Below are 72,089 nucleotides of genomic sequence, written 5' to 3' on the forward strand. Positions count from 1 at the left end.
GCTCATATTTTTTTTTCCTTTGGGGTGTAGTTTGTGAGAGAATTGACTACTATTTTTAGCAGGCCAACTGACCACGTAGAAAGTTCATTGTTAGCTTAGAATTCCACTTGTAGCAGGGACTGGTTGTTATAGTACTTCTGGTGCCAACATCTAATTATGGCAGTGACACCAAAACACTACACTTGACCAATTACTGACCACTGCATTCAGACAAGCAAATACACAACTGCTGCAATAATATTTAAACAACAGTAAACTCAGAGTAATAAAAGAGTGTAGTCTCAACTTTAAATAAATCAATAAACTCTGCTATATGCATTTAGGCCATAGCTACAGATGTGTGCCCCTCCACCAGATAACTTTCTTTATAATTTCCTGAAAATGGATATTTTTTTAAATAAATTTTACAGAGTAAGTAAAAAAGTAAAAGTAAAAAAGATACAATTTAACAGTATAAATAAGGGTTACATTGAAATTTATTATGGAAATTCTTTTGGAGAGATGGAGAGGAGTTTCAGATAATAAACACTTCTCAACTTATTTCCTCCATAACATTTTGAAAAATAGATATTTTTAAATAAAGTTTCCTACAAATATGTTTTACATGGTGAAGGTTATGATTATATCAGTATTTGATATGTAAAAAAAACTGGGAGTGGGGTTAGATATTTATGTTTCTTCATATATTTTGGTGAGGTGTGTGAATTATCTAACCCCCCCCATCCTCCATCGGCCAGTTTTTTTTTTGTTTTTTTTTTGCTCACATCAAAATTCCAATATAATTGTAATCTACACCATCTGCAATGTATTTGTTGAAAATTTTATCAAAAAAATATCCATTTTTCAGAAAGTTATGAGGAAACAAGTTTGGGCTGTAGGGTGGGATGAGCACACATCTATAGTTGCGTTGTATTTTGTACAGTTTATCTCTGAATTTTTTAAACTTTCAAATTCTCTTCTTCTCAGCTGGAAAATAAGGCCTTGACAATTCAGCGTTATTCAGGCTAGAATTTTACCATTCTGTCTTTTATTCTATGCTACATGTATTTTTATTTCAGCTAGCTCTTAACCACTCTTTAGAAAACACACTGCTCAGTGGTTAGAGTGTCAGGCTCACTATCATGAGGTAGTGAGTTTGATTCCTGGACCAGGCTATGTATTGTGTTCTTGAGCAAGACACTTTATTTCACTTTGCTCCAGTTCACTCAGCTGTAGAAATGAGTTGTGACATCATTGGTGCCAAGCTGTATCAGCCTTTGCCTTTCCTTTGGATAATATTAGTGGCATGGAAAGTGGAGGCTGGTATACATGAGTGACTGCTGGTCTTACCTAAATAACCTTGCCTCGACTTGTGCTTTGGAAGGGAAGACCATTCGCAAAGACAGCCATGTTGATGTGACTATGAACATTACTTATATATATATATAAATACATATATATATATACTTTATTTAAAAGCAGCAGAAATTTAACAAAAGCTGTTACTTGGAGTTCCACGTTCCCGTTTGTAGGACAGTTTTGTTAAATTTCTGCTGCTTTTAAATAAAGCATATTACTCTACCTCTGGTATTTGAGTACTCTTTTTTCCCCCATGTTTCACATTTATGTGTTTACTCTGGTGTATATATATATATATATATATATATATATATATGTAAGGTTCAGGCAAGGTTGTTTTGTGGAAAAACAGCAGTTACCCATGCATACCAGCCTTTCCTCTCTATGCCACTAATGTTATCCAAGGGAAAACCTGTGACATTGCAATTCATTTCTACAGCTGAGTGAACTGGTGAAATGTGAAATAAAGTGTCTTGTTTGAGAACACAACACTCAGCCCAGTCTGGGAATCAAACTCATAACCACTGAGCCATGTACTTAAATAAGAAATAAAACCTTGAAGTATACTTGTTATTTTAGTTTAATTTGTTTTGTCTGGTTTATATAATTTGTACATGACTAACAACATTGGAAACAATTTATTTCTAGATTAATAGTTAAATTGTATTTAATGAGTCTTTTATATAATCTTAATGCTTGTGTACTTATTAGCTTGACATATTTCAAACATAAATTCAAATTAGTTCTGCTTGAAACAAACTTCTTTATCCAATATAAAAGAAAATTAGATAGAAATTTTTTTTATATATTTTTCTTAGATAAGTTTACACCACAATTACTATGTTTCTTCATCATCAGGCAGTGTTTTCTTAAAGTAAGGACATATTGGGCAGTTACCCAGGAGCTTCACAGGTCCAGGGATCCAATTCTGATCTATGTATGTTGTGGCTTGCTGTCATTAAATAAATACTATATGGCCCTGTGCATTGATTTGCCCAGGGCTATAATACTTCCAAGACAGCCCGGTTTCCATGGAAAACTTCTGTAATATACCATTAAATCTAGAACCTTCATGTAACCAACTACATCTTCTGTTCTACTAAATGTCTTTTTGCCCAAAGGGATATTTTGTCCATTTAAGATTCTCAAGAATTCGACTTCATAATTTTTATGAGGTTTATACCAAAGCATTGTATTTTTCTGAGACGAGAATACTTCATTAAACATTGTGTTAGCAACGCAGCATATATATATGAATAGCTTTCACTTGGAGATTTAGAGTTCTTCTAAGAGCAACAAAACACCAGACTCAGATAACATAGCAATCATCTAGAAAAGTCTACTTTCCCACAAACATCAGTTTGAGATTACAGAGATGTACTTGTATAGCAAGTCTTTTGATCTGAGATTGTGTACTGAAACTAAAGCGATTATAATGTGGAAGATGGAAGTCAGTCATTCAGAAAAATGCAACACATTTATTTATAATATCGTCTCAAAACTTTTGTTACTTGAAACTGTGATCTGTTCACTGACGAAAAAAAAAAAAAAATGTTGACACCATTGCAAATAAATGTTTAAGTGAAGCTTTTGTGTGTTTCTGAATAGCTAACTTATGTCTTCCACACTGCAATTGTATTTGTTTGAGATTTATAAAGGAAACAGAATAACAGCCTTCTTAAAGTTTTCAATTATTCTGCTTCCAAAGAAAGATGCTCCTGCCTCTGAACTACACCCAGAACCACACTAATAGATTAGGAGTGAAATTTAGGATTTCCCAGTTTTCTGTGAATCGATTTTAGTTGGCACACTATGGCAACACTATTGCTATGTTTTCATTATTCTTCGTAAAGTCCTTTCTTTTTTATTTCAGATTCTTTAGTTTTTGGGTGAACCAGGCTAATAGGCTTTTGAATGAAAATAACCCATCTAGACATTTTTTTTCAGAAAATGAAGGGTAATGATACATATTAAACATACATTGAGTATATATTTAACAGAAAACCATAATAATTTTATAACATTTATTGACATAATGAATTATTTAACCACATGAATGCCATTTTGATGGATAACTCCAAAAAAACCTTATTAGTTATGGAACCTCTCATTTCTTAATAGTAGCAGGTTGGACTGCCTCTGCTGCAGCTTTGATGGTCACCCATAAGACATCTTTCGATGTAAATGTCTTGTTTAATGATGAACCAAAGATTTTTAATAGGGTTGAGATTCAGAGATGCTGGCGGCCACACTATCAACCTTTCATTCTGTATGCTGTAAGACCCTAGTAATGATTGGGTAGTCCTAGCAGAGTGGGAGGGAGCATTGTCATGCATGAATACGAGATTCCTTAGAAGTGACAGCAGTATGTCATCTAGCTAGGTATCCAAGGTATTCAGGAGATTGCAGTAGGTGGCTGTGGTCACTTTAACCCCTCAGGTACCCCGACTAGGCCAACTAGTTTGTCCCCAATGATACCAACCCACATCATGACTCATCCACCCTGTTGTTGATGCTCATCTCCAAAATAGACCCAATCATTTGCCCAACTGTCAGGTCCGTCAGGGTCACCCTGGTTTTGTCAGCGAACTGAGCACAGCTCATGTCTAATGTCATGTTCTTTTAGGCCCATTGAAATCTCAAGCTCCTGTGATGGGGCATTAAAGGAGGTTGTTTCGGGAGTTCTTGGACAGAAGCTATAGTCTTGAAGATGTGATTTCTGGTGGTTTCCAATACATGAGGAAGCCTGGATGTGGTGAAAATGGCTTTGCTTGTTTGTTCAGGTTTCCCACATAACTTGCTGCTAACATTCCTTAGATCCCTAGCTGTCACAGTCTTGGAAGTCCCACAATCAGATTGTTTCTTCCTTGGCTACAAGGCCTCCAGGAATTGTCTAACTGTGTCCACGTGACAACCTAACCTGCAATGACATGATGAGAGGCCTTTTCCACATCCCTTTGTTCTTAGAGAGGAGGGATGCTATTTGCATGGGTCACCCAAAACCTGAAGAATCTGAAATAAAAAAGAAAGGACATTACACAGAATAATGAAAACATAACAATGGTGTTGCCATAATGTGCAAACCAGCTGAGAAAAAATTTATAAAAATCGATTCACAGAAAACAGAGAATTCCTAAATTTCACTCCTAAGCTATTAACGTGGTTCTGGGTGTATATAGAATTACACTCTCATCTTGAACCTCAAAATATACATCTTTATACTTCTTGATAGAATTTGTCCCTCATATTGATCCCATCCTATAACAGAACTAAAATGACTTTACATTGCTTACGTAACACTCATCATCACCATTTGTTATTCATCCATTCACCATCATTCACGCTTCCATGCACCTTTGCAATCCCTACCTACACACACTCCCAGTTCTTCTACCCCCATTCATTTCCAGTCACCTTGTGCCTTGATGGTTCACACAAATACAGTGACAGCTATGGTTTAATTTAATGTCTTCTATATCCACACATATGAGGTGATATCAAAATTTCCCAGACTAGTTCTGTAGTATGCCAACAGATGGCAGTGCATGGTTGAGTACATTGTGAGAGCTAGCCATTACCTTCACAAGGCAGTGTACTGAGTGACATAGCTGTGTTTACTTTGTAGGTTGTGAAATTTGTGTTTTTGTGATCATGTGTATGCTGTAGTCAGTGAGTTTTGTCTTTGACAGGAAGTTGGAACAAAGAGCCAGCATGAAATTTTGCATTTAACTTGAGAAGTCTGCTACAGAGACATTAAGCATACTTTGGCAAGCTTAAGGCGATGAGGCAATGGGTTGTACGCAATGTTTTGAGTGGCACAGGTGCTTCAAAAAGCATGACAGATCTGCAGCTCAATCAAGAGCATGCACATCATTTTCTCAAAATCCATGGTATTGTGCATTGAGCATTGGCACCAGGGCTCGACCGTCAGTCGAGAGTTCTACTGCAATGTTTTGAAGCATCTGAGGGAGGACATTTGGTGAAAGTGACTGAATCTGTAGAGTGTGAAGAACTGAACTTTTTATGACAACAATGTACCCTGTCACTGAGCTCTCCTCATTCATGAAAAAACAAGGGTAAATTCGCAATGGTGTTCAGTGAACAAATTAAACACACTACCCAGCAGTGGCTAAAATGCAAACCAATCAAGTTTATGTATAAATTTTCTTTTTATATGTTTGTTTCCTTTTACACAATATTAAAACAATGGCTAAAAATTTTCTAAAGCTGCACCCCTACTAATATTATCTGCGAGCTGCCACTGGACTGCAGCCTTACTGAAGCACCATCTTGAAGAATTGTAGTCAGACGAATCGACTCCAATACTAATTTTTTAAGCCTGTTATTTATTCTATCAGTCACTTTTGCCAAACTGCTAAGTTACAGCAATGTAAACACAGCAACACTGTTTGTGAAGTAATGGTGGGGACAAACACAAAGGTGTGCACACATACACACACACACGCACACACACACACACACACACACACACACATAGATATATGTGTTTGCGTGTATATGTATATACCAAAACAACATGGTATTGCTTCTGCACCCATCTTATTTGCCAGATTTAGCACCTGTGAACTTCTATCTCTTCCCCAACATGAAAATGCGGCTCAAAGATCGTCGTTTTAATACTGTTGTTGAGATCCAGAGCAAATTGCAGAAGGTCCTTGAATTGCTTATGGAAAACAACTTCCAGGCTGGATTCCAAAATTGGCCTGAACGTTGGAATGGGTGTATTGCTATGCAAGGTGATTATTTCAAAGGAGTTGATGTTAAAACTTAGATAAATAATTAATTTTTATTAAACATAACTAGTCCAGGAACTTTTTGCTACCATCTCGTATGATGGGCTTCTTTCTATTTCTGGCTACCGAACACACTCACATGGTTTTAGTAGGCCCAAGGCTATAGTGGAAGAAACTTACTCAAGGTGCCATACAGTAGAACTGAACCTGAAGCCATTTGTTGTGCAGTGAACTTCTTAATTACATAGCCATACTTGCACAATATATATATCATATGTATCAACCAATCCAGATCAATGGTAAATTCTTTTATCCTTTTACTAATTTCATTCGCTGGCTTATAGCAATGTTGAGGTACTGACTGCAAGGTTGTTGGTGAATCATATCAACCCCAGTACTTTCTTCAACCTATTTCCTATTTTATCAATCTATGTTTATCAGATGGCTAAATTATCATCTGATATAAGGTATTTAATACAGAAAATTGACTGCTAAAATTATATCAAACTAATTTGTTTTCCTTTTGCTTTCGCTTTCACTATTTTCCATTGGTTTTATTTTAAAATGAATCTCAATTTGAAAAGAATATTTAGGTATTAGAATGTGGAAGTTGATAAATATATTTTTAGATAAATTCTTTAATTTTAGATAAATAAAAAAAGAGCTCACATTAATTCACATGTTGATAATTCATGTTGCTATAAACTGAAAAATATTTTCATTTGTCATGATTATTTCTGATTTAAAATTCAGCTTAATTATGATTTATTTTATTGAATTTTTCAATAGAGATTTCAATAAAAATATATGTATTTCTTACATAGTTATAAAGAAGGACAACTTAGTTTCAATAACATTCTTGACTTTTTCAAGGGTATTTTATGAGATAAAAATTATCATATAAATATAAACAAGAATTAAAATTGAGGATGTCTTGACTTATATATAAAATATATATTCATCTTATGTACATGTGCAATAATTAGAATCAACTGCTTGACCTTTGATGAAGAGAAACTCCATCCATATGTAAGTGGTTCTATTGATTCCAAGGAGTAGAAGTGGATGAATGGTAGTAGACACATTCACCTCTATCCCAAGAGCATTTGTAAATTAAGCAAAATAGCTATGTTTGTGAATCGAATTTAGGTTACTGTCTCAATATATTGGGAGCTAACTATCTCTCCATTGCACTTAATAAAGCATTAAAAATATAATTAGAACTAAAATTGAATTTGATATGAATATTAAAATAATTGAGATATATTTCATTGATTTTAGAATAAATTCTAAACTTGATTTAGAGAAAAAAAAAAGAAAAAGAAAAAAGAAAAAGCTGTTTTCTTTTATGAATATTTCGAATTTGATAGAAGTTGAAATATTCAAGTCGCCACAGATGCTGCAAAAGTTTGTTATGGTTACAGATAATCTTGATTTAGTTCAAGAGAATAGGATTGCAGGAAAAAAATGCATATATTAAATCAAATTTGGATATAATTTTAAGTGCTGTCGATAGCTCTGATCTTTTATCAAAGGTAAAATTTTGGACACTGTCAGCAGTTGTAGAACTGAGATAAATAACAGTAAAGTCTGGCTTTTATAAACTTAACTGTTCCTTGAAATAATTTCAATTAAGATCAATATACTTACAATACATAATGAGATAATTTGAGAATGAAACAGAGTGACTGATGTGATTGCAGAGTACTTGAAGCATAAGTTCCACTGAACTGGACATGTCACAAGGTTCACAGACAATAGGTGGACCTGTGCAGTTGCCATGTGGTATGCAAGAGATCAGGAAAGGCCACTTGGAAGGCCCCTATGATGATGGGAAGAGGATTTGGTCAAGCAATTTGAGTTAAGATGGAAGAGAATGGCTCAATCAAGATAAAATAGGAAGTGCATTGTGACCAGCAGTGTATAATAGCATCTGATGGCTTGGTTGATACCATGATAAAGTGAATGAAATATATAAAAGAAATAAACAGTTGAATTTAAGTAAGAAAATTTACTTTCTACATCTTGCCATTGCTATAAACGCTTCTGTAAATCTTTTTCATTTCAATAGTTCCTTTTATCATACCATAACTTCCAAAACATCTTCTTTTCCAAAATCCCCAAACTGTTGGTTTATATATATTACCTTCTTTTAGATGGATTTCCTTTGACTTTATTCAATTTTATCATATGGTAGTCCACTCTTTTTCATTTTTGTCATGTCTCTATCTGAGAATATGGCTAAAGAAGTTGGTTACACATTCATATTTAGACATGTTTTGTATTTTTCGATGAACAAATTTTCTTTATTTAAATGTTCTTGTATAGAAATTGTCTTTTTGCACTGGTAAATGGGGGAAACTGTGAAGTTTGATAGGATATTACTTGCACATCTCTTTATGTATACACCCAAAGGAATCTGTCTGTATTGCAGGAACCTGATCTGTTCCTTATGAAGCATGGTTCTCTGTCTCAATGTCATACAAATCTGTCCTATATAGTTATGTCCACAACCTGAGCAAGTTATAACATAAATTAGATTCTTGGATGCACAAGTGAAGTTAGTTTTAATTGTGAACCTCACTCCTTCTTTGAATAGGAATTCCGAGCCTTCCAGGAATGTTTAAATAAAGAAAATTTGTTCACTGAAAAATACAAAACATGCCTAAATATGAATACATAACCAACTTTGATCTCAGTACATATTTTAATTCATGATTACATACCCATCACTGTACATATTTCTTCTCACTACTTTAGCTTTTGAATTTTTGTGCATATTTATCCCTTTCCTGAAAGATGAACAATTACCTCCCATGTCCCCAGTAATAACAATCACCAATTACCTCTCCTTAGATTTTTCTACGTGTTGAATCATTCATTCATAAACTTCTTCACACTCAACGTAGACTAAAATCTTCTTAAGAAAAAATATTAAATTACAATAATTTCAATGTCATGATTAGCGAAAGCGAAACCAATCAACAAACACAATATATATATATATATATATATATATATATATATATATATATATATATGTGTGTGTGTGTGATTGTCCCCAACCGGTATTGATTTTTCTATGTTCCTATAACTTAGTGGTTCAGTAAAAGTGACTGATAGAATAAATGCAAATCTTAAAAAAATAAGTACTGGGGTCAATTGTACTTTCAAGCTAGTGCCTCACCATGGCTGCAGTCTAATGACTGAAACAAGTAAAAAGATTAATAGAGAAAAAACTGGCTTTTTAAGAAATTCATAAAAGTGGCAAAATTAGTTAACTTTCTGGGCAACTATATAATAAATTTGAAAATGTTATAATAGGCATAGGAGTGGCTGTGTGGAAAGTAGCTTGCTTACCAACCACATGGTTCTGGGTTCAGTCCCACTGTGTGGTACCTTGGGCAAGTGTCTTCTACTATAACCTTCGCATGGGTGGATTTGGTAGACAGAAACCTGTTTTTCCATTGTACTCTTTTACTTGTTTCAGTCATTTGACTGCAGCCACGCTGGAGCACCACCTTTAGTCGAGCAAATCAACCCCAGGACTTATTCTTTGGAAGCCTAGTACTTATTCTATTGGTCTCTTTTGCCGAACTGCTAAGTTATGGGAACGTAAACACACCAGGCAATGTTCAGGGGACAAACACATACATATATATATACATATATACGACGGGCTTCTTTCAGTTTCTGTCTACCAAATCCACTCATAAGGTTTTGGTCGACCCGAGGCTATAGTAGAAGACACTTGCCCAAGGTGCCATGCAGTGGGAATGAACCGAAACCATGTGGTTGGTAAGCAAGCTACTTACCACACAGCCACTCTTGCACCTTGTAGTATATAAATAAAGTAAAAATTTTACTAATCTATCAATTTTTAAAAAGTCATTTTCAAATTTCATTGTAGGTGACCTGCAAAACTAATTTATAAAACAACAGAGAAAAAATTTCAAGTTTACATATTCATTTATTTATTTATTACAAAATGATTTATTCAAAATATATGGCGAATTCAATATTTAAAAAAAAAGGCAGTCAGCTTGCTACTGGAATTTACAATCTTGCCAACCTACCATTAAATTAAAGGAAATATGGACTACCAGAATTTTTGCAAATATTTCCGATCACATTGAAATAATTGCATTTTATGGTTGGCTGCAAAAACTGCAATTTTTCCATTTTTAATGCATATTTTTATTTCCCTTCCATTCTTCTGCCCTTTTCATTGCCTAATTTTATTCTACATAATTGATGTTTTATAAATAATTGCATTTACACTTTGAGATGACAGAAGATGAAAAGTTATGATTTCCTTTGTTTTTATTTAAGCATTATGTTGCTATGTTTCTAATGAAATGCATTGCTGATGCTTCAAATAATTTTTTAAATAATCGAGAATTTGGAGGAATTCAGAAGAATAACTAACTATTTCATCATTAACACCCTTTGGTTACGATATTTCTGTTGAAATACATTACTAGTCTTTCAATTAATTTTGAAAATAATGAAAAATTTATCAGTATAACGTTGCAATTATTATGCTGGTGTTTGGAACATAAATTAACATAAAATTTTGAATAAATATTTTATTTTTGATTTCAATAAAACAAAATTTTGCCAATAAGAAACATTTGCACTGGTTCTATTTTACTTCTTTTTATTAAATCAACTAGTTAACAAATTAAGCAATTAACTAATTGATTGTTTGATTAATGATTTGGTCCCTCAATCAATATGTTAGTTTGTCAGAGTTTGATTGCCACTATTTGTTATCTTATCAGTGACATTGGAGACAAGACAGGTCCGGAATAACAAGGGAACATCACCAAAGAGGTTGTGAATGATGACAACTGGACTGACAAACTAACTAACTAATTGATTGATTGATTGATTGAATGATTAATCAAGTAGATGATTAGTTAATTGGTTAATCAGTTGACTAATAACATTAAGAAAAGTACAACAGAATGAAAGTATTTCTTATTGATAAAATGACTCTCAAGAAACAATGAAATAAAGTACAAAAATTGTTTAACCCTTTTACTGCAGAAATCAGATATATCCACTCAAAAATTTCATTACCTTAACTGTGGAAAGCAGTTTTATATACAAATCTTTTTTTTTATTGAGGAATATCATGTTTTGAAACAATTTTTGTTGAATTTATTGAGGCAATGTGACTTGCAGAAAATACCAGTCTGTTTCTGGACAGATACCCAAAATCATTACAGGAATAACCATGAAATTTAATTTTGCAGTTGAAAGATTAAAAAAAAAAATCATAAAGACAGATTTTCATGACCACCTCAACAAATTGATAGCTTTAAAGGTAGAGAAAGCTAGCTAATCCTAAATCCTTCTATAAGTTACGATCATAAAAAAGGAAGGACATATGATAATGAAGTTCTAGATATGGAATGAGATGACTAAATATAGTTGTTTGAAGGCTGATGATTTGACACGGCTGACTGGACACTCAGTCTGTATTGGCAACAATATTTTTTGGTGTTAGAGGCAAACATAAATACATATGTGTATATGGAGAGAAAGAGAGAGAGAAAGAGAGAGAGAGATTACAATTTATGTATGGAACATGACTGACATAAACACTTTCCCTCTCTTCATACACATCAAGAGAAATATACTCACACTCATAAAGTGAGAGAAATAGAGACAGAGAGAAGGAGAGAGAAGAAGAGAGGAAGGGAAAGAGAAGGAGGAGGAGGAGACCAAGAGAACCATTAAAAGGTCGGATGTCAAATAAGTCAGTGTTGAATCAGCAAAATGCCTTTGTCTTTGCCAAAATGCCTCATACTTCATTAGATACTCAGTAACTGAAAAAAATAGATAGGATGGTCGCAACTGAAATAACTTTCATTCATAGATCTGGTTGATCATGAATGAGCAGGAATTAAACAACAATATTAATGAATTACATTGTCTGCTCTTGGGGAGTTGTACTTGTTGAAAGTTTGAAACATGGGAATTTTTTTTTCAGATGTCAAAAAACCCCAAATGTGTGACGGTCGTTGTTTTAAATGCATAAGGATGTTACCACATGGTAATATAGGGGGTGGGGAAATGTTAAGAAAAGTCATTGGTTTCATCAAGGAAAATGTTAAAAGGTGTTGGGATTAGCAAACTAATGTTTAACATTTTCCATTAGACCTTTTGACCAACACATTCAAAGAATGAGAAAGAGATACTTAGAAGTCATTGGCCTGGTCAGAATATAACTTAGGATTATTAGAATGTAAGCATTCAAGGGTATACACACACACACTCACTCACTCCACTCACACACATACACACACACACACACACAGTGATAACCCCGTACAAGTTTTCTTTAAAAATTTATTTCCTAATGGCTTCAGGTTAGGGAACCATATCCAAATAAAGGATTTGTCCAAACTTTTGTTCCATCAGGTTCCACGTTGATCATTGATCCAAAAAAGGCCAGTTGACTGCAATTTTTCTGAAAGAGAATGTGTACATTAATAAAAGCAGTAATAGTAATTATAACAATATCACATTAATAATATTAATTTTTATTAGTAATAACAACATCTGAGATAACTTAATTTTTTCAAAACTATTTAACAATTAAATCAATGATGTTCTAAGTAATAATTAACAAGTTTCTGTCATTCTGTTGAGATGATTTTTTGGGGGACATTTACTGCAGTTCTAGGCATTCTAAACAATACACCCAAGTTATGTTGTATGTGCTTATAAATATTCCTTACAAGAATGCTTCTATTGCTAATAGCTAATCTAAACACATCCTACCAGCTTTGGTGCTATATTATATTAATTTTGAATGATTTTCTGAATGGAATTTGGTGTTTGGCTGTCTGTTACTGATGATCTGAAATACGGTGAAATCATGCGATACAACAGTTCCAGCTACCAGTGTCGATGAAATATTGTCAACTAATATAGTCAGTGCTTTTCAACATTTATTGTCTACATGAGAAGATTTCTCAGGATGTTTATTGCAGACTTAGGTGTTACAAACAACACAACAGGAAGTTTGTATCACAGGGTCAGGGACAGTCTCAGGTGAACTGGTACTAAAAGAGTTAATAAAAAAATAAAAGAAAAGGATTACTCTCTATTTACCTGGATACTTTTAACAATGTCATGGGTGGTAGACAAAAGGTCATCAAGTCGCTTGCTCTCAACACAAATGCGTTTTTCTTCTCGAAATGTATTATTTGCTTGATCATCTTTATGTAACACTGTGTAGGTGAATACTGCTCCAGTATGATCTACAGACCAATGTTTAACTCTACTCCACAAGACAGAAACTGAATCTTCATCTGAAAGTAATATGAATTAAATCTCTCTGAACATAATCTGTATCCATGATAATTATTTTCCTTAATTTAAAATTAATACTGTATTTTTCAGCATTCAAGGTGAACTTTACAAACCAAAATTTACAGCCAAAAAATGTAGGTGGATTTATACCTCAAGACAACTTTGGAGGGCCAAAATTCCCTGTGAAATGCAATAGGATTTGGGAAGATAGTGTCAATGTTTAAGTGTTTACAGTATATGTTTACACTATCTGCTGCATTGACTTGTATACTAGAAAATCTGAAAACACATTTTTGATAGCACAAAAAAAAAAAAATGCATAATATTAGTTTAAAATTTTGGCACAAAGACAGCAAGTTTTAGAGGAGGGTGTAAGTCAATTACATCGATCCCAGTGCTCAACAGGTACTTATTTTATCAATCCTGAAAGTAAAAACATTCGAGCAAGGTCATTGCCAGTGCTGCTGGACTGGCTCCTGTGCAGGTGACATGTAAAAAACACCACTTGAGCATGGCTGTTGCCAGTACCACCTGACTGGCCCTCATGCCAGTAGCACGTAAAAGCACCCACAACACTCTCAGAGTGGTTGGCATTAGGAAGGGCATCCAGCTGTAGAAACTCTGCCAGATCAGATTGGAGCCTGAAGCAGCCATTTGGTTTGCCAGTCCTCAGTCACTAGAATTGTTAGAAGTAATAGCTAAATCTTCCTCACATCATACCCTTCTGTTTAAAAAATATCAGCTATCGCTAGTTTTTTTGGAGTGAGCTTTATTTACTATCCTTTCACTAATAATAGTAGTTGAGTTGAGACATTTCACTTATTCTTCATGGCATAAAAATGTATTCCACCTTTTGAAATAAAATCATAACCCTATGTATATGAGATGATCATAGTTGGAACTCCTTCAATGATAGATGTACCTGATCAGGCTGACTTTAAGTTAAACGACAACAGTAAAACTGTTTCTCATTGGTGATTTTTAACAACATTATTTATATATTCTTACACATTATAGGCACAGGAGTGGGTGGGTGATAAGTAGTTTGCTTACCAACCATATGGTTCCGGGTTCAGTCCCACTGCATGGCACCTTGAGCAAGTGTCTTCTACTATAGTCTCGGGCCAACCAAAGCCTTGTGAGTGGATTTGGTAGACAGAAACTGAAAGAAGTCCGTTGTATATATGTAATCATCATCATCATCATCATCATTTAACGTCCGCTTTCCATGCTAGCATGGGTTGGACAGTTCAACTGGGGTCTGGGGAGCCCGAAAGCTGCACCAGTCCAGTCAGATCTGGCAGTGTTTCTACAGCTGGATGCCCTTCCTAACGCCAACCACTCCGAGAGTGTAGTGGGTGATTTTATGTGCCACCGACACAGGTGCCAGACGAGGCTGGCAAACGGCCATGCTCGGATGGTGTTTTTATGTGGCACCGACACAGGTGCCAGACGAGGCTGGCAGACGGCCACGCTCGGATGGTGTTTTTATGTGCCACCGACACAGGTGCCAGATGAGGCTGGCAAACGGCCTCGATCGGATGGTGCTTGTTACGTGCCCACAGCACGGAGGCCAGTCGATGCGCTACTGGCTACGGCCACGTTCGGATGGTTTTCTTATGTGCCACGTGCCACAAAGATACAAATTCCATTGATGTTCATCTATTTTGATTTGTTTTGATTTGATTTTCACTTGCCTCAACAAGTCTTCACAAGTGTCACAAGAAGGAAGGTATGCACAGGTGGACTGACTACGTTCCAGGTAGGGGCCATGGGTTATGGCCTGACTAGTCTTGCCGGGTCTTCGGATGGTGTTTTTATGTGCCACCGACACAGGTGCTAGATGAGGCTGGCGAACGGCCACGATCGGATGGTGTTTGTCATGTGCCCACCGCACTGATTACAGCACTGATGGATTTCTTGTGTGGTATACTTATCGCTGAGAAATGGATAGATAGAGTAATTGAGGTAATCAGAGTAAGTGACAGAATACTTAAGATTAGAATAGTGCTTCATAATAGATTAGCAACCATTATATCGGCCTATGCCCCTCAGCCAGGGCTACCCGATGGACAGAAAGACAGTTTCTATGACACCCTACTGCAGACCACCTCATTGACGAACGACAGGGACCTTCTCTTTGTGGCTGGTGATTTCAATGGGCATGTTGGACGACATGCTGGGGGCTTCCATGGCGTGCATGGAGGCTATGGTTATGGTTCCCGCAACGAGGAGGGAACCAGGCTGCTGGAGTTCTGTGATGCGAATAGTCTTATGATCTGCAACACTAACTTCAGGAAACCAACAAGCCACCTGGTCACCTACCGATCGGGCCGGCATACTAGCCAAATCGACTACATCCTCGCCAGAAAAAGGGAAAGATGGCTGCTTATAAATGCCAAAACATTCCCAGGCGAAGATTGCACCCCACAACATAGACTGGTAGTTAGTGACTTTAGGATCAGGACTAAGAGGGCGACTAGAAGACGACCAACTTGGAGAAAAAGGGTCTGGAAGCTTAAAGACCCTGCGAATGGACAGAGATTTAGAGATATGTTACTTGAAGCCTTTGACGAAGTGGAAGGGGGTATAGCTACACATGGGGTAGAAGACAACTGGACGTTTCTGAGGGACAACCTGCTGAAAGCCGCTAACCAGATCTGTGGCTGGTGCAAAGTCCCCTTAAGACCCAAAATAACATGGTGGTGGAACAATATTGTTGATAGGGCTATTAGACAAAAGAAACAGGCTTGGAAGGCCTGGAAGAACGGTGGTAGCAGGGAGTGTATCAGACTGCCAGAAGGGAAGCTAGGAGACAGGTCTATCTAGCCAGAGGGGAAGCAGATAAAAGAAAATTTGCCAATGTCCTGCGCCGTGAGGATGAAAGACTTGAGGTATTTCGTGTTGCAAGACAGTGTGTGAGAGAGAATCGAGATGTGGTAGGAGAGAAATGTGTTCGCATGGAGGATGGCTCACTTGCGCTAAATGAGGATGCAAAGAGAGAAGCTTGGAGACGCCACTATGAAAGGTTGCTGAATGAGGAAAATGAATGGGATAAAGAGAGTCTGCCGAATGTTGACCCAACAGAGGGACCAGCTATCCGAGTTGATAGTTCCGTGGTAGCTAAGGCAATTAGAAGCATGAAGACAGGGAAAGCCCCAGGCCCATCAGGAATTACTGCAGAGATGCTCAAAATATCTGGTAGTGTCGGCTATAGCATAGTCACCCATATAGTTAACCAGGTGATACACGAAGGAGTCATACCCAATGACTGGTGTAGCAGCATAATAGTCAACTGCTACAAAGGTAAAGGCGATGCCCTAGATACAAATAACTACAGGGGCATCAAGCTGTTGGATCAGGTAATGAAGGTTACGGAGAGGGTTATAGCCCAGTTAATTAGAGAGAGAGTTAGCTTAGATGATATGCAGTTTGGGTTCGTGCCAGGGAAAAGTACTACTGATGCTATATTCCTGGTAAGACAGCTGCAGGAGAAATACCTAGCCAAAGGTAAGCCCTTGTACCTGGCTTTTGTTGACTTAGAGAAAGCCTTTGACAGGGTCCCCCGATCCCTTATCTGGTGGTCAATGAGGAAACTAGGGATAGATGAATGGTTAGTGAGAGCTGTGCGAGCCATGTACAGAGACGCAGCTAGTAAGGTGAGGGTTGGCAACGAGTACAGTGAAGAATTCCGGGTAGAGGTTGGGGTCCACCAAGGTTCAGTCCTCAGCCCCCTCCTATTTATCATAGTCCTCCAGGCAATAACGGAAGAATTTAAGACAGGATGCCCCTGGGAGCTCCTATATGCTGATGACCTTGCTCTAATTGCTGAGTCACTATCAGAACTGGAGGAGAAGTTTCAGGTGTGGAAACAAGGATTAGAATCGAAGGGCCTTAGAATCAACCTAACCAAAACCAAAGTCCTAATAAGTAGAAAGGTGGACCAACCACAAACGACTTCAGGTAGATGGCCCTGCTCGATCTGTAAAAAAGGTGTAGGTAGAAACTCTATAAGGTGCACCAAGTGTAAGCTATGGACACATAAGAGGTGCAGCAATGTCAAAGGAAGGCTAACTAAGAAAATAGTTTTTGTCTGTGGCAGATGCTCAAGAGAAATAAACACTGGAAATGTGCAGAGACCAACTTCTACCACGTTCCAGGGAGACAAACTAGAAGTAGTTGATAGCTTCCGCTACCTAGGAGACCAAGTCAGTAGCGGGGGTGGGTGTGCTGAAAGTGTAACTGCTAGAGTAAGAATAGCCTGGGCAAAGTTTAGAGAGCTCTTACCCCTGCTGGTGACAAAAGGCCTCTCGCTAAGAGTAAAAGGCAGACTATATGATGCGTGTGTACGTACAGCCATGCTACATGGTAGTGAAACATGGGCCGTGACAGCTGAGGATATGCGTAAGCTTGCAAGAAATGAAGCCAGTATGCTCCGATGGATGTGTAATGTCAGTGTTCATAATCGTCAGAGTGTAAGTACTTTGAGAGAAAAGTTGAACCTAAGAAGTGTCAGTTGTGGTGTGCAAGAGAGACGGCTGCGCTGGTATGGTCATGTGACGAGAATGGCTGAAGATAGTTGTGTGCAAAAGTGCTACACCCTAGCAGTTGAGGGAACCTGTGGAAGAGGTAGACCCAGGAAAACCTGGGACGAGGTGGTGAAGCACGACCTTCGAACTTTAGGTCTCACCAAGGAAATGACTGAAGACCGAGTCCTATGGAAGTGTGCTGTGCATGAGAGGACCCGGCAGGACTAGTCAGGCCATATCCCGTGGCCCCTACCTGGGACGTAGTCGATCCACCTGTGCATACCTTCCTTCTTGTGACACTTGTGAAGACCTGCTGAGGCAAGTGAAAATCAATCAAAATAGATGAACATCAATGGAATTTGTATCTTTGTGGTACCAGTGCCTGTGGCACACAAGAAAACCATCCGAACGTGGCCGTAGCCAGTACCGCATCGACTGGCCTCCGTGCTGTGGGAACATAGTGGCACATAAAAACACCATCCGAAGACCCGGCAAGACTAGTCAGGTCATAACCCGTGGGCCCTACCTGGGACGTAGTCAGTCCACCTGTACATACCTTCCTTCTTGTGACACTTGTGAAGACCTGTTGAGGCAAGTGAAAATCAAAACAAATCAAAATAGATGAACATCAATGGAATTTGTATCTTTGTGGTACCAGTGCCGGTGGCACACAAGAATCCATCCGAACGTGGCCGTAGTCAGTACCGCTTGTGGTACCAGTGCCGGTGGCACACAAGAATCCATCCGAATGTGGCCGTAGTCAGTACCGCATCACTGGCCATCGTGCTGTGGGCACATAACAAACACCATCCGGTCGTGGCCGTTCGCCAGCCTCATCTAGCACCTGTGTCGGTGGCACATAAAAACACCATCCGAAGACCCGGCAAGACTAGTCAGGCCATAAACCATGGCCCCTACCTGGGACGTAGTCAGTCCACCTGTGCATACCTTCCTCCTTGTGATACTTGTGAAGGCCTGTTGAGGCAAGTGAAAATCAAAATCAAAATCAAAATCAAAACAAATCAAAATAGATGAACATCAATGGAATTTGTATCTTTGTGGTACCAGTGCTGGTGGCACACAAGAGAAAACCATCCGAAAGTGGCCGTAGCCAGTACCGCATTGACTGGCCTCCGTGCTGTGGGAACATCCGAAAGTGGCCGTAGCCAGTACCGCATCGACTGGCCTCCGTGCTGTGGGCACATGACAAACACCATCCGATCGTGGCCGTTCGCCAGCCTCATCTAGCACCTGTGTCGGTGGCACATAAAAACACCATCCGAAGACCCGGCAAGACTAGTCAGTCCACCTGTGCATACCTTCCTTCTTGTGACACTTGTGAAGACCTGTTGAGGCAAGTGAAAATCAAAATCAAAATCAAAACAAATCAAAATAGATGAACATCAATGGAATCTGTATCTTTGTGGTACCAGTGCCGGTGGCACACATGAGAACCATCCGAACGTGGCCGTAGCCAGTTCCGCATCGACCGGCCTCCATGCTGTGGGCACGTAACAAACACCATCTGATCATGGCCGTTCGCCAGCCTCATCTGGCACCTGTGTCGGTGGCACATAAAACACCTTCCGAAGACCCGGCAAGACTAGTCAGTCCACCTGTGCATACCTTCCTTCTTGTGACACTTGTGAAGACCGGTTGAGGCAAGTGAAAATCAAATCAAATCAAATCAAAATCAAAATAGACAAAATAGATGAACATCAATGGAATTTGTACCTTGTGGTACCAGTGCCTGTGGCACACAAGAATCCATCAGTGCTGTAGTCAGTGCGGTGGGCACATGACAAACACCATCCGATCGTGGCCATATATATATATATATATATATATATATATATATATATATATATGTATATATATATATGTATATATATATGTATATGTATGTATATGCCAGCCTCGTCTGGCACCTGTGTCGGTGGCACATAAAAAACACCATCCGAGCGTGGCCGTCTGCCAGCCTCGTCTGGCACCTGTGTCGGTGGCACATAAAATCACCCACTACACTCTCGGAGTGGTTGGCGTTAGGAAGGGCATCCAGCTGTAGAAACACTGCCACATCTGACTGGCCTGGTGCAGCCTTCGGGCTTCCCAGACCCCAGTTGAACCGTCCAACCCATGCTAGCATGGAAAGCGGACGTTAAACGATGATGATGATGATGATGATGATGATATATATATATATATATATATATATATATATACATATATATGTGCATGTATATGTTTGTGTGTCTGTGTTTGTCCCCCCAACATCACTTGACAACCGATGCTGGTGTGTTTACATTCCCCATCACTTAGTGGTCTGGCAAGAGAGACCGATAGAATAAGTACTAGGCTTACAAAGAATAAGTCCTGGGGTCAATTTGCTCAACTAAAAGCAGTGCTCCAGCATGGCCACAGTCATATGACTGAAACAAGTAAAAGAATAAAAGAATTTTCTGAACTATTTGTAGATAAAGTGTACCACAATTTAAACGTGTTTATTTCATTAAATGATGTCTACATGAAATGTTCAATTTATATTATTTCTATGTTTAAAGTATGTCATTTTAAGTTGCCAGAGCAGAGAGTAGATGTAACTCATTCCAAAACCTACTGAAATTCTTAATAGGTTAAAAAGCAAGTCAGTTTAACAAAAGCCTCTACATTTTTTTTTTGTATTTCTGTGACAGATAAACCTGAATTTTTTCATTCTTCTTATTTATGTTCTCTGTCTGTCTGTATGTATCTATGCATCATCATCATCATTTAACGTCCGTTCTCCATGCTAGCATGGGTTGGACAGTTCGACTGGGGATCTGGGAAGCCAGAAGGCTGCACCAGGCTCCAGTCTTATCTGGCAATGTTTCTACAGCTGGATGCCCTTCCTAATGCCAACCACTCCGTGAGTGTAGTGGGTGCTTTTTACGTGCCACCTGCACATGTGCCAGGCGAGGCTGGTAACGGCCACGGTTGGATTGGTGCATTTTACGTGCCACCAGCACGGAAGCCAGTCGAGGCGGCACTGGCTTCGGCCGCAATTCGGATGGTGCTTTTTACGTATATATACATATATATACACACACACACACACATGCATATATAAAGACATAAATGTGTGTGTGCGTATCTATATATTTATGTCTTTATACATTTGTATATATTTATGTATTTATCAATCTATCTATATGTATTATAATGGGGGAGGCCGGTTTATGGGGTTACCCTGGGTTTCTTCAGACCCCAAAACACTGCTGGCCTAAGACCTCTTCAAAATATGGAGGGGGAAATGCTTTGCTATAAAGGTAAACACTAGGTGATTATCTCCCTTAGCCATTGGCCATCGAACTTCGGCTGCACTGCCATCTTGCGGTCACCAAAAAACCATGAAGGTAAATGATTGTCTCCTTTGAGCCTTGGCTATTGGCGTCCAGAATCTTCTAAAATGCAAACATGGTCTGAAAATTTCTGTCCTGAAGTTCAGGATGCTCCCTAGTACAAGCAAGTCTTTTAAGATTCTCGTGTGTTTGGCAATGCATAACTTGCAATGTTTTACATTATTTACATTTGATGGATACTTGTCCTCATCTTGTTTGTTGTTAACACAATGCTTCAGCTGATATACCTTCCAGCCTTCATCAGGTGTCTTGGGGAAATTTCGAACTTGGGTTCTCATTCCTCTTAATCACTATGTCATATGCTCATGGGCATATGGCATAGTGGTTAAGAGCGCGGGCTACTAACCCCATGATTCTGATTCGATTCCAGGCAGTGACCTGAATAACAATAATAATAATAATAATAATAATAATAACATCGAAAAATACCTTAGGAATGAAAACCCAGGTTCAAAATTTCCCCAAGACACCTGATGAAGGCTGGAGGGTATATCAGCCGAAATGTTGTGTTAACAACAAACAAGATGAGGACAAATATCCGTCAAATGTAAATAATGTATATAATTCCTCATCTCTTAAATATAGAACTATATTGCCATGTTATGTCCCGTTTATGTAGGGGCCTGGATTCTTGAGTATTTTCCATGTGATTGAGTATGGTATCCCTTTGCCTCTTAGTTGCCAAACATGGCTGGTCAGTGATTTTATGATCTCCTTTCTGAGACTCTGAAGGAGGACAAATGATTGGAAAGACACTGTCTTAGAAAATTCCCAGTGCATCCCACGTATTTCTGTGGGTGCATGTTGTTGGTGCACTTGTTACTGTTGTAGGTGCTGCTGTTGCTGCTGGTGGTGTTGTTACTGATGGAGTTGGGGCAGCTATTGGTGATGTTGGTGTTGGCATCACTAGTGGTGGTAGTGGTGTCAGTAATATTTTCATCCCTGCGCGTGTTGCCTGTGCTGCACTCATTGCTGTTGTTGCTGGTGCTGGCGTTGTTATTGTTGTCTCTGCTTCTGGCACTGTTGCTGGTGCTGGCAATGGTGGAGGAGGTAGTGGTAGCGACAGTAGTGCTATCACGGCTGCCGGTTATGTTGTTGCTGTTAATAATGTTGCAACTGCTGTTGTTGCCATTATAGCCAGTGATGGAACTGGACCTGTTGCTTCTGCTACTACTACTACTATAGTGGCTAACAGGTCTGGCATTGTGGATGTCAGGGAAGCTATTGGTAAGGCTGGTGTTGATGGCAATGCTGCTGCTGTTGGCAATGCCACTGCTGCTGTTGTTAGTGATGTTGCCATCCACTGTGGCAGTGGTGATGATGGTTGTGGCAGTATTACTGGCTATGTTCTTATGTCTATGGCTGTTATTGCCTCTGCCGGTGTTAATGCTATGTCCTGCTAGAATCTCGGCTTGATAGACGACCTCTTTGATTTTGCAACTGCTTTGGATCCCACATGAACAACCCACCTCTTCCTGAGTTTTAGGGGTGCTAACTAGGATGCTCTTAATGTTGGGGATGCAGCTAAACAAGACCCTAACATTGTGCCTGCCGAAGATGTACCTATGGGAGCTAATGAAATGCTTGTCTATTAATTTAAGGAATAGTCTACCTAAGGGTGTTATTGTGTTGAGGGATTAGGGGTTGCAAAACAAATTGTATTTCTACAGCGTTTCATTCTGTGGCTGTTGGGTTCTGGCATGTAGGAGATGCGGTCCCTAAACCCACTAGCAGCTAGGGCTTCATTATAGTATGGGGCTGCTGCATTGAAGGCTTCTTGGCTAGAGGAAAGGCTTAAAATCCTCTTACTGACACCCTTTACTAGGTTCTTGAATACTATGGGTGGGTGACATGGGGCTGTGCTTATGTGACACCCTCTCGTTTGGTTTGCAGTAGGACCTGTAAGTACTAGAGCCCAGGTTGAGTGAGATGTCTAAGAAGTCCGCTGTTGTGAGGTTGGTCTCTATGGTGATCTGCAAGCCCATGGAGGTAAACATGCTGATTAAGTCTTTCCTAAGCCTGTTTAGTGTATGGCCAATTTTCCCCTAGAGATGGCCAGGGCGTCATCTCTGTAGAGGCCAAAGAAGACAGAGGAGAACTTTTTTCTAAGGGCATCTAGGACATATAACCTGATGAGGTCGCATATGTCAGCACTGTTGTAGGCTTCCATTGCTATGTCAGAAGAGCTCATGGGGTTGGATTGCTTGACCCATGCTGAGCCTTTGTAAAACAGCACTGTCTACCTGGCATGAATGATAATCTCTATGTCTCTGTTGCTAATGCTAGCGAAGCCCCTAATGAAAGAATGTGCCTTGATCAGCAGCCCTTGTATGTCTGAGGATGAAGAACTAACATCCCTCCGACAATGGGAAAAAAAACACTTGGTCCGCCAATTATGAAACGGAATTTAAAAACGAACACCATATAAGCAATCCATATTTTAAAAAAATAATTAAAACTCACACACTGCACCTATAACAAAGAAAACAAATCACAAAACATCAAACACACACCACACTTAACTTTGACCACAACAATAACAGAACTTACAGAGAGCACTACAACCCTATCAAAAGAACCCAAGCACTCACCAACCTAAGACAAAACCTGGCCTCTTTTGCCAATCTACTAAGTTACAGGGTTATAAACACACCAACACTTGTTATCAAGCAGTGGTGGGGAACAAACATGCACATAGACATATATACACATAGATATATATATGTATATATCTAGCTACCACTCACAAGGATTTGGTTGGTCCGAGGCTATAGTAGAAGACAAATGCTCAAGGTGCCACACAGTGGGACCACCTGTGTGGTTGAGAAACAAACTTCTTACCACACAACTATGCCTACACCAAACTAAATGCTATAAAAAAATCTAGTCTAGCTTTCTACCATTTGCTGTAACTTTTATATATTTTTCTGCCCTTCAGAATTAAAATAACGATATAAATTCTTACCTGTTATTATGCACAAACCTTTCTGTGATAGTGTGACTTTACAGGGGGTTCCTAAATGATTCTAGAAAAGAAGCAAAGAAGAAACTGAATAAAGAATTCTGGGAAATATTGAAGTTCTAGTTCTTTACTAAATAACTTTATATTAATTTTGGGAAAGACTTTCTTTTCTTCTCTACTCTCCTATCATCCTATTTGCATTACTTTTGCTGTTAAAGGAGCCCTCTCTATATGTTTCACATCAAATTTCTCTCTCATTATAAACATCTATCTCTCTGCTTGCCTTCCTCTGATATCTTGACTACAACCTTTAATTACATCCCTTGACAAATTCTCTGTTCTTTCAACTCAACCAACTTAGAAGCTGAGAGGATATTCCACATATCTTAAAAACACATCACAAAATTATGGATTTTCTGGCATACAAGTTGACATAGTATATCAAGTAAACATTTAGTATAAACATTCAAACATCACCACTAGCTTTCCAAATCCTGCTGCATTTCATAGAGAACTTTTGCCCCTCAAAATTATCTTGGTGTATAAGTCAACCTTCCATTTTTGGATGTAAATTTTGGTCTGAAAAATTTGACCTGTGTGCTAGAAAATATACTAACTTTTTCTTTAAACAAAACAGTTCAGTTTTCTGAGTTCATCTTTTTAAACCACAATAACATGTATTCATATATCATATGCATTTATTTCATAGTAATATGCATTCATTAAGATTAACTAAAAAAAAAACTCTAGCAAATATATCATGAAGCTTACATTATATTTAGTAGTTCTAAACAGCCAAGTACCTTAATCTCAAATCTTAGAAAATTATGATGAGACCAAAATTGATGTAAAAGAGTGGCATTCAACCTTCCCAGCTATACCAAATACTAGACCTAAAAGATGTTGTAGATGTTAAAAATAACAATGAGTTACCGTGAAAATAGAAGACTGCTTGGAAAGAAAACAGTTATCTACGACAACGATATTATAACCAGCAAGGCGTTGACAAAGTCTCACAAAAGCTGATTTAGAACAATTCAAACTGGATAACTCTGAAAATAGAAGTAAAAAGAAATGTGTTCAGAATGTTATATAGTATAAGTATAGAGCAGTGCATGGAGTGGAAGGAAAACATCATGTATTATCTATGAAAGGTTTGTGAGTAGTGTGGTGGTTGAGTATAGTTTGAACTGATATTGTGATCTGTAGAGAAGAGTGTGTGGGTTAATGATATCAAAAATGAGGGTTTCTAAAATATTTTAAGGAGTGCATAGAAGAACAATTGGTTTTGGGGATCTTACTCCACTGGGCTTTAGAAATGTGATGAAATATTCTCAGTTTCCAGATTCTCATATTTGAGAGTATCAAAGCAAACAATTGATGTTGGTGAATGCAGAAATTCCTTTAAGCCCAAAGTATTTCAAGTGAATACCTCTGATTTCATTTAGACCCTGAAACTTCTAAACTTTAGAAATTTTCTATTGTTTTTTTCTAGTGTCTGATAGAAGGAAGAAATCTTCATGTAAGATCTTCATGTAAGATGCATATTATGTGTTTAGTATTCCTGTTTTTTTCTTTGTGTGATTTCTTTTTTTTTGCTGACTGATTATTTTACAAAAATATTTTATAAGGATGTTTTCCTCTTCTTGGAGTGTTGTTATGTTATTTGAGGTTGTTATAGCAACAGAAGGTGTGAACAGTATTGCTGCAGGTGCTGCTATAGCAACTACACATATATAACATTGACAACAAGGTTTAGGGTTCCTCTAAGGGGCCACAAAATACTTCAGCACCGACATACTTCAGTTCTGACAGTATACAAAACTCCAGTAAACCTGACATTGAAGAACTGCTCACATATCTAAGATAGTGGTAGTACCCCTTCCCCTCCTCACCATCATCCTTAACCACACCAACAGGAAAACTATTTGCTTCACCAAGGTTCACTCACCAGCATGCTACAATCACTGCATCTCTTTAAGAGGGTACAATGAAAATACAGGCATTGTTTCTTTGACAAACAAACAAGAAAACATGTATAGAGAGACACTTAAATGAACTTACCATCTAGAGCAATCTGTTCCTCAATACTTGCAGTTAAGTGACCTGAAAAACAGCGAAATATTTATACCAGTTGTGACAAAGAGAATGTGTGTGTGTATACACACACACACACACACATATATATGAGCAAAATGCTCCCCGTCCAATGGACGGTGCTGAGTTGTCAAACATTTAAACCAAATTTTCTTAAAACAACTTGTCCGACCGTCCCATAGGCTTCCCCTTTGAGAAACACTGATTTAACCTAAATTTGAGACACCAGCAAAAGAAGAAATAACGATATACTTTTTCTCGTGTACGCGTAGTATCGATCGCAACAGCTGATATACTTGCGCATACAAATGCACGTTCCCAAGGCTTTATAGAACGCATTCTCACCTGGAATCAATTTTTGCAATTTTTTCAAGACTTATACATACCCTGATACTGTCGGTATCTACATATCAAATTTGAGCGCAATCGGATGGAGGGTACCCAAGATCCTAGCAGACACACACACACACACAGACAGAACGGATTTTATATAATATATATATATACGTGGAGGCGCAATGCCCCAGTGGTTAGGGTAGCGGACTCGCGGTCGGAGGATCACGGTTTCGATTCCCAGATTGGGCGTTGTGTGTGTTTATTGAGCGTAAAAGCTCCACGAAGCTCCAGCAGGGGGTGGTGATCCCTGCTGTACTCTTTCTTCTGTTGGCCTGCTCGCTTAGCCAGTGGGGTGGCGTCGTTCGAAGGCTAAAACAATGCGAACGCATTGTGACCAGCGATGTGTAGCAACATCTGATGGTCTGGTTAGTCACGTGATCATGTGATATATATATATATACATGCATCCCACCACATCACAAGACGCCCATATTCAACCCAATCAATCACCATTACCATTTAGTTTTCCTTTCTTTCATACTAATCCCTGACATAACTCTTATCCTTCCTACCTCCTCTGTCTTCTGAATTATTTCCCCAAACACTGTTCAGTCTCCACAACCATTCTCTAATAATAATAAATCAGTTTCTATGGTCATACCTTAATTTCTACTCTTTCACCTTGTAAGCTACAAGACAACCCCAATAGTGCTGGTGCCATGAAAAAGCATCCACTACATTCTAAGTGGTGAGTAAATCAAATCAAGCAACAACAAAAAATGGATTGAGAGGGCAATACAAGAGTAATAGTGACCAGTATACTTTGTAAAGTGGTTGGTATTATATAGTGCTTCCAACTCAGGACTAGATAGGGGGCCCATAGAGGCCCTCAACACTTAAGATTTTGGTGACCCCATATATATATATATATAATCCAAAATATAAACGGTAAGAAACCATAAAATATTTATTTTTCAAAATGAAACAAAGCTAACGGTAAAATGGTAAATAATGTTTATTTTTGTATACCTTCACTTTATTTACATTTGAAAAGTTTTCTTCTACATTTTTTAATTGCGAAGTCTTTGATTAGATCCTTACTATGACACCATAAATACTTTGAAATTATATTTCTGATCATATAAACCACTTCAAATATTATTTTAACAAATTTAAAATAATTTCTTTTGTGTTGCACGCCATATACCATTCCTACGGTGCTCCCACTTCCCTTGATGCTTTAAGTACATGCTTATTTTGCTTAATGGCTAATCCAAAACTGATCCAACTCTAGAAACCATGCCAAATGAAACATTGGAGTAAGACTTGTTCCTCTGGCTTGTAGTTACCTGTTAAAATGTCCAACCTATCCAGCATGGAAAGCTAACCCAAAATGATGATGAAGACAATATTAAGTTCCATACTTCCTGAAATTCCTCAACACTACTCCAGCTGTACCTTTTCCATGTTTATGGCTCTTTTAATGTTCAATTTCCCACCTTTCTGTATTTTATTCTATATATTGAGCAAGTACTTTTGGCTACCATTACTTTTTTCTTATTACTGCTTTCTTATTTCTTTATTGCCCATAAGGATCTAAACATAGAGAGGACAAACAAGGACAAAGTGATTAAGTCGATTACATTGACCCCAGTGCGTAACTGGTACTTAATTTATCGACCCCGAAAAGATGAAAGGCAAAGTCGACCTTGTCGGAATTTGAACTTAGAATGTAACGGCAGACGAAATACCTATTTCTTTACTACCCACAAGGGGCTAAACACAGAGAGGACAAACAAGGACAGACAAACAGATTAAGTCGATTGTATCGATCCCAGTGCATAACTGGTACTTGTTTAATCGACCCCGAAAGGATGAAAGGCAAAGTCGACCTCGGTGGAATTTGAACTCACAACGTAACGACAGACGAACTACCGCTAAGCATTTCGCCCGGCGTGCTAACGTTTCTGCCAGCTTGCTGCCTTCCTTGTTACTGCTTCTGTCCCCTCTTTACCCTTCTTTAATGAGCATTAGTATATCTAAACACTGTAAACAATAAACTCAGTCAATCAATATTTCTGTGTGTGTGTGTGTGTTTGTGTGTGTGTGAGAGAGAGAGAGAGCATCATCATTTTTAACATCCACTTTTCCATGCTTACATGAGTCAGACAAAATTTGAGGTAGACTTTCAATGGCCTGATTCTCTTTCTGTTTCTAAGCAAGGTAATATTTTTCTGCGACCAGACATGTTTTTCTGCCATATTTTCCCAAAATGTTGGAAACAAGTGACACTGCTTGTATGACAGTGACATTCATTTACAACTATCATGCAATGTCAAGACAAAGATACACACACACACACAGACACACACACACACGGATACATACACATGTAATGAGCTTCTTTCAGTTACTATCTATTAAATTCATGAAACTGTTAGCAATTTTCTGTGCTTGAGAAGACATATCAAGCTTAGTGAAATCATAGTTGTGGCCTGTGCCAGCAACAAATTAAAGGCACCCATGCTGGTAGCACATTAAAGGCATCCAGTACATTAAGGAGTGGTTGGCATTCAGAAGGGAATCCAGCTGAAGAAACTGAGCCAAAACAGACCAGAGCCTGGTGCAGCTCTACAGTTTACCAGTTCCAGTCAAACTGTCTAACCTATGCCAGCATACAGAAGGGATGATGACAAGGGTTTGGTCTGCCTGGAACTACAGCAGAAGATACATGCCCAAGGTGCCATACAGTGGGACTGAAACCATAACCATGTGGTTGGGAAGCAAACTTCTTAATCACACAACTATGCCTGTGCCTATATATATATATATATATATATATATGTGTGCAGGTGGCATGTAAAAAACACCACATGAGCATGGCCGTTGCCAGTTCCGCCTGACTGGCCCTCGTGGTGGTGGCACATAAAAGCACCCGCTACACTCTCAGAGTGGTTGGCGTTAGGAAGGGCATCCAACTGCAGAAACTCTGCCAGATCAGGTTGGAGCCTGGTGCAGCCATCTGGTTCGCCAGTCAAATCGTCCAACCCATGCTAGCATGGAAAGCGGATATATATATATATATATATTATATATATATATATATATATATATATTATACACACATGTATACGTATGTTGAACAGATCATATTTTCCTTCAAGTGTCACTAATGAGTAAAGCGATCTAAACACTCATTACAAGGATAATTCTTGAAATCGTAATGATGGGGAAAAAATAAAATGAACAGCTAAATAACAGCTTCACAATTAATTTAATGGTAAATTCAATTAACAGATTCAAATTAAGCGTGATGTACTATGCGCGTAAAATTAAAAAAAAAAAATAGATGTGAAGACAAATTTTAATTGTTGAAATGAACAGAAAAATTCTTGGAAAATAATGAGTAATGGATAAAACTCATTTAATGAATGTCAGAAAAAAACATATAAAAAAAGTAAAAAGAAAATACGCGCACGCACGTTTTAAAAGGTGAAAAAGATAGCAAAGGGAGATAACTCACCAACTTTTAAGTCGTGACGCGCTTGGTAATAAATAAGATCACAAGCTACGTCATCCTCCAAAAGTTGGTTTTCTATGTCCAAATCAAAACACCATTTGTAGAGGAATAAATCTGAAAGAGAAATACAATAACATATACAAGCTTCCCAATTTTTCCGTTTCCATATTTGCTCGTGCGCATATATATAAAGGTGCAGGGATGTGTGTGTATGTATGTATGTGCATGTATGGTTGGGTGGTCATATACTTGTTATTTATTTCCATGTCAAGCCTAAAAGATATCTCAGCTGTAACTAAACAGACTCTCATATAGACTTTGTACATCTAAGACTACATTATCTGGTGAATCATTTCCTTTTTTAAAGTTAGAATGATTATTTAGAGTAGGGGTACCACTCCTTTGTCCACCTGTGTCAGAAACAAGATCTGTGAAGAACTAGCAGGCCACATTCTGTAATTAACAAATAAAGATAATAGTAATAATAATATTTTACATAGGCGCAGGAGTGGCTATGTGGTAAGTAGCTTGCTTACCAACCACATAGTTCCGGGTTCAGTCCCACTGCGTGGCACCTTGGGCAAGTGTCTTCTACTATAGTCTCAGGCTGACCAAAGACTTGTGAGTGGATTTGGTAGACGGAAACTGAAAGAAGCCTATCGTATATATGTATATATATATATGTGTGTGTCTGTGTTTGTCCTCCCAACATGCTGGTGTGTTTACGTCCCTGTAACTTAGCGGTTAAAGTAAACCTTTCAATGTGATGCTCCATTATGGCAACAATCCAATGACTGGAACAAAAGATAGAAGTATAGTCCCATTCCAAATCAAACAGAATAAACAACCTGAAATTCCCTGTGTGAACTTATTTAGGTCATGGCACAATGCTTAACTCATTAAAATTACCAGTTAGCAAAAATAACATGTTGAGCTAATAATGCAATGTTTTAATCACAACAATTATTAGTCACACTAGTACTTTTCCCAAGATGTTATTGGCTGAATAATTTGGGCCAGTGAGTCAGTCCCAGCACAAAGGCCATAGATTACTGACCACTGGTGTAGAGACTCCAGTTACATAAGCTCATATCTATAATTGTCCTCTTTGTAGAATTCAAAAAAAATTTTGTCAATACCTCAATGTATTTGGGGTGTAGGGGACTCTGGGTAGAGACAATATCTTTAACCTTTTAGGATTCAGATTATTCTGCTGAATGTAATGCTTATTTATTCACAGACTTTTGAGTTAATCATGCATCATCTTGTAGCTTCAAAATTTCAATGATGTGAATATTCATTTTCAGAACAACATCGTAGCGTAAGTGTGAGAGACTGAAACTGGCCATTTTGCACATAAAACAGGTAGAGTATTTGGGCCGGATAAGGCTGGTTTAAATGCTACTATGCTACTCCCTTTGTGGTAGGGTGAGTGGACATCATTCCTTAAATCTCTTGTGCTGGCTCCAAGTGTCACACCTCAGTACACCACACCACCTCAGTTGAGGGAAGGCACATGAGAGAGTAGTGTTGACATTGCATCACTAGGTGGGTCAAAGAGCTGCAGTAATAGTCAATGGCCAGAATGGAGGAGTCTCAAAAAGACCCAAGACCATGTATCTGTTACTGAAGGCGACCCACACTATATTTCATGGACCTCAGCTAGCGGTCAGCAGAAACAGCTTCACTTTTAGTTTCTCTTTTAAATGCAAGTGTTGGGCTCCAGGTTAGCTCTTTGTCTCTTGAAAAACCTCAAGCTGCAGAAACGATTCAAAGTACAAAAGCATCACAGAGCCTGCTGGAGTTCCTTGAGTGACTCATATCTTACCTGACACAGGAGCACACCTATATCTAAGTAAGTCAATGTATTTGATAAAATCAAGAGCATCTCCCTTTCATTTCTCCAGAACTATAAACTCAAGCCAACTAAAGAGCCTCCCTGAGGTTGTCTGCTTTACTAGTAATAGCAACCAAACTCTTTTCAAATCACATCTCTCTATCTGTAAAAGTGAAGTAACATTGGATAATGTAGTCACACATACACTATGTCTGAAAAAGATAGACCTGAATGGCTTTGATCACAGATCTTCTTGATCAGAGTAGATCTGTAGATAACTACGTCCATCACCCATCATACGCACATCTAAGAAATCAATATTCTTGTAAGCATATGTCTACTATAAAGATAACTTTTTCACAGATATGTCTTAAGCAGAGGAAACTATATTAATGTCAAGTGAAGAGATTTAATAGTTGAATAGGTGAGAATGTTGAATTGATATATTCTGTGAAGACATGATGCTATCAGTACCCCAGGTAATGTACCAAATATCCCTCATTACTTAAATGGTAACAGAACAGGTAAGAAAAAAAAAAAAATTATTGATAGTGCATAGAATTAACTGAAAATTCACAAGTAATTGGATTGTACAACAGACAACAGCATCATATCATCATCATTACTATTATTATGGTGGTGAACTGGCAAAATCTTTAGCATGCCAGGCAAAATGCTTAACAGCATTTTGTCCATCTTTAAGTTTTGAGTTCAAATCCCACCAAGATCAACTTCATTCTCTCATGGTCAATAAATTAAGTACCAGTGAAACACTGGGGTTCACGTAATCCACTAGTCCTCTCCTCCAAAATTTCAGGCCTTAGTAGAAAGGATTATTATTATTGAAATAAATAAATCATCATTATTATTATTATTAAGGTGGCAAGCTGATAGAATTATTAACATGCTAGGCATAATGTCTAGTGGTATTTCATCCATCTTTATGTTCTGAGTTCAAATTCTGCCAAGGTTGACTTTGCCTGTCATCCTTTCGAGGTCAATAAATTAAATACCAGTCAGGTACTGGAGTTGATGTAACCAACTATTCCCCTCCCTCAAGAGGCCTTGTACCTATTGTAGAAAGGATTATTATTATTATTATTATAAAAGTGATAAGCTGGCAGAATTGCTAGCATACTAGACAAAATGCTTAGTGGTATTTTGCCTGTTGCTACATTCTGAGTTCAAATTCCGCCAAGGTTGACTTTGCCTTTCATCCTTTCAGGGTTGATAAATTAAGTACCAATGAATCACTGGTGTTGATGTACTAGACTAATCCCCTCCCCTCAAATTTCAGGCCTTGTACCTATAGTAGAAAGGATTATTATTAAGGCGGCGAGCTGGCAGAATCATTAACATGCTGCGCAAAATGCCCATCAGCATTTTGTCTGTCTTTACATTCTGAGTTCAAATACTGCCAGGGTCAGCTTTTCCTTTCATCATTTCAGTGTCAATAAAATAAGTACCAGTTGAACACTGGGGTCAATGTAATCGACTTACCCCCTCCTCCGAAATTACTGGCCTTGTGCCAAAATTTGAAATCAGTACTATTATAATTATTTAGTAGTCATAGGTTGGATGGTATGACAGGATCCAACAGGACCAAAGACTGTATCATGCTCTACTTTCTTATTTGGCAAGGTTTCCTAATGCTTAGCTAAAGGCATTCCATCCTTGATCATCCAGTGTTTTTTTTATTCAATCAGTTCAAAGACATATAATTATCCAATATATCCTGCTATTACAAAGACATTTGAATGAGATTTAAGAGAGAACTGATTACTATTTCTAACAAGTTGAACTGCCATGCATGAAAAACAACTGGAAGATATACCATGATGAGAGCAAGGCTTCTTTTATGATAATGAATGAAGGGGAAAAGGGAGTTGTGTTATGAAGTTGTCTTTCTGAGTGACTTGCTCGTAAAGATAATAAATTGTAATTAATTCTAAAAATACATTGCAGTAGCATGGTAACATGTCTTAATCAGACACCTTAGCAGATGAGATATGAGTACCTATTTCTTTATTACCCACAAGGGGCTAAACATAGAGGGGACAAACAAGGACAGACATAGGTATTAAGTCGATTATATCGACCCCAGTGCGTAACTGGTACTTATTTAATCGACCCCGAAAGGATGAAAGGCAAAGTCGACCTCGGCGGAATTTGAACCCAGAACGTAACGGCAAACGAAATACCGCTAAGCATTTCGCCCGGCGTACTAACGATTCTGTCAGCTTGCCGCCTTCAAATGATGAGATATGAGTACCACAGCTAGCCAAATAACTAAGGTTACTAGTACTGAACTACCTCAACATATGTCACTTAATTCTCAATGGCTCAGCCCATGTGGTTTTAAATAGGTGCAACAATGAAACATAATTTAATGTAAACAGCATAAAGGTTTATTTAAAATTTGAGCTTAATTACTCTTGTGGTGCTAGAGGAGATAATGAGAAACTATTCTAGAGTATCCTCCCTTAAATAAAGTATTTGGTTTAGATTCCTCTCTATGACTTGTGGTTTAATCTTGAGTCAGCTTTGTTTAAGAGGACCTATAGTGAAAATGCATGCTATCTTTGAATAGCACTATGACCCAGCAATGCCGGGTCATAGTGCTAGTGCATGCATATACAGCTGCGCGCATGTGCACATACACGCGAGTACTGTCCAAATCTCTAACCAATCACATACAGCTAGCTGGCATTCAATTGGCGTATCAAGTTTTGGGCATTTTGATTGGGTTTTGGATAGAAAATTCACAAAAAAATCACTTCTAGTGATTTTTTAATGGATTTCCAGAGTGACTGGGGAAATGTAAAGATATGTACGACCACCCTTGGACGGTTTTGAATGACCATAGAAAGTGCGAGCCCTCTAACTGAAAAACTGTGGATATGTATAAAGGACACATAGACACACACACAGACAGACATTTTGCCATTTATATACATAGAGATTATCTCATCTTTGGGGATATCTAGAACCACTTTATTTAAGTGTTTGTTTGTTTTTTTTGACCATGTACTGTAACTTGAGGGAAATTAGTTGCTATTGTTAACAGGGTGATTGATCATGTAGAGCAGGGACCCCAACTATCAGGATGCAGACTAGTACCAGGCTGCACAGAAAGAATAAATTTCTAAATTTTATTTCTATTTTATTGATTATGGCAATTTGCAAGGTGTTTTTGCATCATATGTGTATTATATATGTAACAATTAAATTGTATATTATGCACTTTGTGTTTTGTAATATGCAATATCCCCCAGTCTGAGGAAAAATTGTCTTGCATGAAACCAGTCTGTAGTGTAAAAGAGATTGGGGGCCACTCATGTAAAGGCCCCTTACTGGCTCATTTTGATAACATGTATTTAAAGGTTCTATATGTATATTTAGTTTTTTTATATTTGTGTGCTTTGAGGTTTCTGTACTGTTTTTGCTAGTATCATGATTCCAGGGATGTCAGCATCAAAAATCAAATGAAATTGTAGTTGCGATACCTATGCCGGTGACACGTAAAAAGCACCAACCGATCGTGGCTGTTGCCAACCTCCCTTGGCACCTGTGCCAGTGGCATGTAAAAAGCACCCACTACACTCATGGAGTGGTTGGTGTTAGGAAGGGCATCCAGCTGTAGAAACACTGCCAGATCAGACTGGAGCCTGGTGCAGCCTCCTGGCTTCCTAGACCCCGGTTGAACCGTCCAACTCATGCTAGCATGGAAAACGGACGTTAAATGATGATGATGATGATGTTGATGTCAGGATAGCGAGAACTCTGATCTAATGCCTCTGGATGATAGAGAATTCATAAGACACTGAAGGGATGAAATTTTGAAAAGATTTTAAAAAAAGATCCTTGTAGTTGGGGTAAGCAAGGCAGAATATTTCTTGCAGGCCAGGCAAATTTGGTATGTCTGACCACTTTGTTTTGGCTGCTTGCACTAAAGATCATAATAACAAATTTTGATCAGAAGTGCTCACATAATTCTGGTGAATCTGCCTTGCTTACCCCAACTGCAAAGATTGTAAAAATGTTTTCAAATTTCGCCACTAAGGGTCTTCCCAATTCTATATAATCCTGGGGCATTAAATCAGTCAATAGACTAGAGTTCTTAATGTGCTAATATCGGCATTTTAATTTTCATTTTTTTGTCCCTATTCCCCATAAATCTTGGTAATCAAAAAGTTTTAATTACCTTTGCAAGAAGATGGAATGTAATCAGTGAGTTTCAGTTTCTGAGTTGGTTTTCGTTTACCCATCATGACAGCAAAATAACAGTGGTACTTCTTATTTACACCTGGAATAGAATAATGAGTGCATTAAATTAATTAATTTGATTAATTTGTTCTTGATGTTATTGTAGTTGATTGGCCCAAAGCCAACCTTGGTTGAGCAGGCCGACCATCAAAGGCATTCTAGCCTCAATCATCCTGTTAATTAATATATACTATATTACCCAAAGAATCCTTCTTTAAGAGTAGGTTGTAAGTTAGGGAGATTTAGCTGCTATTTCTAGCATTTCAAATGATATAAAGTGGCTCGAACATTACTAGAAAATAGAGAAAGGTAGCTAAGAAGTAATTTTGTAACTGAGAAAGAAAAAAATCTCAAATCATGATTTTCTTTACTAGAGAATTTGTTTTGCAATCATATTTTTGTAATAATATTGAACACATTTCCAATTTTCTCGAGATTTTAATCATATTCTGTGTAATCAAAAACAATGTAAGAAAATATCAAGAGACTACGCTCGCCTCAAGATACTTATCTTATAACAATAGCCACTCAATATTCTGCTTGTTGAAAGGGGCGAGTTCTATATATATTTCTTTATTGCCCACAAGGGGACAAACAAGGACTGATAAACGGATTAAGTCAATTATATCGACCCCAATGCATAACTGGTACTTATTTAATCGATCCCGGAAAGATGAAAGGCAAAGTCGACCTCGGTGGAATTTGAACTCAGAACGTAGCGGCAGACGAAATACCGCTAAGCATTTCGCCCGACGTGCTAACGATTCTGCCAGCTGAAGGGGAAGGTACGATATCGTAGAGTAGATGACGGAGTGATTTCCCTTGATATGGAAACTATTACAAAAGAAGAGCCGTCATTTTATTAGAGACAGATTTGGTTCAAATTATCTAATGTTCATGCATTAAATTTCCAATTTGTTTGGAACTGACATCAGATGTTAGGTTAAATAAAACTATTATTTGGTCAAAATTGTGATGACATGCTATTTTTAAGTGAAATATGTGATCATCTGTGATTTGAAATACTGTAGGAATGTATGTAAAAATATTTGTATGATTCTAGGTGAAGTTGCTGATTTCTACACCAAAAGCCATTGTTAGAACAAAAGCATTCAATGCAGAGTTGACAGGCGCAGGCGTGGCTGTGTGATAAGCTTGCTTCTCAACTAGATGGTTCCAGGTTCAGTCCCACTACGTGGCACCTTGGGCAAGTTTCTTCTACTGTAGCCTCAGGGTGACGAAAGACTCGTCAGTGGATTTGGTACATAGAAACTGGAAGAAGCCCGTCATATATATATATATATATATATATATACATCTTTGTGTCCATGTTTGTCCTCTGCCAATGTTTGACAACCAGTGTTGGTGCATTTATGTCCCAGTAACTTATCTGTTTGGCAAAAGGGACTGATAGAATAAATACCAGGATTTAAAAAATAAGTCCTGGGTCAATTTGTTCGACTAAAACCCTTGAAGGTGGTGCCCAGTGTGGCCACAGTCTAATGACTGAAACAAGTAAAATAGAAAAATGGTACAGAAACTAGGAAACACTAATTGAAACCGATAGATTAAGTGTTATATAGAAATCACACAAATAAGTATTAAGAGTTACTGTTAAGAATCTTAATTTTTAAATGAATAAACAAATAGAGAAACAAAATGTTTAAGAGTGCAATTGTAGCATTTATGAATAAGTGAAACAGAAAGAGAAACAGGAAGGATATACAGGGTGACCCAAAAGTAGGTTTACAGTTACTCTTTTACTTGTTTCAGTCATTTGACTGGCCATGCTGGAGCACCACATTTAGTTGAGCAAATCGACCCCAGGACTTAATCTTTGTAAGCCTAGTACTTATTCTATCAGTCTCTTTTGCTGAACCACTAAGTTATGGGGATGTAAGCACACCAGCATCGGTTGTCAAGCGATGTTGGGGGACAAATATAGACACACAAACATATACACACACATACATATATATATATACACATACATACGACGGGCTTCTTTCAGTTTCCGTCTACCAAATCTACTCACAAGGCTTTGGTCAGCCTGAGGCTATAGTAGAAGACACTTGCGCAAGGTGCCATGCAGTGGGACTGAACCCTGAACCATGTGGTTCGTAAGCAAGCTACTTACCACACAGCCACTCCCATGCCATTATTTTTGTATTCGTATTTTAACAGTTTAGATCTTGATTATAATAAAATATGAAACCATTATTCTATGCTAATTTAGTTAATTTTAAGCTCCCATTTCAGTTTGTAAGAGAAATTTAAATGTAATAAAATGTTTTAAAAGAAATTTAAAGTGCTTATGTGATAACTATAAACCTACTTTTGGGCCACCCTGTATATTCATATTTATTAATAACCAAGGCTCTGGAGTCAGTACGTAAAACCCTTGACTCTAACTCATCAACTTATGGCATCACTGATTAACTCTCACTTTGGATTAATCATATAGTTCTTATACTGACTGAAAATACATAGCATACTTGGCCAATATAGAAGCATTTTAGCACCTTAACCTGGTAAACCTTTAACATTTAAACCAGCCAAATATTCTATCTGCTTCAAGTTCAAACTAGCCAGATCCAGCCTCTTACAGCTACCCTAAAATGTCATTCTAAATATAAACAATCACATCACTGAAATCTTGAAGTTACAAGGTAATGGACAATTAATTCAAAGCAATATGAATGAATATCATATTTAACCATGCTAAATGGTTAAAGGCTTTAAAAATTATAAGCCATGCTATTAAAGGGTTTAAAGGCTATAAACCATGCTACTATGGTTTGTTTTATATCATTTATTTAAAGAAAATTACAATTAAGTATAAGTCATAATTTATGAAAATTGAACTAAAAAGGGACTGATTTCATCAAACAATATTATGAAGCAGAAGGATAAAAAAAAAAACTAAAAGTATTATACAAGAAAAATATTGGTTTCAAATTTTGGCATTAGGCCAACAATTTCAAGGAGGGGGTAAGTTGATTACATTGACCCCAGTACTCAACTGGTACTTATTTTATCAACCCCAAAAGGATGAAAGGTGAAGTTGAGCTTGGCAGAATTTGAACTCAGAATGTATAGACAGTCAAAATACCTATTTCTTTACTACCCACAAGGGGCTAAACACAGAAGGGACAAACAAGGACAGACAAACGGATTAAGTTGATTATATCGACCCCAGTGCATAACTGGTACTTATTTAATCAACCCCAAAAGGATGAAAGGCAAAGTCGACCTCGCCGGAATTTGAACTCAGAATGTAGCGGCAGACAAAATACTGCTAAGCATTTTGCCCGGTGTGCTAATGGTTCTGCCAGCTCGCCACCTTCAGTCAAAATACCATTAAGCATTTTGTCTGACATGCTAATGATACTGCCAGTTCATTGCCTTCTAAAGTTTCTATTGGGATTTCAAATACTTAAATCAGTGTTCCTCAACCTTTTTACCCTTGCGTAACCCTTAAAATAAATTACATGTCTCAAGGAGCCCCTGCATAAAAGAAATATTTTTTCATCATAGTTCATATGGTAAATATCATATATATATATATATATTGGCCTGCTCGCTTAGCCAGAGGGGTAGCATCATTTGAAGGCTAAAACAATGTGAAGCGCATTGTGACCAGCGATGTGTAGCAACATCTGATAGCCTGGTCGGTCACGGTGACGGTGATATATAAATATATGGTTGTTATATTTTTTTGATAACATAAATAATAGGTTAGCTAGGTTAGCTAGGATGATGTCTATATTACAATATTACAATAACCAATAATATGTTGTGCATGTATAGTAATATTATGATCATGAAATTAGCATTAGTTTATCTCACTCTTTCTCACAGAACCCCTAGGAACCTTTTGCAGAACCCCAATTGAGAAACGTTGACTTAAATTGATGCTTTTTTATTGTGTTGAGAAAGAAAGCAATATATTACCGATTTTGTCAAGCACTTTTTTATGCAGATCCTCGACAAGAACATGGTTATCAATTTCACGTAGAACCACCTAGAAGAAAACCAAATAAACATTAGCATATGCTAAATTTTACTGTTTTGTTAAAATAATAATTATTTTGTTATATAAGTATAACTAAGAATATTTGGTATAACTACACAAGTGCTGCCTTCCTCCCCCATCTTTGTTTCCTCATATCTTTCAGGAAAATGGATAAATTTATAATGAAATTTTCAACAAATACCTTTTAGATGGTGTAAGATTCTGATTATATAAGAATTTGTGATGGAAAATGTTTTTGGAGCCAGAGGGGAGGGAAGTTTTGGATAATTTATACAAGTTGTGTTTGTTTATGCATATCTTTCATAAAAATTGGCATTTTTTAATAAAATGTTTTACAAATATCTTCCAGATGGTGTAGATTAGATTATATCAGAGTTTGTTGTGGAAAAAAAAAATGGTGGGTGCACACATGCACACACACATCCATACATACATACATGGTAGTTGTCTACTCTTTATGCAGAATTTGACCACCTCCTATACCTACACCTTAGCACCATCATGGCGTCTGATGTGGCTTTTTAAACCAATGTTCTGAAAAGACACCCACATAGATTGCACCTCTGATTTGGATCACCAAGAGCTGTAGATAAGTTCTGCTCTTTGCGGATCTTAAAATGTCTTTTGAGGCTTCCATTGGATTTGGAAACCTTCTGGCATACACTACATTCAAAGCTAATGCACAGACATATAGACAGAATAGTTGCTGGAGGTTTGTTTTCCATGAATTCACAGATGAGATTTGAGGCCAGCAAAAGACAGGCATGGTCTGTCACAGACTGTGCACACAAAAAGGTCATTGTCATTCACCTTCTCAATCGTTACATTCTTCCTTAGAATCTCTTTCTTACTTGCGTTGCCATGAACTCTTCAAATGTTTTCACTCCACACATTTGTTCACCATCCAACTCAATCCAAAGCAAAGGTTTCTATATCTTCTGGAACCATTCCAAGTGACTTCATAGTAGTTCTTATGTAGTCCTTAAACATTCTTTTAGTTTTACACTGATAGGGTTTCCTATCTGCAAGCTTACCATAAAACAGCTGTTTTGGCATGCGTTCATCTGCCATTCAAACAATATGGCCACACCATCTCAGTTGGTTCCTCAAAATCATAGCTTTAATTGAGGTGGTGCCTGAAGATGCAAGAACATCTGTATTTGAAGTAAAAGAACTCCATTTAATTTTTAAAATGTGATGAAGGCATTTTTAGTGGAATTGTTCTAACAATTTAAAATGCCTTTTATAACAAGCCTAAGTTTCACAAGAATACAACAGAGATGCTAAGACAAATGATTTGTAAAGAGCCAGCTTTGTTTTCTTATTTATATGTCGCTGGCACCAAATGTATGACTCCAAGCCACTGAATGCTTTTGCTGCCTTTTGAATTCGCTGCTATATTTCTGTATATTGATTTCCATCATTTTGAACAGAGCTTCCAAGGTAGACGAATGAATCGAAAACCTCAAGTAAGTTTCCCTTAACAAAAATTTTAGTTGGGGTGGGGTTACAAACAACACCACATGTAGGTTGATGCATTACAACTGTTTTTTTCAAGTTGATGGTCAAGCCAAAATCATCACAAGCCGAGTGAAATGTAGATACAAGAGCTTGCAGACCTGTTTCAGAATGACTGACAAGATCACAATCGTCAGCATACAAAAGTTCCCTAATGAGTGAAGTAACAACCTTCATTTTGAATTTCAGTTTGGTCAGATTAAAAACATTCCCTGTTGTTCGATATTTTATGTAAATACCCTCCTCAGAGTTTTGAAGAGCATGTGACAACACAGCAGCAAAGTATATTGCAAAGAGGATGGGTGCATCAAGGTCTCTTTGCTTTACTCCATTTTCCACAGCAAAAGATTCAGAGTCTACCACCAAAATTAACTCTAGCTTTCCTATCTTGATGCAAAGCCCTGATCTTGTTACCAAATTTTTCTGGGCAACCCGTTTTGCTTAGAATTAGCCACGGAGCATTTTGATTAACAGTATCGAATGCTTTGTTCTAATCAACAAAGCAATGGTATAGAGCAAGATTCTGTTCAATGCACTTTTCTTGTAATTGTCTGACAGTAAAGATACAATCAGCTGTGGTCTTGGAGGATCGAAAACCACACTGAGACTCAGACACTATATTTGGAACTATAAAGGTATTTAAATGTTCTAACAAAATGCAGGCAAGTACCTTTCCAACCACAGACAAAAGTGAAATCCCACGAAAATTACCACACAGATCCTTTGGCCCTGGTTTATACAAGGAGACTAAAATGGCATCAATCTAGTCCTGAGGCACTTTCTCAATTCTCCGACATTGACAAATTAATATATTTAAGAGTTCAAACATTTTGTCACCGCCATATTTCAAAACTTCTGCACAGATTCCATCTGACCCTGGAGACTTATTGTTATTCAGCTTATTCACAGTTAAATAAATGTCATTTAGAGTTGGTTCAAATGCTATCTCTTCTATAACTAACTGGAAGGTGTTCAATTTTATCTATCGTCCTTATGTCAATGGATGATGGTCTATTCAAGAGTGCAGAAAAATGTTCTACTCAACGCTTATGAATAGAAGTGATGTCAGTTAGAAGAAAACGTCCATTTGCTGTTCTCACTGGAGTTACTGAGGAAGATATTGGGCCATATACCTCCTTAACATAGGAGTACAAACCCTTGGCATCATTTCTATCAGCTGCTTCTTGTGCCCCTTTTGCTCTATCATTCCACCATTCCTGTTTAATTTTCCTTAGAGCAATCTGCACTTTCCTTTTCAGCTTTCTGTAAGCTTCGTTTGAGTTAGGGTTCAAGGACTGAGAAAAGTGTATTGCCTAAGTTTTGCTTTTCTAAAAGTAGATCATGAATTTCTGCTAATCTATCTGAGAACCAGTCACTGGACATATGTGATTTAAATCCCACTGACGAACTTGCAACCTGAAATAATTTTATTTTGAAATCTTCTTGCAGATTGTTTGGGTCAAGATTCATACTTTATATAGCATTGTGGAATCTTTGCAAGTTGCTTGATAATTTAAAGTTTGCAACATTTAACTTTTTGGGTTGTGCCAGGTCGCTCTTGAGTGTTACTAGTAACATATAATCCAGTACAACCCGTCGCATGGTCAGGTTGTTGGCAACTAAACTGGCAACCCCACCAGGCTTGCTTGGACACTCTGCGGGATGAAAAATAAAACCTGTCAAAGGGTGGATGAACTCCTGAACAGTCAATGGCCATCCATCAAAATGTCAGTAAATACGTATATATAATTTTTTTTAACATACATGCATACACACACACACATCACATAATATTTTTCAAAAGCTCGAGTTTCGTTTTGTAGATATATGTGATGACAGTAAGTATGTGTGCATATGCACTAATTTTTTTCTCTTTTGAACATTAAATTGCAATATAATTGTAATCTGTACCATCTGAAAGGTACTTGTAGAAAATTTCATTTAAAAATATTCATTCTTTGGAAAGTTATGAGGAAACAATGTTGGTGTGTGGTGGTGATGGCATTTGTGGTGGTGGTAGTGGTGTTGGAGGTGGGTGAGCTGGTGGTGGTGGATGTGGTGGTGGTGGCTTTTCATGTTACTGCAGGGGCTAGAGGCGGTTATCTTTAATTGTGGGTGTAAAAATTTGGGGGATTTAGGAAAGGGGGGTAAAGAAGAGGGCAATAAAAAGAACCAGGCAAAGGAGATGAATAAAAGAAGAAAGAGAAAAGGAGACGACACGCACAACAACACCACCACCAAAATCCGAGCAAAGCACGGGTCAAAATAGCTAGTCTTTTTATATGTAGGTATGCCAAATATTCTGGTTTTGCGAATATTACAGAGACAAGGGTATATATAGACCTAAAATAAACTAGTTTATAAATGAGGAATTGTTGTCATGGAGAGAACGAGAAGTGAGAGAAATAATTGCTATGGAAAATGTAACAGTCAGTTATGGATAGCATGACTTTGTGGATAATTTAACAGAAAATTACAAAGCAAAGTAAACAAAAAAAAAGAAACAAATGTGAAAGGAAGCTAATACAAACGCAACACTACACTGTTTACATAGTGCACGCGAATAATGAGCTCAGGAAAGCCACACTGAGATGTCTGCTTGACTGACAGGAAACTAAATTTCTAGGTGCATTGGTTACATGGCTGTAATTAACTGAACATAGTATTGTGAAGCAAAGGCTGTTGGCTATTTCAGTTGTCCGCTGCTTGTAATAAGATCATTTCTACTATACAGGTGATATAAATATTACCAGTGGTGGAGAATCTACAGAAAGGGAAAGCAGGTAATAAATATAACTGCAAGAACTGTTGCTGTTGTTTAATCTCATATAGGCCCCGGTTCAGCAAATTTATGCAAATTTATGATCAAAGGCATTTTAAATAGAATCATTCCATCAATATCTATAAAACTGAAATGCGAAAAAGTTGTTTGATTTCTTGGGTATTTGTCTAATTTTGGGATGGGAATGGATTGGCACCAAAATTTACACAGGTGGGTAAAATGGGGTGGGCAATGGTGTGAAGAGGGTTGCAAGTCACTTGGGGCTACCGTTTGGTTGCCATGGTGAGGAATATGGGAAAAATTGAGTTTTATGGGATAGACAGATTGCGCTGTTTGAATAATGGTGGCTTTTCGTGTTGCTGCAGGGGCTAGAGGCGGTTATCTTTAATTGTGGGTGTAAAAATTTGGGGGATTTTGGAAAGAGGGGTAAAGAAGAGGGCAATAAAAAGAACCAGGCAAAGAAGATGAACAAAAGAAGAAAGAGAAAAGGAGACAAAACGCACAAAACAACACCACCACCAAAATCCGAGTGAAGCATGGGTCAAAATAGCTAGTCTTTTTATATAACCAAAGCTAGGTAACATCACCACTGCCACCAACTGTCAATGCTGGATGATCATGCGTTCAGCATATTGCTAATTCTCTTTTTCTTTTGTCATTTCTTCTGTACTGCTCAGATCCTTAGGTCTCACCTGTTTTTTACCATGCTTTCTTCTCCCCCACCCTACTCCACCCACCACCACCATCATCACCATTGTCATCAACACTGTTGTCATTGTCGTTCTGTCATTCACTTTTCCATGCTCATATGAGTCAGAATTTATTGAGAAAGATTTCTTGTAGTCATATGCCCTTCCTGTTACTAACCTTCACTTGTTTCCAAGAAAGGGAATATTTTCCCGTGGCCAGACATGTTCTTCAAAAAAGACTGGAAATGAACATCACCTGTCTCATGGTGTTGCTTGTTTACAACTATTCCATGATCTCAAGACAAGGCTACACACAAACACACACACAGGAAGCTGCAATACAAACATTTCAGAGTGTTTGGATGTCAATCTGAAGACATGTACCAAGAGTGATAAAAATCAAACATCCAGTCAGCACCATGCCATGGTGTTTGGAGTGATCACTAGTGATGGCAACGTTATGCCTCTATTCATCTTCCCACATTGTCTCACACTCAACCCAGAGGCCTACACCAAATGCCTGGAGGAGGTAGTGCTGCCCTGGGTGAAGAGGGTGGCTGCTGGAAGAAGACCCTATGTCTGGCAACAGGACTCTGCACTATGCCAAACAAGCAGCAGAACCCAGCCATAGCTGTTAGACAATTTCTGTGACCACATCACCCCTAACATCTGGCCACCTAACTCCCCACACTGCAGCCCCCTTGATTATTATGTGTTGGGTGCAGTTGAGTGAGAGACTAACAAAACTTCTTGTAACACCAAAGATGAACTGAAGGCAAGGATTATGTCAGCATTCACCAACAAGGAAACCATCCAGAAGAGTTGCAGGAGATTCTGAAATCATCTGGCAGCCGGGGTTGAAGTCAATGGCGATTTTATTGAATAAATTTACTCTTTAGTATTTCAAAACATTGCTTAGAAAATATTTTTCATTTTTAACCTCGTATATAGTACGCTCTAGGGATTTTGACCTTTAAATTTTGGGAAAAAAAGTGCGGATTATACTTGAGGATTTACGGTACTTGTAATTTTTCTGCTCTTTTCAAATATATTCACACCCTTTAGTGATGTCTAAACAAAAGCTGAGTCACCATTAACTGCGAAAAAATTTCTAAAGCAACATGCAGATTCATAAAAACCATAGTTCTCAAAATATGTTAATCATACGGTTATAGTAATTACATGTTAAATAAAATTAATGGCAAGTATTGACATTCCCTTCCCTCCCTCCCCTTCTCTCTAGCTCTCTATCTATCTGTCTATCTCTTTATCTATCTGTCTATATCCCTGTACAGTTATGCATATGAATGTGCAGCTGGTATAATTTAATCTATATTTTCCTTTCAAATATCATTCTAGTTTCATTATATATATATATATATCATCATTTTTCCATGCTTGTACAGGTTCAGATAGGATTTGCTGAGGTGGATTTTCTATAGAAAGATGCCCTTCCTGTTGCCAACCTTCACCTGTTTCCAAGTGAGGTAGTATTCCCCATGACCAATCATGTTTACATGGAAGGCTGGAAATGAAGGACACCACCTACAACATGCTGACATTCATTTACAACTGCTACATGAAGACAAGGCAAGGAGACAGCAGCACATGCATGCATGCTTACACACAAGCACATTATTTACATTATTTACATTTGACAAGATGAGGACAAATATCTGTCAAATGTAAATAATGTACATAATTCCTCCTCTCTCAAATATAGAACTGTATTATCTAATCGGTATGGAGCCGACATAAGACATGCAGAGAAACTCTATCAAAAACTAGCTCAGCTTTCAAACCATCTAACTTTCCTGTGTAAATGTAGAGACTCAAAGCTAATACCACTTGGCTTGAATGTAATGACATCATTGCATTCGTATAAAGCTCAAAGAGTAACGGAAAGGGCAGGACATGTCTGTGTCCATGAGAGGATCCATTATAACCACTGGAAAAACCATCAACTAAATAATGAAATCAGAGAGGGGTTATCTTCATTACTTAGGAAAATAACCAGAGATGATGATAGAAAGAGAATTCAACAAGATCTAGAAAAGCCGCACAAGAAAGAATTTGAAAAAGTGAAGACATGCCAGATTAAGAAGTTTATGAAACTCAAAGGTCAGAGAATGAAGACTGAAGTCCGTTACCCATCTGTGAAAGCAGTAATTAATGTAAGTAGCAGACAACTAGAAAGCTCTGAAGAAGCAGTACTAAACAAAGGTCTCAACTTTGCAACAACCATCAAGTGCATTCCATACTTGGACATAATAGTCCCTATTGAAGAGATAGCCATAAAGATACCAAAAGATGAACTAAGGTGAAAAGTGAGAGAGGTACTAGAAAAAGCGAAACTCCTCAAACCATATATCAACACGGATCACTTTACACCAATGAAGTACAGACAACTGACTCAACACTAAAGTAAACTACCACACATGTACAGTCTCCCTGAGATTCACAAGGATGGTATTCCATTAAGACCTATAGTGAGCTGTAGAGATTCAACATATCCACTGAGCCACTTCCTTGTGGATATAATCAGTCCATTAGTAGGAAAGTTAACATCGTACATGAAGAATTCCATTTCACAGAATTGATCAAGGATATCCCCATTGGATCCAACCAAATGGTGAGTCTAGATGTGATAAGTTTGTTCACCAAAGTCCCAACTGATGAAGCACTATTGGTGATTCAAGAAAAACTAGTGGCAGACACCCATCTAAAAGAACGTACTAGTATACCAATAGGAAACTTGATGGAAATGTTGATCTTCAGTGTAGAAACTACCTACTTCAGAATGGACACTAATATATATCAACAGAAAGAGGGTTTAGCTATGGGTTCGCCATTATCACCGATAATAGTCAATATATACATGGAATACTTTGAGAATTTGGCTTTAGGATCAATACCACTAAACCCAACCCTATGGCTGTGATATGTTGATGACACCTTTATACTCTGGTCCCACCAGGAAAATGTCCAAGTACTGTTAGATCATGTGAACTCAATAAAGACATCCATACAGTTCACAATAGAAAACGAAAACGACAATCAGCTAGCATTCCTGGATGTATTAATAACACGCACCAAGTATGGATCCAGGATATCTGTATACCACAAGCCAACCTTCACTGGACGATACCTCAACTTCAATTCCCACCATCCATACAGTGTAAAGAGAGGGATTGCTCAGTGCCTAAAACATCGTTCAAAGAATATAAGTAGTGATCATGATACACACCATGATGAAATGATCAAGCTCAATAACAATCTGTTAAGCAACAACTACTCCAAAAACATACTGTCCACTCCAATTATAAAGAAAAGACATGTGGCTCATATAACATCAGGACAGTATTCAAGAGTAATATAATACTTCACAAATATCTCCTTCGAGTAAAACCACCAGTAGAAGAGAATATGGCCAAAGACTGCGTGTACTCCATCCCATGCAGCTGTGGTAGGTTATACAGAGGGGAAACATGCTGCCCCCTCAAAATAAGGGTAGAGGAACATCGCAAAACTGTGACATGAGGAGGTATTAATAAATTGGGTTTAGCTGATCATGTATGGAAAAATGGAGACCACCTCCCCCTGAGGGATGAAGTTAAAATAATAGACAGAGAACACCACTGGAAAATATGAAAACTAAAAGAAGCAACACATATGCTAGGACACAACAACCTGCTAAGCAGATATAAGTAGCATATGGGAACCGGTATTAAGGAAGGATAGGAGGATATTAGATTTATAAACCCTAAAATAATTACATCGAAAAATACCTTAGGAATGAGAACCTGATGAAGGCTGGAGAATATATCAGCTGAAATGTAGCGTGTTAACAACAAACAAAATAATTCCTCATCTCAAATATAGAACTGTATACAAACAAGCATACACACATACACACACACACACACAATAGGTTTCTTTCAGATTCTGCCTGCCAAATCCTCTCACAAGGCTTCGTTTGGCCCAGGGATATAGTAGAAGACACTTGTCTAAGGTGACATGCAGTTGTACTGAACCTGAGACTATATGGTTGGGAATGAAACTTCTTACCACACAGCCATGCCTATGCCTATTATGTCTATATGCACATATGTGTGTGTGTGTCTATCTACGTGTGTGTGTGTGTGTGTGCGTGTATGTAACCCAAAACTATCAAAATATATATATAAACATGTAAAAAACATACATTGTTCCATCATTTAAATATTCATTTTTTTTAAACCTCTATGATACATTAACCTTTAATCATTGAGACTGACCAGATCCAACAACTCATACCTATCCAACAATGTCATTCTGAAAATAAACTATCACATCTTCAAAATCTCTAAGCTACAAAATGTATCAGTGTCTACCTACTTAATTATATCTCACTTCGTTTGTGAGAACACCCGGGCAAGTGGGTTAGAGTGTAGCATTCATGGTTGTGAGATCATAAGTTTGATTCCTGGACCAGGTATGCATTGTGTTCTTGTGTTCTTGAGGCAAAGTGCTTCATCTCACATTGTTCTGCAATCTCTTTGACATCTGACATGTGGAACACATACAAGTTTGGAGGGGCAGGGTTGTTGTTTTGAAACTGAAATCTGATCTCTTTTACTCTTTTACTTGTTTCAGTCATTTGACTGCGGCCATGCTGGAGCACCGCCTTTTAGTCGAGCAAATCGACCCCGGGACTTATTCTTTGTAAGCCCAGTACTTATTTTATCGGTCTCTTTTGCCGAACCGCTAAGTAACGGGGACGTAAACACACCAGCATCGGTTGTCAAGCAATGCTAGGGGGACAAACACAGACACACAAACACATACACACACACATATATATATACATATATACGACAGGCTTCTTTCAGTTTCCGCCTACCAAATCCACTCACAAGGCATTGGTCGGCCCGGGGCTATAGCAGAAGACACTTGCCCAAGATGCCACGCAGTGGGACTGAACCCGGAACCATGTAGCTGGTTAGCAAGCTACTTACCACACAGCCACTCCTGCTGTTTATTTATATATATATATATATATATATATATATACACACTTTGGGTATGGTAGATGAGTTCAGCAAAAAAATTAGATTCTGATGAATATGGTACTTAAGTTGAGGCACCAGAATTTAGTATGGTATTATCCATACAATTTCATCTGAATCTAAATTTTTGTTTATTTTGATTATATATATATATATATATATATATATATATATATATATATATATATACAGATATACCTCAATTTACATTGTTAATTGGCTCCAACATATGTGACTTGAAAAACAATATAACAAAAAATCATTAAAAAAAATTTCTAAGCATATATCTGTTTGAATAAACGATTTGTACATATTTTCACATATATTTTATTTGATTTTCCATTCAGTATTGATTTTTAGGTGTTTTTAGATTTTTATGCTTTTAAATATGTTCACTGAGATCAACATGAAGTTGGATGAATTGACGAAAGTTAAGGTTTATTTTTGCATTAATGGAAGTTAAGGTTTATTTTTCCATGTAAAGTAAAAAAGGATGTAACTTAGAACAACATAAGTTGATTGACCAACAAACTGACCTACCTATTTATCTAAACACAAATTCACATGCATGTTGTTACTGAAAGAGATATAGCACAGTTGGTATGTAAGAGAATTAGATGAGAGGAAAAGCGGTTTGAATTTGTGCTACTGATGTCCTCTGCCTAATGAGATAATTATGGATGTACTTAACTAGGAGTAAATATTTATCTACCATACATTGATTGACCTAACAAAAGTCTTTGATAGGGTTCCATGCTCTGTAATCAGATAGGACTGGGTTACAAAATCAAGATCATAGCTACAGAAGCAGTGAAGGAGTAGGATTTATGATGGAAGATTTAGAGTGGCTGGGGTGGGAAGCGGTGAAGCTGAGGCAAGAGTGGGAGTCAGGTGAATATATAGAAAATAGATGTGGAAAGGAAGAAGTTTAGGTGATCAATGATGATAGAGGAGGAGGAGATGGTTGAATAGAACTCGAGGGCTAGGTAGAAATGATTGATGAAGGTAATGAGAGTAGTGAATTAAGAATGAGTGAAGGAGGTGGTTCTGATGTGATCCTTGATGTGTTTACTATACAGTTCAGAGGTGGAACCTGTGAGCCAGGCAAAGACTTGAGCCCTGATGTAATCTACAAAGAGGTTAACATAGCTAAGACCTATCCTAGTTCTCAGGGACATCCCAGTGATTTGCTGGTAAAATTTGCCATGGAAAGGAAAAGAATAAATTTAGCAAGGCAAAGGGAAGCAGAGGTGCTGGGTTTGAGGTTAGTGTGATGATCTTAAAAATACTTGAGGATGAGAAGATTAGCATTGTGTCGGCTGATAATGTATAGGGATTTAACATCTATATAGTGAAGAGGTGCATGGAGGAGCTAGATGAGAAGAGTATGAGGAGGGCAGTAACTATGGGTTGGAAGAGCAGTAATTGTTTGCTTCCCCACCAGTTTTAGTTTCCATACACACTCCACAAACTCTGTCCTTCCACTCACTTCTCTTACAATGAAATGTATGCAGCTGTCAAGGGCAAAATGTAAAACCTTACAAAGTGACCAGTTCAGATAGTTTCCTGTCTATGGTCAACTGGAGAATATTTTGATGACTTTGTTCATGAAAACTGTAGAGGTATTGCATGAGGTACCTAGATAAAGATGTGGATGATTCTTGGTCGAGGTGGGTAATGGATAAAAGGTAGTCGTATAGTCATTGAAGTCAACATTGATGCAGTTGACACCAAGCAAGTCGTTGGTGCATGAGTGGGGAAGAGCGTAGAGGCAAAAAAACTGAACTTTGGGTATGGTTATATATAACCAGCTCTTTGACAACTCAGAACCTCTCTTTCCCTTTTTTGTGGTCATTATGAAAGGTTTCACACAGCTAGATAAATTAGGAGCTTTCTTGCTGTCATTACACACGATTGATGTTTTGTTCTTGAAACTTTAATGAAAACAAAGTCGTCATTTTTGAGAAACTTTCTTATCTGTCTGATTATGGATCAAATATCATGTTATTGACATTTTATCAACCATTTCACCAGAAGATAGGAGGATTAAGGTGACAACATTGAGTCTGCTGTGTTTAGTTTGTTTTATTCATATTTTCTCAGTACAAATTCACAAGATTTATTTTTTACTCGAGTCAGTCATTATACGGCAGCCATGCTGGGGCACCACCTTGAAGCCACTGGTCAAACAGATCGATCCCAGCACTTATTTTTTTTTAAAGTTCGGTACTCATTCTTTTGGTCTCTTTTGCCAATCAGCTAAGTTATAGGGACGCAAACAAACCAACACAGGTTGTCAAGCAGGGGTAGGAGACTCACACACATGCGCGACAGACGTCTTTTCGTTTTCCACTACCAAGTCCACTCAGAAAGCTTTATGAAAACAAGTAAAACTAATTAATAGCTTCAGGAAAATAAATAAATAAATAAAAACTTTAGATTAGGTCACTAGGGCAACGAAAGAGTAGATTGAATACTCATTCACCTGATATACAACATAACATTCCAGTAATAGCAAAACGATTATGCTATTTGTATTTTACCATTCCAACTAAGTTCTACTGACTATTTAAATTTTTTTTAAAAAACGTAATTACATCCAATTAGATTATATGTTTGTATCAGAAATACATAAAAACCGTCTTTTATTTTGATTAAATTCAAATACGTCATCTTAGTAATCAAAACTTAGTGTTACAAGGAATGCTGGAGTTATGTGGGCGGGTCAAATATGCAGGGAGAGTAAATTGTCACATTCATTCAACTAAGAGAGAGAGAGAGAGCCGCGAAACAAAAAAGGAATACAAACGCTCAAGGGAAATAGCAAGCAAGCATCTGTTAAGTACAGAAGGGTCACACAGCTCGAACTATACTAAATACTCTGACATACACACACATTCAATATATGTATGTATGCACATATGTAGATGTACGTGTGTGTGTGTGTGCGTATATATGTGTGTGTGTGTGTGTACATTACACAACGTATATTAAAAGCTAAGGAGAGCTTCTGTGCGTTTATTCGACTAGAAGTAGCAACCAAATCCTTTCAAATCACACACTGTCGTCCTATATAAAGGAATGATACATCGGCTACTGTAGTCCTAGATATGCAAAAAAAAAAAAAAAAAGTGCAATGGTCGTAAGAGGAACGCCTTTCATCATACGTCTATTCAATCAGGCTAACTTGGGTGGGACTGAGCAACATCAACACAATATTGCTTACGTGCGCAACAACATGTCACATACAAAGAATCTATTTTTAAAATAAGGAATACATCTTATCGATTAGAAATATCAATCCAGCACGTGAAGGGAACAGACGTTTGTTATATTTTATTGGGATGAAAAGAAAGTGGATCTCAGTGAAACGAGAGAAACGGTTGATGTAATTAATTAAGAGCAATCTGGTTTACGCCTTGTTTAATTATTGAAAACCACTGGGTTCCTCAGTTTCAAGGTATTTATCAAATCGAATATTAACATTGATTTAATGTTGAGAAAAACAAATGTGCTTGCATTAAAAGAAAATCCGCCCACCGCAGAAAATTTGGGACAGATATATATTCATATATACATACATACACACACATGGGTTGTGTACAACGTTATTACAATGTTAATTATTAAGAAATATACAGAGGAAAAATTTTGTTGACATTTATAAGAATATTAAACATTATCAATTTTAATTGACATTTGTCATCGTTGTTCGAAATATCACACCTGTTGATTATAATTCTTTCTAGCAGTTTTGAGAGGAAAGGAATTAGCCGATACCATCGATCCAAGTACTTGACTGGTACATCATTTAATCGACCCCGAATAAATAATAATATGATAATAATAATAATAATAATAATAATAATAATTCTTTCTACTATAGGCACAAGGCCTGGTATTTAACGGAGGCGGATTAAGCGATTATATGGACCCCAGAGGTGTTCGACTGCTACTTATTTTATCGACCCCCGAAAGGATGAAAGAAGTCAAACTCGGCGGAATTTGAACTCAGAACATAATAAAAAAAGGAAATAATAATATAATTAAAAAAAGCTTGATAAACTATGAGTCACAAAGCGAAAGTTTACAAGTTGAATTACGTAATAAAAAGTACGTTTAAAAGTTGTTATATGAGTATTTCTAAGTATATACATATGTATGTGATGGGTAAATAAATATATATATATATATGTGTGTGTGTGTGTGTGTGTGTATATGTGTGTGTGTGTGTGTGTGTGTATATATATATATATATACATATACATGTGTGTGTGTGTACGTGTACAGACAAAGAGAGAGAATAGGGTGAAAAATAAACCAAACATGGGAACAGATATAACTTACTTTAACACTGATATTTTTTGCGGCAAAATATCCCACAGAAACCGATGTTAAACTATCGAGCTCCATAATCAGAATCAGTTAGTGAACAGCACAACTTTCCATTTCTGTTTCCCTGATCCAAGTTGTCGAACCCGCCTGACTGTTTTCGACGCAACAATCAGATTTACGAATGACAAAAATAGAAGAGTGCAAACCGCGCGAAGCTCACCCAACTGCTGTGTTCAACTTGCTTAGCCTTGCAGAACCGTAGTCATATTAAGAGAACGGGAAAAAGAGGTGAATGTTTAAACGCTTAGACGACACACGCACAAATATATTCGTATGTGTGCACACACACAAGCGCACGCGCGCACACGGAGGCATAACTACACAAGTGTGCCTCGTCCCCCCCCCCCCCCACCGCATTTGTTTTCTTCTATCTTTCTAAACAATGGATTTCTTTTAATGAAATTTTCAACACACACCTTTCAGATAGTCCAGATTACGATGATATCGGAAGTTAATGTGGAAAGAGGCGGAAAAAAAAGTTGGGTGAGGGGCACATTCGTACTGTCACGCGCGCGAGTATGTACGTGTGTGTGCGAGCACCCACCACATTTTTTCATATTAAATTCTTATATAAACGGAGTCTACACCAACGGAAAGGTATTTGTAGAAAATTTTATTACAAAAATAACCATTTTTCTTAACGTTATGAGGAAACAAATTCGAAGATGGGGGTACATTTGTGTAGACGTGTGTCTGTGTGCATGTGACTGCACTTGTGCAGTACGAAGGAGCTTGTACGCTGAGGCTCGCCCTGCTTGAAATAGCAGCTAAATTTCTCTTAAAATCACAACACCTGTGTTATGAAATGAAGGAAAGATTGGACAATGCAGTTTGACCCGGTCATAAAAAGAAAATACTGTAATAGTTGTAAAACAACTTCCTCTAAACGAATATGACAAAAAAAAAAAAAAATGCGCGCTCGCGAAAGGGGTGGTGGAGGAGAGGACTCAGAAAATTCCCATCTTCAGTCCATGGCCTTTAAACTATAGTTGTTTGGCCCGGGCCGGAAAAAAAGAGGATCGAGTAAGCAGTCCAGCTTTGATTATATCATTTTTATGGTGAGGGGTTTCTTTAAAAATGATACATTTGTAAGTCTTAAAGAATTTTTAGTTGAATGAATAGACACCAAAACTAATGTTTTTTTAAGCGTGGTACTTATTCTATAGGTTGCTTTTGCTGAACCACTAAGTTAAAGGGACGTAAACACACCAACACCAGTTATCAAGTGGTGATGGAGGACAAACACAAAGACACATACACACATGTATATATATATATATATATATATATATATATATATACTAGCAGTATCGCCCGGCGTTGCTCGGGTTTGTAAGGGAAATAACTACATAAGCATTTTTAGAGAGTTACTTCCCTTATAGATGCCAATTCGGGCTTTCTTAGCCATTTCTGTTTTGGTGTCTTCAAGCCATGAAGTCGTTGTTCTAAAAGAACGCTGGTCAACTTGACAACGCATTACGACGTTGATTTCCTTAAACTCCCTTCCCCACAGCTTCACGAGGGGGAGAAGCAAACAGGTGCAGATGTGAGCGTGGACGCCAACTCCGCCGCCATCGACACACGAAAAATTATGCATTAAAATGGAATAAAAAATGATGTTAAATTATTTTTAAAATCGTAGACTCATCGTAGACGCGCGCTAATACTCAGACGGGCTTGATATGAATCACGACTATAAGATACCCGAATTTGGTTAAACTGCACCGCAAAATGTGGGAGGAGTTAGGAATCTAAATCGTAGGAGACAGACACTCACACAACTACAGTTTTATATATATAGATATATACTTACACGTACTGCAGACTTCTTTCAGTTTCCGTCTACCAAATCTACTGACAAGGATTTGGTCAGCCCAAGGCTACAGTAAAAGACACTTGCCCAAGGTGTCATACAGTGGGAGTGAAACTAGAACCATGTGGTTAGGAAGCAAGCTTCTTTATTTCTTTTAAATTGCCATAAAGGCATTACATAGATGGGGACATCATGTTAAGATAAAAATATGATGCTATGAATGAATGACACATGAAAATGAACATGAAAAACATTAAAATCAAAATATTAAAATAATGATACATGGATGATAACTTGAGAAATGAGAATTTGAAAAGTGTGTTACTCACCCCACACTGAGTAACACCACTCGCCACCTCTGAGTCCTGAGTCCTCCTTAGTCTTTGATTTAGTCTTTCACTTACCGTTTTCCCCATCACTGAGTGACAACACTCTCTCCTCCATGTACATGTAACCTTTTTCACCGGGGGAGGGATCTTGTAAATTTTGTGGTGTCTTCTTTTTTTTCCTGTGGGGGGAGAGAGGGTGAGTCTGCGTGGTCTTGGGTGCAATGGAGTTGGTCTGGGGTCCCACATCACCCTGACTGTTCTTCCTCTTCTTTCTCTTTTTCCTTTTATTCTCCGTCCCTGTCCATTCATCCTCCTTGTTCCTTCCATCTATCTGTACTTCTTCCTTTTTCTCTTCCATCTCCAGCACCACTTCTTCTGTAGAATGCAGTGAGTTCTAATGTGGCCTTTCTGGCCACATTTAAAGCATCGTGGAACTCTGCCCTCTACCCATACTCTCAATACTATTTCTCCCAACGTCACTGTCCCCACCAAATTTTCCAGTTGCTTCACCTCCACTTGTATGATGATTTCCAATGTTTTTCCTTTATATCCTCCTTCCTCCATCTCTATAGCTTGGAGGACAGCTACCTCCTCCTCACTACCAACGAGGACAACTGCCACAACCCAAGCCACTTCTATATCGGGTGGGATTCCTTCTACCCTCACCTTAGAAGTCTTTGTTCCAAGGTACGTGGGTAGAAGCACCACTTCCTCCCTTCTCACTGTTGTACTCGCCAGCCTCTTTGCCTCCTCCGCTGTCCTAAACTGGACAACCACCATCCCATATCCATTTCCTTTTGCTATGTATGTCACTTCCTTCGAAAGCCTCATCAATGCTTTTTCTACTTTTTCCATTTCCATACGCTCCACCTTCCTACTCTCCACTGAGTACACCTTGAAGGTAATGGTCATCTTTTCCATATTTACCATAACCTTTTATGGGTGTAATAACTTTACATCACTGCCAACCTTCTGTGTCATCTTACACAGCTTCTTCAGTCTGGTTAGGTCCACGTCCCTTTTTATCACCTCTGAAGCCTCTGTAAAACTCTTTACTCTTTCTAACTGCTTGTCCATTCTATTTACCGCCTTAACGAGCTCCTCCTCCACTGAGGACAGGTCATACTCACTAAGGTCTGAATACATTTCTTACAACACTCACCGACAAACCGCTGCCAAGCAGCTCAAAAAATTCTGTCTGTCTTGTCAAAAATCAACACAACGAATAGAATGATGCATGCGCAGGAAGCAAGCTTCCTACCACACAGCCACATCTGTGCTTTTATGCCACACACACACACACACACATACAGATATATATGTACATATGTGTGTGTGTATGTATATATATATATATTATATATATATATATCATACACACACACATATGTACATAGATATCTGTATGGTGTGTGTGTGACACACACACCACACACACACTAAGATATATATGTACATATGTGTGTGTATGTATATATATATATATATATATATATACATACACACACACATATGTACATTATATATCTGTATGTGTGTGTGTGTGTGTGTGTGCATAAAAGCACAGATGTGGCTGTGTGGTAGGAAGCTTGCTTCCTGCGCATGCATCATTCTATTCGTTGTGTTGATTTTTGACAAGACAGACAGAATTTTTTGAGCTGCTTGGCAGCGGTTTGTCGGTGAGTGTTGTAAGAAATGTATTCAGACCTTAGTGAGTATGACCTTGTCAGTGTACATACTCGACAGAGCGTTAGCACCTTGAGAGAAATGTTGTACCTAAGAAGCATCAGTTGTGGTGTGCAAGAGAGACGATTGCGCTGGTATGGTCATGTGGCGAGAATGGATGAAGATAGGTGTGTGAGAAAGTGCCAATCCCTAGCAGTTGAGGAACCCGTGGAAGAGGTAGACCCAGGAAAACCTGGGACGAGGTGGTGAAGCACGACCTTCGAACTTTAGGCCTCACTGAGGAATGACCAGAGACCGAGACCTTTGGAAATATTCTGTACGTGAGAAGACCAGGCAGGACAAGTGAGCCCAGCCCACTTATGAATGCCTTTCCTCCCTTGGACACAAAGACCGGTTGAGGCAAGCGAAGTCGATATAGAACCTCATCCGACGACAGACACCCATCCAACCCCCCATGCTTGCGAAGACATGTTGGGGCAAGCAAATCGAAATCGAAATCGAAATCGAAACCGAATTGAACCAGCCAGGATCCCTGGCCTGGTGGTACGTAAAAGCACTATCCGACTCGGGGCCGTGGCACGTAAAATACTCCAATGCGACCATACGACAGGCACCATGCCAACCCCCTTTGCTTGTGAAGACATGTTGGGGCAAGCGAAATCGAATTGAACCAGCCAGGATCCTGGTAGGGGGTACGTAAAGCACTATCCGACTCGTGGCCGTGGCAGTAAAATACTCCAATGCGACCGTACGACAGGCACCCTTGCCAACCCCCTTTGCTTGTGAAGACATGTTGGGGCAAGCGAAATCGAAATCGAATTGAACCAGCCAGTATCCCTGGTCTGGTGGTACGTAAAGCACTATCCGACTCGTGGCCGTGGCACGTAAAATACTCCAATGCGACCGTACGACAGCACCCTTGCCAACCCCCTTTGCTTGTGAAGACATGTTGGGGCAAGCGAAATCGAAATCGAATTGAACCAGCCAGGATCCCTGGTCTGGTGGTAGTAAAAAGCACTATCCGACTCGTGGCCGATGCCAGCACCGCCTCGACTGGCTTCCGTGCCGGTGGCACATAAAATACACCAATCTGACTGTGGCCGTTGCAGCCGCCTGGCACCTGTGCAGGTGGCACGTAAAAAGCACCCACTACACTCACGGAGTGGTTGGCGTTAGGAAGGGCATCAGCTGTAGAAACATTGCCAAATTAGACTGGAGCCTGGTGCAGCCTTCTGGCTTCCCAGAACCCCGGTCGAACCGTCCAACCCATGCTAGCATGGAGAACGGACGTTAAACGAGACGATGATGATGATGATGATATATACATATATATATATATATATATATATATATATATATTATGTATGTGTGGACCTGTTGAGGCAAGTGAGGATCAGAATCGAAATCGATCAATGGAAATTACAGATGTGTTACCGGTGCCAGTGGCATGTAAGAGAACCTTCCGTTTCGCAACTGTTGCCAGCGCCGCCCCGACTGGCCTCGTGCCGGTGGCACGTAAAAAGCACCATCCATTCGTGTCCGTTGCCAGCCTCGCCTGGCCCTCGTGCCGATGGCACATAAAAAGCACCATCCGTTTGTGGCCGTTTGCCAGCTCTGTCTCGGACCTGTGCGGGTGGCACTTAAAAAGCACCCACTACACTCACGGAGTGGTTGGCGTTAGGAAGGGCATCCAGCCGTAGAAACACTGCCAGATTTGACTGGGCCTGATGAAGTCTTCTGGCTTCACAGACCCCAGTAGAACCGTCCAACCCATGCTAGCATGGAAAACGGACGCTAAACGATGATGATGATGATATATATATATATATGAGGAGAAGCCCTTCGGTCATGAATGACCATGGGCTTGCACCTAGAAAGTTAGTCTCCAAGGCACAAGTCCGAGGCAAGTTGAATACTAATTGTAATGTTCAACATTCTTTGAATAGGTAACTAACCAGTACTTTCATTGGATTTTACTATCCCTTAATGAGAAGAAGAAGAAGAAGAGAAGAAAAATCTTCCCTCTGTTCAGGACTAGATTGCTATTTTATATACTGATCCCAAAAGAATGAACAGTAAAGTTGGCCATGGTAGAATTTGAACTCAGATTGCAATGATTTGAAACAAATACCACAAAGTAAATTTGCTGATGTTTTAACATTACTGCCAACTTGCTGCCTATGTTACACACACACACACATTATGGAACACCATATGCACATTATATATTTCTGTTTGTGAATTCATAATTTATGTTTGTAATGTAAATCAATAAAGTTTCCCTATGTGGTGAGAAGTTTGCTTTCCAACCACATACTCTGCAACATCTTGGTCAAATGTCTTCTACTATAGCCCTGTGTGAACCAGAGCCTTGTGAATGGATTTGGTTGCCTGTCGTTTGTTTGTTTGTTGTATGTATCTATGTATGTGTGTGTGTGTGTGATTATTCAGTTTTATTTCAAGATTTCTTGTCATTAGAGAAAGGGCCGGTTTCTAACCTAGATCCTTCATTGCAATTTCAACAACATTATCAAGGTATTTTTGTATGTTTGTATGTATCCATGTAGGTTTTTATATGTTTTGTTTTATGTATGTATTCTTATGCATATAGTTGCATATCTAGACATGCTCATATATATTTAAATGATAAACTTCTGGAAAGTTTTACAGTTCCAGTGATGGCTTGGATCTGTAGTCTTTGAATTAGCTTTCTCCCTTCTGGTTTTGAGAAGCCTAATTTCTCAAGATTGGTATTTAGGCAGTGTGTTACATATCCCAGTGCCCCAATAATTACAGGTATAAACCTGAACTTGTAATCTGGATAGAGTAACTGCAGATTTCTCAATAGTCCAGCGTAAGTATTCTCTTTTTCATTGATCTTCAGCCTTATATTAACATCAGCTGGACAGTTGATTTCCACAACTGTATTCATTTTCTCTTCTCTATCCCAAATCATTACATATCATGTCTATTATCTTTACATTCTATTGAGGTTTCACTGGGACTTTCCACCAGTACTCCTTTTTATTATGAGTGACTATGTATGTATGTATGTGTATGTATGTACGTACGTATGTATGTGATTCTGTTTGCCCACCGCCCTACCATTTGACTACTGTTGTTGGTGTGTTTAGATCCCCATAACTTAGAGGTGTAACACAGAGATCAATAGAATAAGTACCAGGCTTTGAAAAGATAAGTACTGGGGTCGATTTGCTCGGCTAAGTCCTTCAAGGCGGTAACCCTAACATGACCGCAGACAATTAACTGAAACAAACAAAAGACAAAGGTAAAAGATATATGTATATATTATATATTTATGAGGTAAAATATCAAATTTTTTTTGAAAGTCAAGGGGCAATAACTCCTATCACTGATTGTAAAATATTTTGATTCTTTCTTCGCAGTTTATGGAGGCATACGAGATTTATAAAGTACAGCTTGCTGTACAATTCGAAAAGTGTGTGTATTTTTAGCATGAGACACAACTAGTTAGAGCTGCTGTAGAAAACGAATACATATATATATATATATATACACATGTATATGCGTATATATATAAATATATATATATATATATATATATATATATATATAGATATATATATACACACAGGAGAGGTAAGAGAGAATTAGATATAAAGTGAAGATCAAAGCAGTCTGATCATTTACGTATCTAATATCCTAACCACTAGGCCATGCACCAAGAGATACTCATATATAAAAAGGAAAGAAAAAATATCTTGATTGCAGGAATAAATAGGTTGTCTGCCGAGGTCGACTTTGCCTTTCATCCTTTCGGGGTCGATAAATTAAGTACCAGTTACGCACTGGGGTTGATATAATCGACTTAATCCCTTTGTCTGTCCTTGTTTGTCCTCTCTATGTTTAGCCTCTTGTGGGCAATAAAGAAATAAGAAACGTTAGCACGCCAGGTGGAATGCTTACTGGTATTTCGTCTGTCTTTACGTTCTGAGTTCAAATTCTGCCAAGGTTGACTTCCTTTCATCCTTTCAGGGTTGATAAATTAAGTACCTGTTGTGTACTGGGGTTGATCCAATCGACCGGCCCCCTCCCCTAAAATTTCAGGCCTTGTGCCTAGAGTAGAAAAGAATAGGTTGAACAACTGTAGAACTATTACTGGATGTTCCACTATCAGATGTATTAAAATGATACCAACACGAAGGTGAAATTCAATACAAAACCAGTATAAAACATGTATATTTTGTTTTTCTTTTATTCTTTAAAGAAGAATATTTAGCAATTTACGTCAATCTTATAGAGCAAGATCTAAGAAGAATTAGTTCTCAAAAATGTATTTTCAATCTGATATCACCTATTCTCCATTAATCTGTAGATCTATCTGTTACACATGCACCTGTTAGTGTACACAAATAGATATATATATATATAAATATTATCTATGTTCTGTGATACACAATCCCTATTTATCGCCCCTACGTTCATTTTCATTTTATATTTATTTTTTCTCTTCACGATCCCTTTTGATCAGAATTCGACCCTTTTTTTTTTTCTCACGATCCCTTTTGATCAGAATTCGACCTTTTTTTTCTTCTCTTCTTTCCCAAAAATAAAAGTTCTACTTTGTATTTTGTCCCTTCTATGTTCAGCCCTGCGTGGCCAATAAAGAAATCTATCTATGTTCTGTTATAGGCACAGGTATTGCTGTCAGTTATGTTTTTTTGGTTCAATCCTATTGCATGGTAATCTTCAATTAAAGCCCTTAGACCAATGAATGCACTGTAAGTGAATATTGGAGTCAGAACTAGAATAGAACAGAACAGAAGCTTGCTGCGACTACTACTACTACTACCACTACCACCTCCAACACCACCACTGCTGCTGCTACATTGCCGTCATCATCGTCCTCATTATCATCATCATTGTCTTAACACCTATTTTACTAAGCTTACATAGGTTAGTTGCTGATGGAGATTTTCTATGGCAGATACCCTTCCTGTCACCAGCCCTCACCTGTTTTCAAGCAAGGTAATATTTTGCCATGACCAGATATGTCTTTCCACAGAAGACTGGAAGTAAACAACATTGTTTGTATGATGTTGATGCTTATTTTACAATCATGATGTCAAAACAAGGAACCCTGCCCCACACATATATTCATACATACACCCATACATACACATGTATACATACGTACATACATACATGTACATTATATATACATGGGCTTCTCTCAGTTTCCATCTTCCAAATCTGCTCACAAAGCTTTGAGACTGGGGCTATAGCAGAAGACACTTGCCCAAGCTGAACCTGAGACCATATGGTTTGAGAGCAAGCTTGTTAACCACTCAATTATGCTTGTAATCATGGAAAACTAGAAATGAACATCACTTGTATGATGGTGATACGCATTTACAACCAACATGTGATGCCAAGATGAAGGCACACATAAACACACACACACACGCAATGCTATATGACAGTGAGGCAAGATTCCAGGTTTGATCAAGCTGCATGATCAATATAAGTGGTAGTAGTAGTAGTAGTAGTCGCAGAAAGCTTCTGTACTGGTTCTGACTACAATATTCACTTACAATGCATTCATTGTAGCTCTTTGCCCTACACAGAAACTGCAGGAGCTACTCAGGGGTATTGCAAATTCTTCTGGATCTAGACTAGTCATGTTTAATAAAAAAAAAAAAAAAACATATTTACGTAAGTCTTAACATCATCTTCTTTGAAATAGTCACCTTGCACAGCAATACGCTGGTCCCAGCATTCCGGCCACTTTTGGAATCTGGCCTGGAAGTTGTTTTCTGTAAGTGAGTTGAGAACCTTTGGTGGTTCACCCTGGATCTCGACAATGGTGTTAAAACAGCAACCTCTGAGCTGCATTTGCATGTTGGAGAAGAGATGGAAGTCCGTAAGTGCTAAATGTGGTGAATAGGGTGAGTGCAGAAGCGATACTTTGTTGTTTTTGGCAATGAATGAGGAGAGTTCAGTAACAGGATGCATTGTTGTCATGAAGAATCTTTACGTTCCACAGATCTGGTTGCTTTTGCCGAATAGCTTAACTCAAATGCTTCAAAACATTGCAATAGGACTGTCAATTGACAGTCTGGCCCTGGGGAATGAATTCCAATGCACAATGCCTCATTTCCAGGGGTGACGTTTGTGGCAGGTCTTTCAGATTACTCATCATCTTCCAGATGTTCTACTTTTGAAGTGCTCGGGCTACTCAGAACATTCCATACATCGCCTCATCAGCGTAAGCTGACCAAAGCATGCTCAATATCTCTGTAGCAGACTTCCCAAGTTTAATGCAAAATTTTACGTTGGCTCTTTATTCCTGTCCAAGACAAAAATCACAGACTACAACATATGCATGATCACAAAAACACAAATTTCACAACTTGCAAAGTAAATACGATGTCACTCAGCACACTGCCTCATGGAAGTCACTACCAGCTCTCACTGTGTATGCAACCATCTGTCGGTACACTACATAATTAGTCTGGGAATTTTTTGATACCACCTTGTACAACAAATATAACTACACTCATTCAAATTAGGTGCAGGAATGCCTATATGGCAAGAAGCTTACTTCCCGTTTACAAGGCTCATGGTTCAGTCCCACTGTATGTTACTTTGAACTGAAGACATGCTGGGACACTGCATAGAAGGCTTCAGTATTTACTTTAAGTCAAGTACTTATTCTAGTTGTCCCTTTTTGGCAAACTCTCAAGATATGGAGATGTAAACAAACCAACACTGGTTGTCAAGTGATGAAGCACCAACACAAAACACACAAATTCATATAAATATATATATATAATTATATATATGGGGATACTGTTAATTTAGATGGCTCAGAGGACTCTATCTCATAAGTTTCATTTTTGCTTTAGTTTCTATGGCTGGATGTTCTTCCTTAAGGTTAACCACTTTACAGAATGTATTGAGTGTTTTTTCATGGAACCAGCAATAAAGAAGTGTCGTATTCTTGACACAATTAAAGGGATCTCCTGCCATCATGTCTGCTTCCCTGGGCTTCTACACAATTTCCATCTACCAGATTTACTCACAAGGCTCTGATTAACTCCAGACTATAGAAGATTCTCAAGGTGCCATGCAATAGGACTTAACCTAAAACTACATAGTTGTGAAGTATCCTTCTTAACCATACAGCCATGTTGACAATTTGAACTTAATACTACCACTTAGACTGAAGTGCAGTAAAATAGTCTGCTACATCAAAACTCTTCATAATATTGTACTATGTCACTGAAAACCAAGGGCACTGTGGTTAGTATAAAGGCATTGTCTTGCCCATCTGACTATCCGGCATTGACATTGTAACTTCTTGGTGAGCTGAGACTCATGATAATTACTATGAATCTCTTTGGTTAAAAAAAAAAATCTGGGAAAAGTAAGAATAAATTTTAAGCTTAGTTTGTTGTATAGTTGCAGCTCACACTTCAAATTGCTAAAAGCAACCACTAATGCTTGAAATGGAAAATGTCAGGACATTTATAAAGGATTTATATAGGATGTATTTTTAAAATGTTTTCTACTCATTAAAATGTTTCCATATCAACAAAAAGAGAAACAATTACTAGTAATATGATATCACTGAAAACTAATAACAGCATTTGTTAATTTTTCTCAGTCGTTTCTTTGCTACTGTTTGCTTTGACTTAAGAGTTCCCAGGTCAAAGCAACTTCTGATACTGAGAATAAAATTTCAAAAAGAGAAACTCCTCGAAATAGAATTAGCTAAGGTTCTACTGCAATTTTGACGATCTGATTTATATAAATGTCATTTAAATTTGGTGAGCAGTCATTGTCGTCATCCTCCTCCTCATTGTTTCAATGTCCACTTTTTATGCTTGCATGGGCTAGATGGAATTTGTTGAGGCAGATTTTCCACAGCCTGATACCCCTTCTGCTGCCAGCCCCCATCTGTTTCAATGTAAGACCAGACATGTTTTCATGGAAGATTGGAATCAAAGGACACCACTTGCATGGTGACATTTGCTTACAACTATCAGATGATGTCAAAGCAAGGAGACAGTAACACACATGACAGGCTTCATTAAGTTTCTATCTATCATATTCACTCAGAAGTGTTTGGTTGACCAAGGGCTTTAGTAGAAGACACTTGTCCAAGGTGGAACTGGACCCAAAATCACATGGTTAGGAAGCAAACTACTGACCATACAACCAAGCTATTAAAAACTTTGAAACCACAACTGAATACTGCAAAGATGGATAGCAGTCAACAGAATCTGAAGATCAGAGTCTACTATAGTGATGAGTGAAAAGGCAGAGAGAGAGAGAGGATATAAGTATATGATCTCTCAGTGATTAAAAATACAGCAGTAATTACACTGTGTAAGACGGTTTTCGTTCATGGGTAGCAACTGTTATTTCTTATTTGCTTATCACTAGAAAGTATGAAAAATGGCTAACATTTACTTCAAATTTTGCTTTTGTTACATATATTCAAAACCCCAAAGACGCCCTCTCAATACATGGTTATGATGCTCCTCCACTATGCCTGCTCATGATCAGAGATGCACATATTGTCAGCCACTAAAGGACATGCTCGAGTGGCTAAGGTTAAGCAACTGACAAGCAAATCTGTGATATTGAGCAGAATATTTGCTATAACGATAACTCTGCTTCAGCAACTCAGCACTAAATCTGTTTGAAATGTAATGGAAAACAAGTCAGTTTTAAAACATTGATGTCTAAGTGACAAAAAGCAAAGTCTGAAAGAATAGTTGTCATTTCCTTTGATTTGTAGATAGAAGCCAATAGGAAATAATACATTACTGACCAAAAAAAAAAAAAAAAAATTGATAGTGTTATCCAATAGATATATACTGTATATTCTGGTATACAAGTTGACATGGTATATAGTTTAACCCTTTAACAGTTAAACTGGCCATATCCGAACAAAATATTCTACCAGCTTTATTTTCAAACTGGCCAGATTCAGCCTCTTATCCTACAATCTTATTCTAGAAATAAACAATCACATCGCATCATTGAAATCTCAAAGCTACAAAGTAATGCGTAACTAATTCAAAACAATGTGAATAAAAAGGCATTACATTTGACAGAGAAATCTGAATACTAAATGGTTAAACATTCAAACACTGTCGCTATCTTTCCAAATCCTGATGCATTTCACATGAAATTTTTGGTCTTCCAAAGTCATCTTGGTGTATAAATCAACTCACCTCATTTTGGCTGTGAGTTTTGGTCTGAAAACTTTTGACTTGTATGTTGGAAAATGTAGCTTTTTTTCGTTCTTGTTTTGAATGTGATGAAAGCATGTTCAAGATCGAAGTTTGTTTCCATTTGGTATTCAAAACATAACTCTAAACAGCTGTTTAGTAGATAATGGCAACCTCATATTGGCATATGACAAACAAAAAACACGTGATTATAAATTAATAAATAAAGTAAGCCAAATTAAATCTATGATAAGCTAAATTAAGTCTATGTCAGTGCAATGATTATAGGTCCAACACAAGGCAAAGAAAAAGTAAATAGGTCAAACACAAGGCAAAATAGACACAAAACAAACGGAACAATAAACAAGAGGAAAAAATTAATGCAATTATGCTGTGGAGGAAGAAAAATCAATGTTTTGAACAGTTGCTCTTTATCAAGACAGGAGAAATAAAAGAAAAAATATTGGAAGGTAAAAATAACACAATGTTAAGTCAGAGATGCAAAATATTTGAATAGTAGGAAGTGAGAGGAGTAAGAATGTATTATAGCATAGAAAAATAAGCAGTAGGGAAAATAAACATGACAGCCATGAGCGGGTGTAGTAGAGTGAAATATGTTTATGAGTGAGAATGAAATGTAATGAATTATATTTAAAATTGTGGGAGCAAATATTGAGAGTAGTGTTTTAATATATATATACATAATAGTGAGGAATAAATGCATGGTGGTGTAGGATGATGTTACTGGGTAGTGTGAGCAAGACATAGCATGTAGTGGACACGTATTACAGTGTGTCAGAGTGTATGAGTCTGCTCCTGTGACAACACTTGTTATTTTATTGAGGACACCACCATTCTAACTGCACCTAGGTCATTTTTCCAGGTTATGGAATGCTTCACTAGCATCTCCAAGAATGTCATGTACTACATTAAAGACCAACCTGGTAGCTTACTGCATATAGAGGATATGATTGATCATTTTAATATTTGCTGGATGTCCAATGCAACATTAGGTCACTTAGGCCTGAAGATTTGTCACTTCCATTCTTGAAGACAGTTTCATGTTGCTGTTTGTAGTATATAACACTATCGTGCTCCTATTTCTTGGCTTTATTATAAATAACAATGTTCTGCTGAAACACAGCTGCTGGCATTAATAATTTATATTTCTCTAAAACACTTCTCACACAAATACCAATATCTGCACTTCACACTATTCTTTTTCTATCCCTATCCTTTACAACCCATCTATATAGCCTACTGATATGACTCACTACTGTCACCACATCTATATTCCTTTCTATTGCATTCATACACACACATGTACATAAACATATTTCACCATATGTTTTCTATGCTTATTTTTCTTACCTCAGCCACTTTTCTATACTGAAAAATAACTTTACTCCACTCACTTTCTGTCTGTCATTTAAACATGTTGCATCTCTGACACTCAACATCATGTCTTTTACCAATTTTTTAGTTCCCAACTTCATCCTTCAGCTCTAACAAAGGATAATTGTATGAAATATCCTTTCTTTCAAAGGAACAAAATTGAATTTTTATTTATTTTGTTTTTCTGTTTTGCTCAAGATTTATCCACAAATTTACAAAATCTTGCAAAGAGTAAACATGCTTAGAACAATTATTTTTCAGCTGTGAGTAGATTGCCAAAATAATTAACCCAAATTGAGAATTGGTTACAGAGTTAAATAGCATTATGCAGGTTACTCCCAACAAATAAATAACACCTGTATTTTGTTGCCATTAAACATTATTAGCCTGTCTTAACATAAAAGGAGATAAATAGAATCTGATGCCTGTCATGAATTTCTAATTTTAGCACCAGACAAAGCATTGGGTTTAAAACATACAAAAGAATTAGGAGTTGTGTCATTTTCACAAGAATGAAGGGATAAGTAATGACTGATAAAAAGATGACAGGTCTTAGGGAACAATAATGGTAATCTCTCAATCCAAGAAAGACAGTTCTGTAATTTCTGCTGAACAACAGATGATTTATTTATACTGACCAAATGTTTGGGTTACACATAAACTTGTTACCTTCATCAAATTGACATTGCCTGTATAGGTACATGGTGTTCCACATGTCAGATGTCAAAGTAATTGCAGAGCAACATGAGATGAAGTATTTTGTTCACCACAATGCACCATCTGACCTATGATCTTGCAATTGTAAGTGCCATAACCTAACTACTAGGTCACATGTCCTCACTAAGCAAAAGAGTTGATATCCACTTTTAATAGTAACATGAAGACATTTTAAACCCATATAGACATTCATCATCATCATCATCATCATCGTTTAACATCCGTTTTCCATGCTAGCATGGGTTGGACAGTTCGACCAGGGTCTGGGGAGCCAGGAGGCTGCACCAGGCTCCAATTTGATCTGGCAGAGTTTCTACAGCCTGATGCTCTTCCTAATGCCAACCACTCCGTGAGTGTAGTGGGTGCTTTTTATGTGCCACCGGCACAAAGAAAACAACAAAAACAAAATAAGCAGGCTACATTTAGTCAAAGGTTTTGCTATTATCAAATGTAATATAAAGCCTTCATTTTGTTGTAGTTTTCTAAAAGCATCATTATCATCATCACTCTTGTTTCAATCTCTACTTTTCCATGCTTGCACAGGTTTGACAAGAGTATGTTGGGGCAGAGTTTTCTACAACTGGATGCCCTTCCTGTTACCAATTCCCACTGGTTTTCAAGTGAGGTAATAATCTCTCAGTCTATTGAACGACAAACAACCTAGACAATCTTTCATGGAGGACTCCAAACATGATACCATCAGTAAAAACATTTACAAGTGAACACATTAAGATGAAGCAAATACAAACTCACACAAGGACACACATATTCAGTTTCCCTCAACCAAATCCACTCACAAAGCTTTGATCAGCCTGGCACTTCAGTAGATAACATTTGTCCAAGGTGTAATGTGGTGGGACTGAACTCAAAAGCACATAGTTATGAAGCAAATTTAACTACACAGCTACGTCTGTACCATAAATAAATCCCTAAGGAACCTCAGGGTATAGTAGAAGTAAATCATTGTTAATGATTGATTGCGTCATATTAGGAATGTTGGAAGAGACAAAAACTGTATATTATCTTAGGAAATCTGAAAGTTCCCTCCTGAGGTGGGAATAGAGCATAAAGTTGCAAGCTCATATGATTATAGACAGAAAATCAAAGAGTAAGAAGTTCAATGGCTTGATCCTGTAATCACTTTAAGGTAAACAGCTCTGTAGATTTTATGGTGTTGATCAAAGGAAATATGGCAAACTTAGTCCCTGAATAAACTAAGATGTGGATGCCAAGATTTCCCCCCAAAATGTAGATCAAATATGTGTTATTTTGAAAAGTGTTGGAAGCAAAAGTGTTTGGCTTAATAAAGTTTGTCACATAGAATAAAATATATAACATATTATTACTAATGTGAAAAGAAATCAGTGTAAATGAAAAGTTGTACTGTAAATATATATTTTAATTATCAAAATAATTACATACTTGCTGTATATTACATGTATATAACTGGTACACATTATGAATAATTGATAGTGAAAAGAGAACAACAATTTCCTAATACATTAGTAAATTCATTTAAATTTAGCTGATATTAAGTGAGGCAGCACTTTAGGAAAATTTTGGAATTAAATCATTATCTATAGCAACAAGCATATTCTTCAGAAGTTTAGGATAGTGATATTGCCAAAATTATACTGTAATAGTAGTGAAGGAGGACTAGTCTTAATAAATTAATGGAAGTTGCTGAGTTTAACAGGTGAGATGGATAAACAACCTGTAAGCATTGTATAATCAACAACAGAAACCCAACCAGGAAATGCTAAGTGCTTTAACCTACAATAACCTTTAATAAGATAAAAAGGTTAACAGAAAACTGATATGTTATGTTATTTATTAAAACACAGAATTTCAAACTGGTATAGTTATAATTTATGTGCAACAAATCGATTGTAAGGAAAAAGCAACTTGTATGCTCACTACTGACTGGGATTTGGCAACAGACGTTATAATTGAACTGCAAAAGTGTAAATGCAGCTAGTGGTACAACCCACTTTGTTTTGTGCGAAATTTAGTACTCTTAACAATCACAAATATCATGGTTGAGTGGTTAGAGCGCTAAGCTTCTGACTCACAACATTCATAGCCTTA

General features: G+C 37.8%; 1 protein-coding gene and 1 long non-coding RNA gene across 6 annotated transcripts; one reads left to right on the forward strand and one right to left on the reverse strand.

Annotated features, from left to right (window-relative positions):
- The first annotated feature begins 3,464 nt into the window (after positions 1-3,464).
- On the forward strand, positions 3,465-19,725 carry LOC118767807. The gene is made up of 3 exons (XR_005003725.1): positions 3,465-3,524; positions 14,448-14,450; positions 19,715-19,725. It is a non-coding gene; the product is annotated as an uncharacterized LOC118767807 (long non-coding RNA).
- On the reverse strand, positions 3,520-57,078 carry LOC115232480. Of its 5 annotated transcripts, none has more exons than XM_036513017.1 (9): positions 56,977-57,078; positions 40,321-40,390; positions 36,305-36,406; positions 30,267-30,377; positions 26,375-26,416; positions 25,244-25,362; positions 24,314-24,374; positions 13,221-13,420; positions 3,520-4,350 (listed from the first exon to the last, which is right to left on the reverse strand). In XM_036513017.1, exons 1-9 carry the CDS (start codon positions 57,061-57,063, stop codon positions 4,318-4,320), a joined length of 825 nt encoding a protein of 274 aa, XP_036368910.1. In that variant the 5' UTR covers positions 57,064-57,078; the 3' UTR covers positions 3,520-4,317. The 5 variants fall into 5 exon arrangements, with proteins under 5 accessions (XP_036368910.1, XP_036368906.1, XP_029658239.1 ...); XM_036513013.1 differs by lacking the exon at positions 3,520-4,350 and adding an exon at positions 10,043-12,573; XM_029802379.2 differs by lacking the exons at positions 3,520-4,350; positions 56,977-57,078 and adding exons at positions 10,043-12,573; positions 54,787-55,144.
- Between the last annotated feature and the right edge of the window lie 15,011 nt (positions 57,079-72,089).

The sequence above is a fragment of the Octopus sinensis genome, linkage group LG2 (assembly GCF_006345805.1).
Source record: "Octopus sinensis linkage group LG2, ASM634580v1, whole genome shotgun sequence".
Lineage (NCBI taxonomy): Eukaryota > Metazoa > Mollusca > Cephalopoda > Octopoda > Octopodidae > Octopus > Octopus sinensis.

Coding starts and splice junctions, on each gene's coding strand:
- LOC115232480 (XM_036513013.1), bottom strand. CDS start 57,063: ATGGGGAAAACGGTAAGTGAAAGACTAAATCAAAGACTAAGGAGGACT. Junction 25,363..26,374: donor GGAACAGATTGCTCTAGATG/GTAAGTTCATTT, acceptor TTCTATTTTCAG/AGTTATCCAGTTTGAATTGT. Junction 24,375..25,243: donor AGCAGTCTTCTATTTTCACG/GTAACTCATTGT, acceptor CTTCTTTTCTAG/AATCATTTAGGAACCCCCTG.